The 72,089-nt window shown below is 37.7% G+C and overlaps 1 pseudogene; it reads left to right on the top strand.

Annotated features, from left to right (window-relative positions):
- Positions 1–14,965: 14,965 nt before the first annotated feature.
- Positions 14,966–50,922, top strand: LOC149177032 (serine/threonine-protein kinase GRIK1 pseudogene; annotated as a pseudogene).
- The last annotated feature ends 21,167 nt before the right edge of the window (positions 50,923–72,089 follow it).

Here is a 72,089-nt window from a genome sequence, read left to right as displayed (position 1 = left end):
AGAATACAAGGAAACAAGGAAGAAAAAGAAATAAGCTGAACAAGACCATAACCAGACCCATACTAGCCATGACTGACATTTTGTCAAACATATCATCAACATGTAACCGACAGGTGTAAACAACAAAATTAAGTGTAGGGATCTCATAGTTATCTAAGAATCGCCATGAACCATTGTTTCCTCATGTCATTTGTTGCCTTATCATTTATTATATCGTAGATACATTATCCATTCAGATACAAGTAAAAACGTGTTGATAACCATACATAGCTACTGTCAGAAAATATACATATAACAAGCATAATAGGAACATAAATACAATGGACATACCAGCCATCAAAATCCATGTATACATCAGTACTTTTACACATGAAATCAAGGGAATGAATTTTTCATTAATGAATGCAATGAACTAACTGGAGATGGGACTACCACGTTCCACCCAACCATAGATTGGTTGAGCCAAGTCTCTCTTCAGCGAATCACCCATGTACCATATTCCAAGCATGAATGTGGGACGCATATAACATATTAAAAAACACCAATCAATGTGGATTCCACTGGATTTCTTCACCTACACCATGAGGGATTAGAGTGCCTTCTAGTCTCTCAGGTTTTACCGTGCATCCACAATCTGATCCAAGGATCACTAGGCCCTACACGGAGATGTACTCTCCAGTTTTTACCATGCATTCCATCCTGTAACCACTAGGCCCAACAGAGAGAAATTCCACCTCTTGGATTTACGTACAACTCTCCATTCACTAGTAAGGATTCCTAGTCCCACCGAGGCACACAATCTAGCTTTATTGCAACCCACAGTCTGGTTCAGGGGTTACTAGGCTAGTGGATTCATGATCCTCAGTCTGGTTTAGGGACCACTACACAATGTGTTTTTCAATTAGGAGATCCACCCCACTCAACTTCGAATCCCATCCGACCATCCCACATAAAAGGAATGAGAGAACCCATCTCATCAAAGATATCAGGAAATGACAAGGCTAGGCTGAAAATACTGTCACACCAGGAAAAACCCATGCCATGTAGAAAAGAATCACATGCAATCCCATGTATGCCAAATCTAGTAAGAAAAATACACATTCAAGTTGATATTTGTAATGAATCCTATTGTAGCTGCTTAATCTTGCCTTTCCCTTCTTGGTCCTTGCCTCCTCTTGCCTTGTTTACCTTTCTTGCTCCAATGCCAAAGTGCTCCAAGAAAACTCTAAGTGTCCAAGAGTGTTTGTGAGAGAGATAATAATGAGAGTGCTCCAACATTGAATGAACAAAAGGTTACATTCACCAAACTTTCCAACTGATCCTCATAAGCCTTTTCTCCCAATTTCAATTATTTCCATAAATAATTTTGCCAAAAATGCAAATTTTCCCTCCCAAAGCCTTAGCCATTGCCTTTTCAAATTTCCTTATCCACAAACAACCAAATGAACACCCCCTAGGATGTCTTTCCCACCATTCAACTTGGAATACGAATCCCATCAACCATGGTCTTATATATTTTTACATGGAATTTTCACTAGGGTTGTTAGATAACTAGTTCCCATTTGATCTCATTTATCATCTAGGAATATTTTTTATTTTATTACTAGGGTTCATTTCATGGTTGAAATTCAAAACCCAAGTGATTTCTTCCAACATTTATGCATTGATTTATGTAGTATCTGAGATTCCTCTAATTTTGAAGATCCAATTTGTTTGGAATTTTTTATTGTCTTTAGTAAAAAAACAACGTGAAAAGATGGCTCCAAACAACATATGTGTACAACAACTGATACAAATTATCATAAGGAATAATTGTGAATTTTTGGAAAACAAAATGAGAACATTATTACGTTCTCAAAATGTTTGGGATTTTACAATTTATACATATGCAAAACTGGTTAATCGGGATGGAGAAAGCCTTTAAGATTTCTTATAAAGATCAACTCAAAGAAACTTGGAAGATGGATGCTAGAGTTGCACTCCATCTCATCCAAAATGGCTTGGAAGACAAAATATTTCTCAAAATCGAAAAATTTCTCAAAGATAACCTGTGACATCTTAGACGCCAACTATGAAGGCATTACGAAGGAAAGTTAGTCAAGTTGGAAACACTAAGAATGTATTTTGAGAATTTTAAGATGAAGGAGTTAGAGTCAATGGACCAATTCATGACTCAAATCATGAATATTGTAAACCAACTAAGAACGAAAGGTGAATAAATTTTAGATGAAAAAGTGATAGAAGAAGTTCTTAAAACCTTGTTAAAGAAGTTTGATGCAATAGTTTTAGCCATTGAAGAGTTTACAGACTTTGAGATATTGATTAATAAATGAGTTATTAGGATCTTTGTTATCCTATGAAAAAATAATAAACAAGAATGATGATTCTTTGGAAAATGCATTCAAATCTCAGTTTCCATCTTTAAAGATGAAGGAAGATGAAGGTTAAGAGGTAGGGGAAAAAGTAGTAGATGTAGTGACCAAAGAGATAGTTTATAACAAGAAACAAGACAATATCAAAACCCTCATAGCTCAAGTGACAGGAGCAACAATAGAAGCTCGCAGTTAAATTAACTTGGGTCCAAATTGGCATGTTTCCGACACCCATTTAGAACTTTTTGTGTTTCCATTATGGAAAGTTGGCATTGATGTCAACTTGAGATTGTTTCATGGTGTGACTTTCATTGAACATTGTATCATTGTTGTGATATAATGCCAGTATTATTGATGTGTTTGGAGCTATAGAAATGCTTAATATCATGGTTGCAGGTGTTTGACAAAGGTTGGAAGTTGAACTGATTGAAATAAGGAAAAAATGGTTGAATAATATAGACTATCGTTGGATTACTTCTTGATGAACATGGCACTTGCATAAATGTTGTAGTCTTGCTTCTTCCTGATTGCATATATTGCCTCTAGCTTGTTGTGATGTGGTCACAACATTGTAGGTTTAAACCCCGTACAGAAATTACCTGCATAAGAATTCTAAAACACAGAAAATAAACAATGCAAGAGCATAACACATAAAACACATATACACAGAGATTTTCCCTTGTATCCCAAAACTGGGACTACCAGATTGATTTTTCATTATGTTTCTTTCAATGTTACAATACATATTTATACATGCTGAAGCATCCAATACCACGAACTGAGAACCATCGCGTCGAAAACCATGGACCAAAAACCATCACGTCCAAAACCATGTGCGAAAATAATGCACAAAACCATAGGTAGGTCTGCCCAACCTAATATAGGGTCCAAAAACAAAAAATTCCCAGGTCGCTGCCCCGGACTCCGTAGAGGGGGCTACCTGCCCCCCTCAAACCCCCCCTCTAAGCCCCGGTTTGCTACATGGGCTAGTCGTGGAAAGAATAACACAACCCAACATTCTCCCACTTGTTGTTTTCTTTCCACAGGGGGACACAAGAGAGCTTAGTCATTTATTCACCCCTGCAACACCCATTGTTTATCTACACCAAGAGAACTTCTCAGAGCTCATAAATTTTGTCAATGCATTTGCAGTATTCTACAAAGTGTCCACCTTTACCAACAACACCTTTTCGTCTTCTATCATATCCCTCACAAAGTGATACTGAACATCAATGTGCTTTGTCTTTGAATGGTAAGCAGGGTTCTTCGCCAAGAAAATTGCACTTTGGCTGTCACAGTCTATCCTTATAGCTCCCTATACTAACCCCATACTTGAACACAATCTCTGCAACCAAACTACTTCCTTGCTTGCATGAGTGGCTACCATGTATTCTGCCTCTGTAGTTGATAGTGCCACTACAAGGTTGTTTCTTATTCATCCAACTGACTACACCTCCAAATAGGTTAAACACATACCCACTTGTAGATCTTCTCTGATCCAGATCTCCAGCTCAGTTCGCATCAACAAAGCCACGGATATCCAAAACTTTGTCCAACACCGTTCTTCCTTGGTAGCACAAACCATAATCACTAGTGCCACGCAAATACCTGAAAACCTGCTTCACTCTTGTCCAATGCTCCTTCCCTGGTTTTGACATAAACTTGCTCAATACTCCCACTGCATGTGCAATGCCTGGTCTAGTACAGGCCATCACATACATTAGGCTACTGACTACACTTGCATATGGAACACAGGACATATCCTCTTCCTCTTCTTGTGTCTTGGGACACTGTTCAGCAGATAACTTTACACCTACAAGAATAGGAATCTGCACAAGTTTACTATCCTGCATATTAAACCTTTGCAATATTGTCTCGAAATACTTCCTCTGGTTTAACCAGAGCTTCCTCTTTGCCGGATCTCTTTTAATTTCCATGCCCAAAATATAGTTTGCAGCACCAATATCTTTCATATTGAATTTGGAGGACAATTGGCTCTTCAAATCCTGGATAATTTCTTTGTCATATCCAACCAGCAACATATCATCCACATACAAGACCAGATAAATAACACGGTCACCAATAAATTTAAAATACACATAGTGATCTGCTTTGCTTCTGGTGAAGCCAAGTCCCTTTATAAATGTATCAAAATTCTGATACCACATCCTTGGTGACTGTTTAACCCATACAGAGACTTCTTTAACTTGCATACCAGTTCTTTCTTACCCTTCACCGCAAAGCCTTCAGGTTGCTTCATGCAGATCTCATCTTCCAAATCCCCGTGAAGAAATGATGTCTTCACATCCATCTGTTCTACCTCAAAATCAAAAGCAGCAGGAACATATAAAAGTAATCTAATAGAAGCTACCTTGGCAACAGGAGAAAAAATATCACCAAAATCAATTCCCGACACCTAGGAATAACCTTTTGCTACCAACCGAGCTTTGTATTTCTCCACCTTTCCTTCTGCATTTGTCTTCTTCTTGAACACCCATTTGCTGCTAATGGGTTTCCTTCCAGCCGGAAACGCCACCAGATCCGAAGACTCATTTTTGTGCAAAGATGCCATTTCATGAGCCATGGCCTCTTTCCATAGTTTTCCATCCTCTGAATCTACTACTTCCTTCACAGTTCTGGGATCATCATCAGTAATAGATAAAGCAAAATTTGAATAGAAAGAAGATGGACTATACTTTCTGGCTACCTTCTTTCTCGAATTGATCTTCTCACACCCAGAGTTTGTGGCTCTTCATCTTCTGATTCCTCTTCTACTGTAGAGTCTTATTCTTCCTCCTTTAGCTCAAACTCTATCTTCTTAGATTCCTTTGGTTGGACTTCATGTTTAATAAAATCTTTCACCTCTCTGAACACCACATCTCAGCTATGCACAACCTTCCTTGTTACTAGGTTCCAAAGCTTATAACCCTTTAAACCATCCTTATACCCAATAAAAATGCACTTTTCAGATTTACTATCCAACTTGGTTCGTTTCTCCTTTGGAACATGTACATATGCATCACATCCCAATACCCTCAGATGTGAAAGAGAGGGTTTCTTACCAGTCCATACCTCTTGTGGAGTCTTATCCTCCAACGCTAATGAAGGTGATCTATTGACTAGGTAACATGCTGTCTCCACCACCTCTGCCCAGAATTCCTATCCTAACCCGACACCACTGAGCATGCTTCTTTCCCTTTCCATCAACATCTTGTTCATTCTTTCTACAACTCCATTTTGCTGAGGTGTATATGGAGTAGTCTTCTGCCGTGCTATACCACACTTCTTATAGAATTCTTCAAATTCCTTATTGCAAAACTCTCCACCATTATCTGTCCTCAGCACCTTTATCTTCTTCTCTGTCTAGTTTTCCACCAAAGCCTTAAATTCTTTAAACCTTTCAAAGAGTTTAGATTTCTTCTTAAGGAAAGATACCCATGTATTTCTTGAGAAGTCATCTATAAATGATACATAGTACACAGAGTTACCCAGTGATGGAACCTTCACAGGTCCAAACACATCACTCTGCACAAGCTCTAATATCTGTTTCGTCCTCTTACCACCAGAGAGGAAACTCACCCGATTTTGCTTCCCATATACAAAATTTTCACAGAAATCAAAATCCAGAGATCTATTACTCATACCTTCTACCATACCTTTACCATGAAGTATTTGAAGGCCCTTCTCTCTAGTATGTCCAAGCCTTTGATGCCACAGCATGGTCTTCTCTCCAGAGACCGCTAGATTTTTTGTTCCACCTTCAGGAACCATAGAACTGTTGCACCCATCAATACCAGTGATACCTTGCAGTTTTTATAGAGTTCCAATCCGCACTCCCCACATCAATACTAGTGCTCCCCGAACCATCTTGCAGGTATCCTTCTCAAACACTGTTTTTACACCTGCATCATCTAGCTTTCTTACAGAAATCAGATTTCTGGCCAATGCAGGAATATGTAGAACCCTTCCACCTTGCAACTTCAACTTTACTTTTCCATGGCCAATGATTGTAGCCTTCCTATCATCCCCTAAGAAGACATCACCACCATCATATTTCTCATACTCACAGAACCACTCTCTATGGGGAGTGAAGTGAAAGGATGCACCTGAGTCAATCAACCATGCCTCATGATCTACATGTGTACTTGAAGAAGCTAGGTACACATCCCCACCTTCATCTAAGGTGTTTTTCGCCTCTGCAGAAGAAGCATCATCAGATCCCTTTCCTTTGTCAGGAGATTTATATTTATAGTCCCTTTTGTAGTGCCCTTCCTTTTCGCATTTCCAGCACACCACCTTTACAGGTTTTCCTGGAGATTTAGATCTCCCTCTAGATTTAGATCTCCCACTCGATGAGTTATTTTTGTTTTTTTTCTGGGACTGTCCTCGTACAAACAGGGCATCACCATTCTAGCTCTCCATATTTTTCGTCTCATATCCTCCGTCAGCAAGGATGAGACTATTTCATCAAACTGTAAGGCAGTTGCATTGCTACCTATTATAATAGCCAGAATATCCCATGAATCTAGTAGAGAACACAACAAACTAATGCACTTATCTTCATCTGAAATTTTGATATCAATAGAGGATAACTGACTTACCACAGTATTAAACGCATTCAAATGCTCTGTCACCGAGTCTCCATCTTTCATCCTCAAGTTATATATCTTTTTCTGTAGGAACAGTTTATTCACCAGAGACTTAGATTGGTACAAAGTCCCTAATTTGTCCCACAAAGCCTTCGCCATAGCTTCCCCTGATACATTCAGCAATACTGAATCTGAGACACACAATCATATTGTGCTGTTTACCTTCCGATCCAACTTCTTCCATTCTTCATCAGACACTCCCGTTGGTTTAGTACCCGGATCTACTGCGATCCACTGATCTTTATCCACCAATATATCCTCCATATTGAGTTTCCACAACTCAAAACTCTAACCATTAAATTTCTCGATCTCTATCTTTCCACTGCTCGCCATCTTCTTTCACCACCAAAATCGATCCCGCAGATCTCCCACTGAACAGGGTCTACCACAAGCCCGAGCGAAACCCCTGAGCAACAAAGCATCCCCTTGAAGCCAAAATAGCTTCGATACCAAATGTAGGTTTTAACCCCGTACAGAAATTACATGCATACGAATTCTAAAACACAAAAAATAAACAATGCGAAAGCACAACACATAGAACACATATACACAGACATTTTCCCCTGGATCCAAAAACCGGGACTACCAGATTGATTTTTCATTATGTTCCTTTCAATGTTACAATACATATTTATACATGTCGAAGCATCCAATACCATGGACTGAAAACCATTGCGTCCAAAACCATGGACCAAAAACCATCGCGTCCAAAACCATGTGCGAAAATCATGCAAAAAACCATAGGAAAGTCCACCCAACCTAATATAGGCTCCAAAAAAAAATAATTCCCAGGGCGCTTCCTCGGACCCCTTAGGGGGGCTACCTGCCCCCCTCAAAACCCCCAAACAGGGGGGGATGTCACCCCCCTGTGACCCCCCCACTGTGAAATCGACGCAACGAAGGGGGGGCTCCACCCCCCCTCTAACCCCCGACAGGGAGGGTTGTCGCCCCCATATGACCCCCCCGCTATGCAATCAACGCAACGAAGGGGGGGCTCTGTCCCCCTTCTAACCGCATGTTTCGCTACGTGGGCTAGTCGTGGAAAGAATAACACAACCCAACAAACATTGTTTGCAAGTGGTAAAAAGTAAAACTAGAGGCTTTAACAACAAATTGCACAAGGTATTTGTTAATTTTTCTTAGGGCTATTTTGTTATTTTCTTTAGATAATTGCATTTCATCATTTACACATTGAATTCACCCCACAACATCATAACATTATTTAGTCTTACAAAATTACCCAACAACATATGTAATTATATAGAAAGAACAGTATCATCATCAATGCAATGGAACATAAAGGAACAATAAAAGAAAAGCATTCACATATAGAGACACCAAGATTAATCGGAGACCAAGGAAAAAACCCATAAGGGGGAAAACCCTTTCAAATTATTCTCCTTGTTAGATTTCCATTGAATGTTTTCACAAAGAGGGAGTACAATAATCCATATCTTCATCCACAAAGTTATCTAGCAAAATCAACTAAATAACATTCAAGAGATGAACCCAACAATGCTAATAATAAAAACCCTTATTTAGAAGCCTATGGTCAAATGTCAAACTCTAAACTTATTATAATTTAGTCATTAAACTAGCAGTGAGCATAGTCATCAATAGCTTCTATTTGAGAATCCATGTTGACTCATCATTGTTATTCAAGGAAAACCACACCACTTGGAATTCACCCCATTGATGGCCCATTAGGGAGTAAGATTTCACTCCTACCAAATGCCATGGGGTCTCGATGCATTAACCTATTCACCTAAGTCTGAGGAAGACCTATACTTAGCTAAGAAAAAAAAATTTAAGACATATGCCAAGCCCATGTGCCATAATCTATAGGTACTTTGATGAATTATGTGTTAGATTTTTTTTGTAAATTAATATTTTAGTTGTAATTTATAGAAGAGTTTAGTTGTTTACATTATTTGCTTTATATATATATATATATATATATATATATATATATATATATATATATATATAGATAGTTATTTTAGGCTTCTCTATAAACCATTATGTGCATATATAATATATATTATGTAGATTAATGAATCATATTATGGGTTTGTAACAACCCTGGTCAAAAAATCAATGTAATAAAGTTAATAAAGGAAAAATAAGACCATGGTCATGGGACACATAAACCAAGATGAATGTTGGGAAAAACATCCTAGTGTGGCTGTTCATTTGGTTCATTATGGCTAAGGAATTTGACAAAGGAAATGGCAAAGGCTTTGGAAAGGCAAGATGCATTAATTGGCATTTTATTTATGAATATAATAACAATTAGGAGAAAAGGAAGGTGAAAGGTCACAGATTGCATGTGTGGAGGAAAATGAAGGAAAATAATGGAAAATTGAAGAAAATAGAGGCCTCATTAATAAAAAGGCTTCTAAGGATCAGTTGGAACCTTTTGTCAGTTCAGTTTTGGAGCTCTCTCTATTTTCTCTCTCTCTCACTCTTGGACACTCGGAGCATTCTTAGAGCACTCTAGCATTGGATAAAGGAAAGAGAAAGAAGGACACAGAAGGCAAAGGGAAGCAAAAATCAAGCCCGAAAGAGTAGGATCAAGTAGCTACAGTGGGATTAGTTGTAGGTATCAATTTACATGTGTGATTTTCTTACTTTATTTGGCATGTGTGGTACATGCATGTGTAAATTTGGTCCTCTTGATGTCATTGGCATGGGTTTTCCTAGGTATGACAGTGATTTTTAGCCTTGCCTTGTCATTTCCGGATAGCCATGGTGTGATGGGTTCTATTTGATTTAGTTAAGATGGTTTTCTAGATAGTTTCAAAACTGAGTGAGGTGGTCTTAGAAGTAGAACACAAGCACTACAACAAAACCATGTGATTAGCATCCTTTTTTTCTTCCTTTTTTGCATCTAGAGCCCATTTTTGGTGCTATTTGTGTCCATTTATAAAATATGGTGCAAAAATTGATGCAAAGTTTGCACCAAGTTTTTCACCAAGTCTTACACCAAGTTTAGCACCAGGTATTGCAATAGGTTTTGCATCAGGTTTTACACCAGGTTTTATGCCAAGTTTTGTGCCATCCTTTGCACCATGTTTTGCATCAAGTTTGGCACCTAATTTTGTTTCACCAACTTTTGTATCATTTATTGCATCCACTTTTTGCGCCTACACTTGCATCAACTTTTTCATCATCTCTTGCATCCTCTTTTGCATCATTTTTTAAATTACTTTTTGCATCCATTTTTACATCATTTTTTGCATCCCCTTTGCATCAAGATTTGCATCAAGTTTTGTGTCTCATATTGCATCTACTTTTGCATCTAATTTTGTTGCATCAACTTTTGCATCATATTTTTCATCCATTGTTGCACCCATGTTTACGTCCACTTTTGCATCCCTTTTTGCATCTTATTTTTCATCTTCATTTGCTTCTTTTTTTGCATCTATCATTACATCCACTTTTGTTGTGACACTATTTGTACCATGTTTTGTACTTATTGTTGTACCCATGTTTGCTTCCAATTTTGCATCCATCTTCGCATCCACTTTTACATGAAAATATTGCATCTATTTTTTCATCCACTTTTGTGTTGGGTCTTGCATCTCATTTTGTATTATCTTTTGCATCTACTTCCATTGCATCCACATTTTCATCCAATTTTGTTTCTGTTGTTGCACCCATGTTTGCATCCACTTTTTCATCCCTTATTGCATCTTGTCTTACATCCAAGTTTGCATATTTTTTTGTGTTCTTTATTACATCCACTTTCTCATCCACTTTTGTTGTGCCATATCTTGTGCCTATCATTGAAACCCACATTTTCTTCCAGTTTTGCATCCTCTTTTGTGTCCAAGTTTGCATCAAATAATTTTTCTATTTTTTGCATCCCATTTTGCATCTACTTTTACATCCACTTTTGATGTGTCCAATTTTGAATCTAATTTTGTGTCCACTATTGCACCCATGTTTACATCCATTTTTTAATCCAATTTTGCCTCCTTTTTGCATCCAAGTTTGTGTCTTTTTTTTTGTTCATTGTTGTATCCACATTTATTTCACAACAATTCATGCTAAGTTTTATGCCTACTATTACACCCATGTTTTCTTCCACTTTTTCATCCATGTTTGCACCCTATTTTGTGTCCAAGTTTGCATCAACTATTGCATCTACTTTTTCATCCACTTTTGTGTCAATTTTTCTGTCTTGTTTTGCATCTACTTATTTTGTGTCCACTCTTCATCCAATTTTACATCTATTGTTGCCCCCATTTTTTTTTTACTTTTGCATCCATTTTCCAACACTCATATAATTTTTGCATTGATGATATTTCTTATGACATTAACAATTATGAACAACTGATGACAATGTCAATAATTATGACGATGATGATAATAAATATGATGACGACGACATGAATTTTGATTATTATGATAATCAAAATGATGATAAAGATGATGGGGGTTATAATGAAAATGATGATGATGACAATGATGATGGCGATGCTAATGACCTTGGACAATCATCCCAATTTTTAAATGTTGTCATGGTCATAATCATAATCATTATCTTTAGAGTCATCTTCCAAGTCATCATCATTTGATCATCATTATCATTATTTTCATCTTGGTCATCATCAACAACAATAATGGCATGAATGATGATTATGATGTTCATGATGAAGTTGACAACAATGATGATAGAAATTACATTAATTATGATGATGGGGATGATGAAAATTATAATGATGATGATAATGGTAGTGGTGATGATGATCATCGATCATCTCTAAAAAATAAAGTTGTCATTTCTCTTGCATATATCATGTGTCCTAACAACCCTTTTTGAGCATTCGTAATATTTTTTGGGTTGATGATATTTCTTACGACACTTATAATTATGAACACTTGACAATAATGTCCATAATGATGATGATGATGACATGAATGGTGATTATGACGATAATGCAATGATGAGATTGATGGTGGTGATGACGATGATAGTGAAGATGATAATACTCCCTCTAAACTAGGGAGATACTCATAATGAGAGAAAAAAGTACTATCAAGTTGAAATATTCATATAAGAAGGGATTTGGATTGATAAGCATCAACAATGATTTAAATCATCATAGCCAACATTGTCAAAATAGAAAGGCCTTGACTAACAAGTTATATATCTCCATTAGATCATAGCACAATGTTGGGAGGCATAAATTTGGACACCACTGCCTCTTTAGGCACTTACCGCACTAGGATGTTCATCAGGCATGTCCTCACATGATCATTTCATAATCCATTGTCATAATAATTGACACCAGGAAAAGTCAATCCTCATGACTATTCTTATCTTGGATTAATGTACTTGACTTATGGTGGTTAGTCTTAGTCAAAGCACAAATTCTCAAAGAATATTGGTCCCATATGTTTATCTAATCCACCATCCTCCCTATTGGTGTCTTTAGTAGGCTTAGAACTGTTAGTCTCAGCCATAGTACATGACAAATGGATAATATGGTGTCAATGCTCACTCCCTCTCAACCAGGGAGGAGACATCCACAAGCATAAGCGTTTCTCAAGAATACCCAACATTTTCATAGGGAATAACATCATTAATTTTTTTCATTGCATGACGCCTTTATGATTAAGAATTCATAGATTCGGCAAAATATTTCCCCTTTTTGTCATTTGTGATGAAACAAAATAAAAAAGTGAAAGCCAAAATCATTAAATATACACTATAATGATTTATCAAAGTCTAAACTCTAAGGTTAAATTGAAAATTTATGTAAATATTATATCTATGAGTTGTTCAAAACTTATGAAAACCTTATTCCCTAAGTCCTATATATAAGAAAAATCAAAAGAAAGAAAAATAAGGCCCAATGAATGGTAACTCATGTACTCACACCCTCTTTGGAAAACATATGAGTATATACACTCCTAGTCACACTTGATCACATGTTTGTGATAGTTAAATCATGAAGTCCTCTTTTCCCATTTCATTTTCACTACATCCTTTAAGCACCTAATTGAGGATCTAGGGAATTTTTCTTGCCTAAGGGTTTCGTGTCTACTCTTGGTTTACTTATGTCACACTACAGTCAATCATGTGACGGAGTGAAATGCTTAAGTTTGTGGAGTTATTAGAACAGTGTATTAAGTTATTCACCACACACACATGTATTACATGTCATTGTTCCACATGTGTGGGTTGGAGACTCATTGCTTGAGAAATTTAATGGATACTACTTTAGGGCCTTGATGGTATATCTTACAAAATCTCTTGGTAAACATTGTGATTCATCCTTTCTATTCCTCGAGACACTTGTTAATATTGAAGTCACTCCCAATAATCCACGGAGATGGGGAGTATAAATTACTTGTGCTCGAAATAGAATTGAGAAATAGAGATTTTCCATTTGCGATATTGGAGTCATAGACATTGGATACATGGTAGTAGTCCTCGATGTCAATTAACTAAAATTATATTGTCATAATGCGAAAAGAGGTAAACATATTGGTAATCTTGATGTCCTGAACATTCCAAATAATAGCCATTCCACCCAAGTATATCTAATCATCAATCGCTACTACTTGTAAATTCCTCCCCCATTTTCTAATTATATGAGGTAGAACCTCACTTAATATTTTTATTTCTTATATCAAAATTATTTATTTTTTCTAAGTTATGCTAATTCTATTACTAAAAAAAAGGATATCGTACACTGAGGCCTTAGCCTGTACTTAACCATGCCCGAGGAATGGCAAAAACTAGCAAAGTCTAGATTTGGACTGCCCAAGAAGGGAAACCAGTCCTTAGCAAAAAGAGTTCAAAAAATTAGCTTGCTGCCCACTCAAGGGAAACTAGCGAAGCACCCAGTTTGTTATCATTGTTCATAATGAGACAAAAAACTAACTGAAGAGCCTAAAACCCGTAGTTTTTTCCCTGAAACCACAAAACTATTGAAACAAAAAACTAGGAATCAAAGTTCCAAAAACCTGAGAGAAGAGACACGTAGCATGCTGTGTGGTAGACCGTGTGGCGGACACGTGGCAATCTGAGTGGCAGACAGGTGGCACACCGTGTGGTGGACACGCAGCAAGCAAAGTGGCTGACTAGGAGCAAGGTGGAGACGGCGGGTGTTTGTCCACGATGAAACACCTGTACTCCATGTCACCACCTGCCTATTGCGAGATCTCCGTGTTTCCTGCCTACATTGCCAGGTGTTCTTCCTCGACGAAACAACAGTAAGGGTCCATTACTTCGTCCAGTACCTCCTTCCCTGCACGTCTCGTCTTCTTCTCATTATTCTGATCCATTGCCTCTTAGATGCTCGTCTGAGCCATAGCTAGTTCAAATTTGGTGAGGCTGCATCTGTCTATGGTGCGTCCACCACCCACAATGTCCTGTACCCCAATGACTTTGGTGCTACCACCACTCATAGTGCCCTGCTCCACAATTTCTTTGGTGCGTCTGACAACCTCTGTGGCCTATTCCTCTGTGATCTTCTCCACCTCGTGAAAGAGAATGGATATTGTGGTCGTGATGATGGGCCTATTCAGGGTAGAGCAGAAGGTGAATTGGGCATTCTGGGATTGCAGTTGAGGATGGGGTGGAGTGCCTCTGGGAGACGAAGCCGAAATGGAAGGAAAGCTACTGGGAGGCGAGGCAGGGGGCACCGAATGGAGGCGTCCTCTTCCACTATGAGTATTTGGGTAACGCTTGGGGGCCTGCTCTGCCAAGGAGGAAGTGGTGTCCGAAGCGGGAGAGTGTTGGGGGAAACTCAGGCTCCCTTGGCTCCCTCCCCTACAGTTGTGCATACAGTGTCGTAATCTTGGCATGTTGTCTGCAGAAGTATGAGAATTCCTTTTGGAATTAAGCACAGTGTGGTGCAGAGACACTATTGAATTTGCGGGCTGCTCAGCAGAGGGATTAACAGCAAGGGCTAAATGGAAAATAAAATGGCAATCCAGGCTCTGGGTGAAGTGAATGTCGGAGCCGAAATCAATGTAGAAAAGGAAGTGGCAGCGTCTCCTGCTGGTTGTGCGGGAGCTGGGTGCTGCCGCGGCTTGAGGGCAGAGGCATTGCAGAGGCAGAGGTTGATGGACAGATGTAGAAGTGAAATGTTCCTGAGGGTTCATGTTTGCACAGAGCTGAGGTGGGTGACGGTTAATAGGTTGGAGACGGCGCCTACGTAAAGTGCATTTATGGCTGTTGTGAATGCCAATTTTGGACCACTGTGCCAATCTACGGAAGGCCATGTGGTCTAGCCACACGCCAACCCAGTGGATTGCCACCTCACTATACTTGTCGATCACCCGCATCCAGGATTATATCAACATTATTGATGGGTGCTTTGCGTACCATTTTTGTTTTAGGAGTATTTGTTTTCCTTTGCTATTGAGGTCCCTCATGTTCCATGAGACTATTTTCATGGAGAATTTACACAGAAAGGAAGTATAATGTGACTAAAAAAAACATGTTCCAAGATTTAAGTTATTGGACAATGCCACTTCATGACTCCTATATTTCCTTAACCTGGGACTGAATGGTGAACTTGATAGCCTTAAGGGAAATTAACCAATGAAAATCTCAAAAAGAGGTGACTTTTGACTTTATCACATACAAGTTAATATACTAAAAAAAATATCCATAAAAATTTCATCAATCAATGAATCTTTAAAAAAATATCCAAAACAATTTCATCAAGCAGTGAAGCATTACATTATAAATTACAATCTATAAACCTTTTGGGAACTTTTTGCTAAACCATGTTCAAAACCAACATATTTAATATTAATATTTAACAATGATATGGAAAATAACACATTTTCATAAATTAAATAACATGTTATCAATCCTAAGAAATGTCACTAACATAAAAGTAAAAATCATGCAACTAATGGGAGTGGCCACTCAAGGCCACCATAAGACAATTAATCTATTAAGACAAGGATTAATGGGGAAAGAAATCTACAAAGGACAAAGGCAAACCTATTTTAACCTTATTGTTTTATTAGGTGCAAGTTGAACATCTCAAGATATAATGAAGAGAAGAATTAATTTTATTGCATTAAGAAAACCCAAGCACATTCTATAACTTAGCAAGGAAGAGATATAAAATACCCATCTCAGCGACACAACGCATGGCATTAAGTTACTTTTTTATATATAATTTAAACTTATATCATAAAATCACAAATTTAGCATGAATGGATGTTTAAAATCCATTTTTATAAAAAGAAAATATAATTTTTGTTATAAAAAAACCAGAAACTAAATATATTTTTTTAGAAAATAAAAAAAATACTAAACTGAATATATATTAAAAAAAACTAAACTTAAGCAAATATTTATTTATTTATTTTAATTTAAAATATTCTTTTGAATTTTTTTAAACACTTCCCTCCATTCTAAGAAGAAAAAATAATAATAGAAATAAGGACGGACCAAAAATATTCCTTTCCTTAGTAAGTGTTTCCCACCATTCATTCCACTCACTCGAGTTATTTCATAAAATAGAGATAAGTGTTATTTCACACTCTTTTGGCAAAGCCTATTGAGATTCTCTTATGATATATCTATTCCTTGATGGAGTCCTTGATATATTGATCAAGTTTTGATTCCTTGGAGATTAATTAGAGCAAATAAAACATGAGTACTCTTAATTCCTAGTTCAATGCCTCTAATGGTGGACACAAGGCAAGGGAGGGGTTGCTATCGTGGTCATAACTCCAAGTTCATTGTCTCTGATGGTGGACGAGGCAAGGGAGGGGGTTGCGGTCATGGTCGTGGTTGTGGAGTTTTCTATTTTACATTATATTTAGAGAGTTCAAAGCAATTTGAATGGAATCATTGTCGTCACTAGGTATAATGGATTAAGTGTGATAATGGATAAAATGAAATAATTATTTGTGAGCATTTGTTCTTGAAAGAACATTAGGATCCATCTTATTATAGAGAAAAGTACATGCATTAAAAACAACTCAATATTTCATGTGACATGCATATTGTATGCGACTTATTTTTCATTAAAAACAATTTACTTTTTCATGTGACATTCTTTTTTTGTTAAATTTTTTTGTTTTTATTTCTAATCTGAATTACAATTGTAATTTGAAATAAAATTTCCAGTAAATATTAATTTACCAATTCTGCATGGAAATCATAAGAAACATTCACAATATAATATGAAGAACAAATGGGTACCTACTTCATATGGATTAAAAAATGAATCTACTACTTAATGTGATTTACAAGTGTAATCTTAGTTGGATCTCCAATATATTTTAAGCCATATTTTCATTTTATTTTTAGTACTATTAAATGTTATTATGTCCTACCTCATTTTATTGTTAGCATTGTAATAAAAATATGCATTTTTCTATAAAATTAGTACTAACATGTAATATTGTTTTTTTTTCCAGAACGCTATAGGTAATGACCATGAAGATGATGATATAGACTATGTTTAGATTACATCGTATATCAGAGATGATGATGATGAGGATGGTGATGGCATTGGTGATGATTATGTGGATGATATTATCAGGATGGTTAGGATGATGATCATGGAAATGATCATGAGGATGAGCTTGGCTATGATTTTCGTGGTGCTAGCTAGCCATGCGTTATTTTTTATATTTAGTTGGATGTCTTAATATGGTAATCATACATTTGAATTTTAGTTTATTTGAATAATGATGATGATACTATCGGTACTATCTTGTTACCTTGTGAATATGTTGAAAATTGTTTACAATTTTTTTATGAAGAATTATTGTGTATGATGAGATTCCTATTTTTTTATGGATGTTGTGAATTTACCTTAGCATAATGATATCTATGAAACATTTCTATTTGGTAATCTTACATTGACTTTTAGTTGATTTGATTAAATATGATGATGATATTATCATTTTTATCTTGTTCTTTTATGTATATATTGAAAATTATCAACATTATTTTGATGGAGAATTATTATGTATGATGATATTACTATCTTTTGATGGATGTTGTGAATTTACCTTAGAATAATGGTGTTCATGAAATATTTTGATATGATAATCACACATTTGAATCTTAGTTGATTTGATTAAGGATGATGAGGATATTATTAGTATTATCTTGTTACTTTATATATGTGTTGAAACCTGTCAATGTTTTTTAATGGAGAATGATTATGTATGATGACATTACTATTTTTGGATGTAATGTTGTGAATTTACCTTGGAATAATGATGTCTATGATAAATGTTGATTTAGTAGTAATATATGTATATTGAAAATTGTCAATGATTTTTTGATGAAGAATTGTTATATATGAGGATACTACTATATTTTTTATGAATGTTGTCAATTACCCTTAAATTTGTTTACAAATACTAAGTTATGAATTTGAATTGTGATATATTCTTAAATATGTTATACATGAAAATACCTCCTCATCATCTTGGAGGAGAATACTATGTTGTTGGTTGAAATACCCCTTTCTCCTAAACTATATAAGCCTATAATACAATTTATGTACCATGAGGACCACAATATCCTAGTCTATAACAAGTTGTCCCCTTCATCTAACTTTTGTCACCAAAATAATAACCACCTAAGAAAAAATTAAGAAACTAATAAAATAATGTCATGTAGACAATTTTTCAATATATCATTTTTATTATTCTTTTACCAAAATTACCCAAATAAATGTCACATTTATCAAAATAACTGTATATGTATCTTATATTTAAATTAATATATTAGCACAAGATTTAATAAAATTTAATTAAAGAAAACAAATTTAAATTTAAAAAGCAAATTCAAAATTTAAAGGAAATTTAAATTTAAATTACCCAAATAAACGTCAATTTTATAATAAAAAATAACCGTCTACATGTATTTTATATTGAAATTAATTTATTAGCACAAAATTTAAGAAAATTTAAATTCAAAATATAAATTTAAGTTAGATTTAAATTTAAGTTACCCAAATAAATGCACTTTTATCAAAATAACCATATATTTATATTTTATATTTAAATTAATTTATCAATACAAGATTTAATCAAATTTAAATTAAGAAAGTAAATTTAAAATTTAAATTAAATTTAGGATTTAGGATTTTATATTTAAATTTATTTATTTAACACACCATGATTTATACTTCATTAAAAATATTCTAGATTTTCTAACTTTTATAGATTAAGATATTAAATTTATTTTTAATATTTAATATAGTTTTGGGTCACTTGGGTAGCTTTCACAATTAAATTAGGTAAGTTATATTATTAAGAAAAAATCTACTGCCTAGTCACACATATATGTCTTTTAAATTTTAAAGGATTTTGATTGGCTTACACATTATGACATGGAAATTCAATGTTAACATTTTAAAATGAAAATTCCTCGAAAAAAGCTCGAGTTAACTAGAGTTTGACACTCTTGTTCACTTTCAGAAACTCATATGGTGGAATGTGATCTCTTTATCCTCATATTTAGATTTTTACTAAAAAATAAAAGCATACAAAAATGGGAAAGAGCCATAAAGCATGGGGAAGCTTTTTCCTGAGCACAAAAGCATCTAAAAAGTGGAAAATGCCATTTTTATATGAGGAAACATTATTCACCCAAAAGCTTTTGCCAAAATTGAACTAATGAGGAATTTGGGAAATCTTCATAGCCTTCACTTTCCTATATATTGGAGGCTTGGCAATTGAGGAAATGATGGGAATTCATGTATTGTCACGCTGCTGAGATCTATCTTGAGAGGGAGAGTTTTGGAGCTAGGAGTTGGGGGAGGTGTTGTTGCAACTGTATCTGATGGTTGTAACTTTCCTCCAACTCCTTTATTAATATAGATTAGTCATTCTTCCTTCCATATGCTCTATTACTTATTTACTTATCCTATTTAACTAATGAATGTATGGTATTTTGGTTTATATTTATTTATTTAGTAACATTTATATGTTTATGATAGTTTCAATTATCAAGATATTATGTTGTGAAGTTTTCTTTGTTCTCTCTCTTGTGTGTAGGACCAAGATTTGGAGCTATCTAAGAGCACTTCCCTGCTACAATAAAAACTCCAACAATACCTGCATGCGAGGACTCACATGAAATCATTTTTCTTTTCTTAATCTATACTCTACATCTTGATCTACTAAGAATCCTGAGCCCTAGGACAACCTTTCTCTTAATCATTCTATCTTAGGTTTCTAGGATAAACTGAGAGGTTTTTATGTTCATCTAACTGTGCATTAAATCCTACAGCAAAATGATATTTAGAAACTATAATATATTTCACTATGTAATAAAATTAGTAAAATGAAAGTAAAAGTAAAACTCTAAACAAAAAGCCAAAAGTGGATGTAACCATTGATGCAAAATTGGGAGTAGAATTGGATGTTAAACTAGCCATCAAAACAAGAAGCAAACAATGAGACAAAAAGGGTTTTAAAGTAGAATTAAAAAATGGTGTAAAACTAGACACAAAGAAGGGAAAAAATAGGGCATACAAAAAGATACCAAATTGGGTGCAAACAAGGATGTAAAAATGGACACCAAAATGAGGATGCAAATAATGGTGTAAAATTAGGATGAAAATTTGGGTGCAAAAATGATGTAAAAAAAGATACAAAACAAGAAGCAAAATGGGACTCAAAAAGGGTGAAACTAAGGATGCCAAAAATGATGCATAGCTAGATGAAAATTCAAACTAAAATCTAGGTGCAAAATGAGATGCAAATGTGAACAAAAAATGTGGCAGAAAAAAGGATGCAAATTTGGATGCTAAAAATGATGCAAAATTAGACACCAAAAAGGATGCAAAATTGGACATAAAAATGGTGAAAATTTGGACATAAAAGTAGAAAAAATGGTGCGAAAACGACATAGAAATGGCTTAAATTTGGATGCAACATTGGATGCAAAATGAGGTGCAACAAATGATTCAAAAATTGGTGCAAAAACAAATGCAAACGTAGACGAAAAAAATGGCTCAAAATTGAACATAACATTAGACACAAAATGGGATTCAAAGGTGGACACAACCCATGGTCCAACATAGGGTGAAAATTTAGATGCTCAAAAGGATGCAAAATTGGATTCAAGAAATCTTGTTAAAAATGATGTTAAATTGGATGCAACAAATGATGCAAAATTAAGTGCAAAATAGGATGCAAAAAAGGGAGACAAATGAAACAAAAACACGGATGAAAAAAATGGTGCAAAAATGGATGAAAAATTTGGCACTAAATCAGATTCAACATGTGGTGCAAAATTAGATGCAAAAAATGGTGTAAAAAAAGGCAGAAAAATTGATGCAAAAATAGATGTAAAAATAAGTACAAAATTAGAAACAAAAAATGGCATAAGATTAGATGCAAAAACTGGCACAAACTCGATACAAAAAAAGGCACTAAATCAGATGCAAAAGATGGTGTAAAACTCTATGCAAATTACAACACAAAAATAGAAGCAAATAATGGCACAAAATAGGAAGCAAAAAATGATGCAAAAATAGATGCAAAAAATGGCACAAAACTAGAAGCAAAACCTGTTGTAAAACCAAATGCAAATCATGGTGCAAAATTTGGCGTAAAGAAAGATGCAAAATATGGCGCAAAAAAGGACACTTTAAAAATTGTACAATAGAGCCAGATTTAGCGCCAGGATGATCATCTCAATGGAGAGGAAAATACACTAAAATCTGGTGCTAAATCTGGCGTAAATTGCCTGTTTTGTTGTAGTGAAGGCCTAGGAATCGTTGAACCGAAGAAGGTAGGATTGTGGTAAAGATGGATTTTGTGTACCTCGGTGGGCTTATGAATCCTCAACCAATGAATGACGGGATATACGGTAAATCCTAGAGGCGTGTGCCCTCGATCAGGCCTAGGAGTCCTCAGTCGGTGAACAACAGGATATACGGTAAAGCCTGGAGGGTGGAGTCTCGGTTGGGCCTAGGAATCCTTGACCGGTGAATGGCAAGATATATCGTAAAGCTTAGAGACTAGGAGTTAGAAAAATTCTTCATGGTGTAGGTGGATAAATTGTGTGGCATCCATGCTTGTTTAGGGCCCAATGATCCAGTGGGGATTGCGGTAAACCATGCAAATACTTGGATTTTTTTTTGTGAGTCCCACATTCATGCTTGGAATATGGCACGAGGGTGATAGGCTAAAATAAATATTTGGTTCAGCCAATCTATAGTCCGACAGTTTATGGAAGTCTCGGACCTGGTTGGATTATGCATTCATTAATAAGAGATCTTTCTCCTTGGTATTTCATGTGTAAATATACTGGTCCATCTGTGATTCTTATGGTTTTATATCCTTGTTATTTATGTTGGTTATATGCTAGTTATGAGTATGTTTTATGATAGACTTGATGTATGGATCTCATCATGTTTTGATTTGCAAATGAATGTACAATGAATATATGACATAATATATGATAATGCAACTATTGTGATAAAGCAACAATGCTTCTTTACGAATCTCAGATAAGTATGAGACCCCTATGATCAGATTTGTTGTTATGACCTGTAGATTACATATTGGTGACATGTTTGATGAAATGCTTGTCATGGATAGTAGGGGTCATATCAAGTACTTTTACTAATAATTCCATTAGTAGCCTTATTCCATTGTTATTTATCATTTCTAGAAGTTTCATAAAGTTTTGGGTTGTGGCCTAAGTCCTAGCCTTGAAAAAGTGGCACAGAATTCGAGGTCGATGGCTCAAAACTAGCTATAGAAGTCCACAGTCACTGGAATTCCTTGCTGTTCCATCAAAAGAGAAGGTTCCATAAAGGAATAAAAATGGGGATCTCAATATCCTTGCTATATATCATATTTGTCAATGATGTTATCCTATTTGAAGCAACGAATCAAAGAGAAACAAAATTCTCAGGGAAACATTGACTTATATACCAAGAGACAAGGATCGACATAAAAATTAACAAATAATATATGTTATTCAGTGGTCTAGAGGAATAAAGTGAAAGGAAGTGCAACAAATTATTCCTTTTAAATATCTTCCCCTTTATAATTGAGAAAAATACTTTGAATTCTACATAAAAGCCAATTATACAAGTTTGCAAATTTTCTATGGTTGCACAAAAAGATGGATAAGAGCATTACAAATTGTTGCTACAGATGATTTTTTAGAGGTAGGGGGCTAACACTTGTAAAATTAGATATGTAGGGGATCCAAATGTATTGGTTATCCTTAGCTCATATTCCTAAGTGCATATTTGAAATGATAAGAAAAAAAAGTACTTCAGCTTCTTTTGGATGGGAAATAGAGAGAATGAGAGTATTCCTCAAATGAAATGGAAGATGTTGACTAGACCATAGGAAGATAGTGGATGGGGTATGAAGAACATTAACATTTTTGTATTAATTTTAGCAACCAAATTCTATAAGTTTGATGTACAATGGAGGTCTTTGGGGAAAAATAATAATGGATTAATACATCATAACATTATCAATAGAAGAATGGATTAGAAAGGAAGTCAAAACTTATGGTGCAGTCTCAATTGTTTGGAGAGAAATGGTAAGGGAATTTCCCTTTATCAGAAATGAGTAATTTTGAAAATAAGTAAAGGAACTACGATAGAAATTAGAGAGGATCCATCACTAAGGTGCTTAGAAAACTTCAAGTTATTAAGACCTTTAAAAAACTTGCTTTAAAATAAGGAGATATTTTATATGGTAGATGTAATGGAACCATAAACAAACTCAATTTGGATATTAATAAATAAATTAGGCTTACACAGAGAGATGGTAATTTAATGAAATTAGTGCACTGATGAGCTCAAATTAAGTAGCATAAAATTGAAGAGGATAAGGTGGCCTAGTCTAAAAATAAAGCTTTGGAGAATTTCACTACTAAATTAGCATATGAAGTAAGTTGTTGATGGTGCTAGACCCACCAACATTTGGGGGATCTCCCCGGTATGAAGTCCCAAATAGACCTCACATCATTTCGTATGGGAGTCCCATCTGGTATGATGGCTTGGCTTCCATTATCTTAAATATATGCCTTAGCTCTTGCTTGTCACCACATGAGATTGGTTCACTTAATCTTCAAAAAGCGAGGTTCATGTGCTTGGTGAGTGCTTAGTGTAACTTGTTTATAAGTTCTTTCACTGCAGAGGGAGAGGGTTAGAGTGAGTTTCAAGTCGATAGGGAATAGCCCCAACTCAACTAGAGACGCACAACACAAAAGGATCTAAACAGCTTCTGACGGAGTAGTCCACACGGATGTGGTAGTCACAAACACAAAGTGAATGGATAGCACGTACAACACCGAGCGGAGTAGTCCCCATGAGTGCGATGGTTGTTATAACAAGTTTACAAGAATGAGTTTGTCTGGTGTTCAACGGAGTAGTCCACATGTGTGAGATAATGATAACAACTGATACAACACATTTCCAACAATGTATGCACTAAAACAACCAAAATAGTTCAACTATCTTAGTACAAGTTAAAGCAACATGTAACGAATACAATACATGTCTGAAAACGTGTTGGCATGTTAAGAGGCTTCTGAATTAAGCAAAAGTTCCAAGACACATTCATACACCATACATCACTAATCCTAGTAGTGGAGCGTTGGAGCCACTGCTCACTCCTCAAAGAAAATATTACAAACTCTCAAGGCTATGTGGGAGGAGCCAAGATGAAAAGTCCCTTGTTGTACAAATGAGGGGGTATATATAGCCAAGGGTGAAACTGACCCTTGTGACTGTTTCACTTCCCTCATGATTGTTCGACTTACATAACTCTCTGACTTCATTCATGGTTCTCTTGGACTTCCACGTTACATTACATTGATTACAACAAGTATGGCCCATAGTAGTGATGTGGTCGAGACGACTCGTGACACAACTCGAAATGACACTTCTGGTATGCACATGCAGGTTGTGTTATTCATGTCGAGTTGTTGTACTACTAAGTGATGAGTGTGATCTCGGTGTATTATATCTTCACCTCCACATGATGAAGCGTGTAGAGTCTTTGATGGCCTTGGTGTTCGCTCAATGGTTCATGCATGTGCATGTGTCTCCTTTTCTTGCTACTTGGTATGGTTCATGTGTTCGTCCAACAGCGAGTAAGTCTTCTAGCATGCGCTCCTTGTTCATCCCATTTGTAGTCGTGCCATGTCTCATCCATGTACCTATTTCTGCAATCACTCATGATGAGATGAACATCAAATCCATAAATACTCTAGTCTACCATGATGCATTTTATTTCGTTTCTAGGTGCAGGTGACCGGGAGAGAGGACAAGGATCTGAAACAGCACAGAGCACATGTCAGGCTCAGATGCGAGGCTCCGAGACATTATCGGGAAAACCTGCATAGAGGTCACTATAAGGGTGGATTGAGAAGTCTGGGACAACAGTGAAATCTACGGGAAATGGCTTGGCTGGGAGGCAAAATTGTGAAGTTTTTCTAGGAAGGCAGCAAGGGCAGCAGGGAGCACTGGTAGTGAAAATTGCACAGTTTTCCAGAGGAGGCTGAGATTGGGCTGCGGGAGCACTGACATTGAAAACTGTGAATTTCCATGGAGAAGGACAAGATCGGGTTATGGGAGCTTGTTGGTCAGAAATGCCTAGTTTTGGGAGGAAGTCAAGCAAGACATGACTGCGCAATTTTCGGGCTGAGCAAAGTGTCGAGCAGAAGGTGGACTATCAATGAAAATTGTACAGTTTTCAAGACGAGTGGAGAACAGGCTAGTAGGGGGATTTCCTTGCAGAACTACACAATTTCCCGTGACAGTGCAGTGAAAGACATCAGGTGCATGCCCCTCATGTCTGTGTAGTTTCTGCAAGCAGTGCAGTTAAGCAGGCTGGACAACTACAACATAGTTTTGGAGATGAGTACAGCCCTAGGTCACAACTCAAGTAAGTTTTTTTGGTTGACCAGTAAGAGGCTTGATGGATAGGCTTGCAGGAAGTGCAAAGTGAAATGGCTTCTTGGGAAACTTCTGCATTGTTCTGGGTGACAGTCAGCTAGCTTGATTCCAGAACTATTCAGTGCAAATTGCCTGGATGACAACCTCAATCTCTATGCATTTTTGGGGAACAGTGCAAGGCCACTGAGGGCTGACACTACGCAGTGTATCTCAGTGGAGTTATGGTTGATGGAGGGTGGTCTAGTCAACAGATCTTCAGAAAAAAGGCTAAGTGTGTGAGCGATTGAACTTGTGTATACATGACTTTACGAACACACACTCAACATGACTTGATGACAAGACACCTCAAACCCACAAGACAACATATGTTCAACATGACCCTATGCGAGATTGTCTAATGGTGAAAGTGACAAGTGCGACACTTGGGATAGCCCTTCTGACGACCGTGACGACACTTGCGCGACAGTGATTACAACATTGTGTGTGAGTGCGACAAGTGTTTACATAGTCAAAACAACTCATGCACACAAAGACAAACCTTTGATATCACCAGAACAAGGCCACAAGCATGGCATAACAATCAACATGCCGAAGACGACTGTTGGTCAAACAAGTGAAAAGGAAGCAAGACATGTAGAGGAAACACATGAAATGAATTTTGTGTTTGCACACATGCATGTTACTGAAGGCATGATAATATGATAATGACAAGTAGTCCTGCAAACTCAACTAAGATATGTACTTCAAAAGATGTTCTTTATTTACCATACTTACCCTCAGGATGATCATGCATCTGATGGAGTTTACATGCGGTTTGGATCATTTGCCATCACTTAGTCTCTTGGTCCTTCTCCTCAAATCCTTGGGGGTGATCTTAGCATGTCCCCTTTTGTTGTAGTCACTAAGAGATAGTCACGCAGTTTCAATGGGCAGTGACTGCTACTGGGATGAGGTCGTGGGAGGTCCATTACGTAGTTTCTTAATGCAAGACCGATAGGGTAGCTTGGACAACACTGCGCAGTTTTAAGGTACATGACACTTTTGTGGGATGGGGTCCTAGGAGGACACCTCTGCATAATTTTTGAGTGTAGTGCAAGCTGAGAGGCAATACTTCATAGTTTCTAGATGTACGGCACTACTGCGGGATGGGTTTCGGGAGGACACATCTATACAGTTTCAAGTTGCAAGGCGGACTAAGCAGCTGAGGGACAATACTGCACAGTTTCTGGAGACAGTGGGTTTCAGGGGGGGAAGGACACAAGAGGAAATCACTGCGCAATTTTAGATGCCAAGGGAGGTTGGGGTCTCTGTGCACTGCACATTTCCAATAGGCAAGGGAGAAATCTTGAGGGTTGCAGAAGCAAAGTACATAGTTCCGAGAAGCTGGATGAGGCTAGGTTTCTCGGGAAATGGCTAAGTGTGATATTAGTGACACACATGTAAACAGTGATAGGACTCGACTATGATCACACATGAACACTTAGTGATACAACGTAGACCATCTAGAATGTATAAAACATACTCTTCTTGATGCAACAACCTTCATGACAAGACTGCGTGAAGTGAGTGTGAAACATTTCTATGTGATGATGTAAACAATGATAGGACTCAACTATGATCACACATGAACAATTAGTGATACAACATAGACCGTCTAGAATGTATAAAACATACTCTTCTTGATGCAACAACCTTTGTGACAAGAGTGCGTGAAGTGAGTGTGAAACATTTCTATGTGATGATAACAAATCATGCACGCATGCTTTCCTTTGAACAAAAAAAAACATCCTCTTTGCATGAAAAATAACAATCCCTATGCCCAAAGATGACACATGTTGCATAAAGATGAGAACATGGATAAATCTTAAGATCAAGGAGGGGAGCTTGAGATCATCAACTTACCAACAAGTGACCAAGGAACAATCGATCGCAGGATCCAAGGTAGGATCTGAAATTTTCATGGCAGCCAAAATTTTGGAGGGTGGTTTTAGTCGCTACAACATTGGCGACACATTGGTAGAACTCCAGCTCTCTGTATGGACCTTGTTTCATGAAACATGAGTCTAACCATTCCATAAGCATTGTTCGATTCTTTGATCGTGATGGTTTCCGCACTAGCTTGTGTGAAAGATGTAGTCCCACCATTCTCTTGATTGGTCAGCACACATTCCAAGCCAAGTCAACTTAGTTGTTTCGGTTGGATATGAGGGGTATATTGATGAAAAAGTAATATAACTGTCAGTGTTTAAGTTTCATCTCTGGTGTTGCTCCGCTGCCAGCAAGCTCAGAAAGTACCCTGGTGGGGTCACGCAGGAACAAAAGCATCGCTCCATTTCCAATGAGCCTGGTCAATACCCCAACGAAGTTACTTGTATCACCTCTCTATGTAGGAAGCCTTTCTCTTCTTTCACCTTATTCATTTTTCATTTTTTCAAACAACTGTGCATAGACACTTATTTATTTCAGAGGTGGAAGAGGGATCCCGACTTAATGAGAGAAGAAGAGGTTTTTCCTTCAGAGAAGTATGTTATATATACCTATGACATATTTTTTAAGGTTTTCCTCCTCACCTTACTCTACTTTATTGAGCTAACAAGGGTTAACCCAAAAAAACCAATTAGAGTAGGCGATACTAGTTAACAATGCAAGCATTGTGTTTTCACCAAGACTCACTCTGAACAGAACGTATTTTCTATCAAGGCATCATCAACTGAAGACAACAAGCTATTTATAAAGAGAGAGGACAATGGATAACTAGATGTTGATAGTTGTACAAGTCCTCTTATATTTGTCCGGTTTGTCTCGAGAGCCAAACACGGTTTCATGAGAGGATAACCTACGGGTACAAGCAAGCAAAGAAAGAAAAATAAAAAGGCAAAAGTAAAGCGAAAGAAAAACAAGTAAGAAAAGAAAAGAAAGAAAGCAAATAGTACTCCTACTCCTACGCTAAGCAGTGCATGGGCCTACTCATGTAAAGTGATATTTCCAATGCAACCACTGGAACATTGTCTAGATCATGTTGGCGAAGGCATGGTAAACAAGAAAGATATGAATGTAAACCAATGAACAAGAAATATAGATCAATGAAGACCAACATGCTCTGAGTTCGAAAGCGTTCGTAGAAAAGAAAAGAGCGAATGCACAAGACAAATATTTTGCAGACGTACCATGGTGTTGCGACGTATTGCGTGCAGACAGTAAACATACACACTCTTTGGACTGTGACATACGAGAAAACTTGAGAAAGAAAGACAACTTATGCTTTGCAAGTGTGCTCGCTATGTAAGATTCCTCCAAGGCATGAGCCATAGGATCATTTGATTCGAGTGGAAGAAGTGAACTCTGTGTATTGATTGATCTTCAATGTGAAGTAGAGAGTGATGAGGAGACTTGGGTGTTTCAAAAAATTTCTGATCGAAAGTGGAACTAACCTCAGGAAAGCAAGGGCCTGACATAACCATCAACTCAGGCTAAAGTGCCTGGACAGACTGCAGGGTTTCCACTTCATCAATAGATAGATCGTCGGAGGCAGGTGGCTTAGAAAGATTAACATTGAGTGAATCAACATCGTGATCAAATGAAGAAGTACAGAGATCACGAAAACCATGATCAGATCATTTTGGATGTTGGGCGGTATCCTCGTGATTTGATGAATCATGCAGAGGGGTAGATGAGAAACAAGGAAGTTGACCCTCCGTCTTTCCAAAAATGGTAGATGGAAGATGGGATAGATTTTTAGAGGAAGATATGTCCCCTCTGCAATGTAATGATAGGCTGATACCCGGTGTATCCTATGAATGATCGGAAGTAGAAACATCTGGAGATGATTTTTCAAAGGGAAAATCAAAAGTGGTAGAATCACAAGAGATGTCACGATAGAGCAGATGAGGCGCGGATGGAAGGGATTCATCCTTCACCATGGGTTCTTCTTCAAATTCCCACACAGACTCATCATGAATGATAGCACAGGTTGGTTGCACAACACCAACTTCGTCGACAACTTGATCCTCGTGAACACAAGATGTGGAGTCTGAAACGGGAGAACACAACACAGTACAATTTGAAGGATCAATGGAATGCGGGGATGGAGGTTGAGGGAAAGAGTCCATGTGACAACCAACAAGGTTGCAAGCCAAATATACACAGACATTGAGAGCAAGTGGGGTGGAAGGATGTGACAGTTCAACAGATGCACGCGCACCTTCTCCCACCTTACACTGCGGAGCTAGAGCTATTTGATGAGAAGGGGACGGATAGTCACTTGTGACAACGACCTTGTCCATCTTAGATTTGGAAGCTCTAACACCAAGGTGTGTTGGGAGGGGTTTAAATGATTCCAAGAATTTTGGATTTTCGGATACGTGAAGAAGATACTTAAATCTTCCATCGAAAAATTCCCAATCAATTTCATTTTCAGGAAATTGGTATGTAAGATTACAAAAGCGTGTGCAAAATTTCTCAACGGATTCATTAGGTGCTTTCTATAATTTCATAATTTCTTTATTGAGTGCTTTACATTCAAAATGATTGAAAGCACTGGTTATCTCTGTGATCAACTGATAGAAAGAGTGAATAGATTTCTTGGGCGGCATGGCACACCATAGCAGTGGGTGCCTTCGAACCGTGAATGTGAACAATGCGTAGGTCATGTAATATTCTTGTATTTCATGCCTTTCATAGGAGCCTGTGAAGGCTATTGTGTGTCTAAGAAAGGTTGCTTTGACTTCACCACTGTATGTGTTATGTGACAAGTCATTCTAGAGCTTCTCCGAGATTTTAAAGTCCTTTCCATAAGACATACATTTCGGAAGACTAATTGTACCGTTAGTCATGATAAACGAGCGGAGATTCAAAACAGATTGTGAGGGCTTAGCTTGTCATACGACCCTCCTTCTACTGCTAGAAATGTTGATAGTTCTGGACCCACCAACATTAGGGGGATCTCCCCGGTATGAAGTCCCAACTAGGCCTCACACCATTTGGTGTAGGAGTCCCATTTGATATGATGGCCCAGTTTCCATTATCTTAAAAATATTCCTTAGCTATTGCTTGTCAGCGCATGAGAGTGGTTCGCTTATTCTTCAAAAAGTGAGGTTCGTGTGCGTGGTAAGTGCTTAGAGTAAATTGTGTCTAATTTCTTTCACTACAGAGGGAGAGGGTGAGAGTGAGACTCAAGTCGAGAGGGAATAGTCCCAACTCAGGTAGAGACACACAACACAATAGAATCTATGTAGCGTCCGATGGATTAGTCCACATGGATGTGGCCATCACAAACACAAAGTGAACGTATAACATGTACAACACCTAGCGGATAGTCCCCACGAGTGTGGCAGTCGTTATAACAAGTTTACAAGAATGACTCTGTCTAGTGTCTGATGGAGTAGTCCACATGGGCGAGACAACGATAACAATTGATGCAATCCATTTCCAATAGTTTATGCACTAAAACAACTAAAATAGTTCAAATATCTTAGTACAAGTTAAAGCAACATGTATTACAAGTGTCCAAAGAATAGCCTTACAAACGAATACAATACATGTGTGAAACCATGTTGGCCTGTTAACAGGCTTCTAAATTAAGAGAAATTCCCAAGACACATTCATACACCATACATCACTAACCCGAGTAGTGGAGCGTTGGAGCCACTGCTCGCTCCTGAAATAAAATATTACAGACTCTCAAGGCTATGTGGGAGGAGCCAAGGTGAAAATTCCCTTGCTATACAAATGAGGGGGTATATACAGCGAAGGGTGAAACTGACCCTTGTGACTGTTCAACTTGCCTCATGAGTGTTCAACTTACATGACTCTTCGACTTACATGACTCTTTGACTTCGTTTGTGGGTCTCCTCGATTTCCACGTTACATTACATTGATTACAACAAGTATGGCCCATAGTAGTGATGTGGCCGAGACGACTCATGACACAACTTGAAATGACACTATTGGTATGCACATGCTGGTTGTGTTGTTCGTGTCAGACTGTTGTGTTGTTGTGTGATGAGTGTTCTCTTGGTGTATCATATCTTCACCTCCACATGATGAAGCGTGCAAGGTATTTGCTTAATGGTTCATGCATGTGCATGTGTTTCCTTCACTTGCTACTTTATATGTGTTGAGCCTCAACCTTGCACTCATTTACCTATCCTCCCAACAGCTTTTCCTTATTTACTTCTCTCTTCTGACATCATTTCCTCCATCAACTTGTTCAATTCATTGCATTATATGTCTTTTTAACATGATTTGTTGACTGTGCTAATGATTGACTGTTGGCTTAGAATTTTGGTACATGTACAGCAATTCCGCAGCTGTTCTGCAATTCCGCAGCTATTCAGCAATTCCGCAGCTGTTCAGAGATTCCGCAGCCTTTTTGTTGTTTGCTATACTCCACGTGTCTTCTCAAGGAACGGGCCACATGGGCACGTTGGTATGGATGTATACATGGTTCGTATGCTATTAGTTGGGCCAAATCAGTCACGTATGCCCCCGGTCAACGCAGGTGTACCCACGGTCAAACAGTTAAGTTCCAGACGGTGGCACGGCTCTGCATGAGCAAATGAAACACGGAACCACAGCTGGCACTTCCTCCACACCACGAAGACAGCAAGGGACAGGATCTAACCATAGATTTACTCCCCATGATGACCGTTTCCTCCAAACGTGCACGGAGTTGCCTGCGTGTTGCTGCGTAGTTAATTAGTCAAGACTGTAGTTGCTTAGTTTACGCAGAGGACAGTTTGTCCCTGTGCCTATAAATAAAGCGTTTGCCAACGCTTAGAGATTAGCTTTTTAGTATTATAATTGCTGTAATTACTTTGGTTATCAAACTCTGTTTTAAAGACTGTTTTTACAGCACTTTTTCACTGTATTTTGACATGCTGATTTAATATAAGAAGACTGTTCCTGTTCATCTCTACGTAGCTGATCTTTAGCTGGTTGAGTGGATGGAGGGCCCCCATCTGCCACAACCTATGTACAGTAGCATTTAACTTTATTTTCCTGCCCTTCTTTGTTTTCATTTTCACATGTACAATAATGTATAATTTGATTTCTGCAGTTTTTCATTTCTTTGAACATGTATAATAATGTACAGTTTGATTTCATGCCTTTACATTTCCAGCACTTTTCAGAACTGATCAGTTTGTTTATGCAGGTGTGTTAGGAGCCCGGGATAGTGTGTTTTTATTTCTTTTTATCACTGATGGTATTTGAAGTTGTCTTGTCTTAGCTGCTGATTTTTACCTTGCTTACTTAGTTTCATTGCTAGTTTACTTTATCAAGTTTTTGACAAGTTGCTTACTAACCTTTTGATGGTCTTCTCATCATAATTGACTAACCTTTATTGGACCAAAATATCATTGAGTGGCAGCTTGGTTTGATTAGCTTTTGGACTCATATTACTGATTCCTTCTTAACTATTTTTCACATGAACAATTTCAGCTAGAGGCAGAATGTTAAGGAAGAATGAAGTGTTATGATTTGTCATTTAAGTTTTGCAGTTAAAGTAGTGTTTTTCACTTTCCATTGAGTTAACATAGATGCTATTTTTGTTCTTATCAGCAGCATAGATAGTGGACTAGTGCCATTAGTCACTTTGTTTAATGCTTTGCTTTCATTTGAAGTTTCAATTCCATTGCAAGTCACTTTTCAAGCTTTCTCTTTAAAAAGTTCTAGAAGCATTTAGAAACCACCATATGCACACACACGCACTCATTTGTTTATAAATCCATCACTCCATCTTAAGAAGTTAAATCAACCACAAACATCATCCAAAAACGACAAAAAGAACTAGGAAAGGCTGCTTAAGTATATACTGTACACTTCACTTCATCAGCTTACGAGCCCCGGGTTGACAATTAATGATAGCAATTTAGACAACACTAAATTGACCAAACATTTTGGCGCCGTTGCCGGGGAAGTGAAATTAGGTAGCCAATTCTAAAAAAAAAAATTAAGAAAATTTCAAGAAAGGGAAATTGATAACCTCTCAAAGTATGCTCTCCTCTTGCACCTAGAGTGATCTGGAGGATCAGAAAAGAGAAAGTTATTGGTTTAATAGTTTCTTAAGTATGCTCTCTTCTTGCACCTAGAGTGACCTGGAAGATCAGAAAAAGAATTATTAGCCTGACTTGAAGAAAAAATAAAAAATGACATGCATAGAGTTAGAGATTCTAGGGGAAGGTTTTTAGCTAGAGCCAAGAGTTCGATTTTTACAAGTCCATCTACTTCAAGGGATAGACAAGAGACACCTCCCTTATCTCCAACTGACACTCCTAGCCCTAGGGTTCCCGGAATTCAAGAAGCAGGAATCGACTCTCCCATACCTTCCATCGAGTCTGAATTAGAAAGAGATCCTTTCCTTCTTTCTCCAGAGAGGCAAATTATAATTGAAGAAGTAGAAACACCTGAAGAAGAAGAAGGGAATCCTTCTCATACACCCTTAGTAGAAGAACTAGAAGACTCTGAAGTCTCTGGGGAAACTACCATGGCAGAGGAAGGAGCACCTGGATTTGGTAGAGGTAGAGGTAGAGGAGGAGGAGGAAACAATGGAGGAGGTAGAGGTAATATTGGAGGAAATAGGGATGGGGATAACTCATTCAGGTTCCCTATAGTTGATGAGGATTCCCGAGCCACCATGAAGAACATCTCACCATCTGTCCTCCCGAACTTTCATGGATCAAGGAATGAGGACCCTGAAACATTTTTATTTGAGTTTGAAGTCGTATGTAGAACTTATGACTATTTGGATGACACTCAAAAACTCAAATTATTCCCTTCCACATTGAAAGGACAAGCTTTGAAATGGTTCATGGGGTTAGTCACTCAATCCATTAGGTCTTGGAATGATATGAAACAGACATTTTTGGATAGGTACCTGGACTATTGTATGCCCACCAATCACAAGGATGAGGTATTTAAAATGGTACAAAGGGAAGATGAGAACTTGGAGGAATTGATTGAAAGATTTCAATATAATTTGAAAAGAGCAAAAATGAGTAACTTGGATGAAGAGACCTTGAAAGCCCTATTACTAAAAGCCATTAGAGATGAATGGATAGATCTTTTGAATATGATGGGGAAGGGAGATATATCTCAGCTTCCACTTTCTGATATAGCAGAATTATGTGTCCATCTCTCAAGGGGAAAATCAAAAACTCAAAAAGGGCCTAGAGATCCTTCTCTCCTCAGGGCAAATAAATCTGCAACTGGATCAGTAAGTAGGGCTGAGATCGGCAATATGCTTGATGAATTTAAAACTGACATCTTAGGGAGTCTTAGTGAACAATTAGACACCCTTAAGATCCACAATAAACAGAAAGCAGAAGCCGAGGCCTTGGCCATCTTTTGCCCGAAATGTAGGAAGAAACATGCTCTAAGGGAATGTCCCTTGGAAGCACAAGTTGTGGAAACATGTGTAATTTGCTCAGAAAACCATGAGACCAAGGATTGTCCTTCAATCCCTGGGCTCAAAGCAGTCTTTCAAGAAGATCCAAATACACTCGAATCTCTCTGTTTTGTTGCAAGGAGACCTTGGCAGGGGCAACAAAATCAAGGGTTTAACAACTCTATGAATTTTCAACCCCAACCAAATTGGAATCCTTGGCAACAACCTTGGCCTCAACCTCAAAATCCTTTTCAATCATGGATGCAAAGCATGCAAAATCCTTATGGGAGATTTGCTCAATTCTATCAATATCCTCCATCTTTTCAGAACCAGCAAGCTCCACAACTTCCAAATCAAAGTCAACAACTATCATTGCCATTCCCTCAACAACAACAACCTTCTCCACAAAATCAAAATTCTCAACTCTTGCTCCAATCTCAACAAAAGTCAAATCAACTTCCTTCTCAGCCATTGCCAAACCCCAATAATAGGAACCCTCAAAATGCTTACATGATGGAAGGTCAACCATTCCCTACCTATATGATTGTTCCTCTCAATGAAGTACAACTCAGATCAGGTAGAATCCTAGATCAACCTTCTATAAATGTTCAACAGCCAAGCATTTCTGAGGAAGAATCTCTTAAAGCTAATAAGGGTTCTGAAGCATCCCTTCAAAACCCAAACATTCAAAAAGAAAAAGAAAAAGAAATGACCCCCACAACTCCCATAGTTGAGCAACCTACATCTTCATCCACACCTCCTTTTCCTGAAAGGTTACAAATCGACAAAGGAGTGGAAAAGCAAATTTGGTTGCCTGACTATAATTTTCTAGATGAATTGAAGAATGTCTGTATCAAGATTCCCTTGTTACAAGCCATTAAAGAGATTCCCATTCTAGCAAAAACAATAAAGGAGTTGAGCCTTAAAAGACCAGGAAGGAAACCAAGAGATACCAGAAGGATCCACCTGGTAGGAAAAATTGCAGATATTATGATGGGAAAGATTACCATGCAGAAATATGTAGACCCCGGTAGTCCAATTGTCAAAACACATATCAATGGGGTAGAAATACCAAATACTTTGATTGATTTAGGGGCTGCTATCAACATTATGAGTAGACAGACCATGGACCAGTTAAAACTTCCTAACCTTCTCTTTACACCTACTTTACTGCAACTTGCAGATAGATCAATCATTAAACCTGATGGTGTATTGGAAGACATTCCAGTCTCCCTAGACTCTTGGGAATATCCAGTTGATTTTATGATTTTAACTCCCAAGAACAATCTAGGAGGACATCCTCTTATTTTAGGAAGACCCTGGCTAGCCACAGCTGATGCTTTCATAAGTTGTAGGTCTAGGGATATGTATATTTCTGATGGCAATTCAACAAAGAAGTTCAATCTGTATCCTCCAGCAGAGATAATGAGTGGGTTGATGATGAAGATACTATACAACCTGTCTTTACCATTTCTGAGATTAGTGAAGATAGTCAAATTCTGAATACATTAGAAAATTTTGAACCATCTTCAGAATATGACTCTACACAATTTCAGTTGGATTCTGACATAGAGTGTCTATCATCTAGACAAATGTCTCTTTTCTCTATGGAAGAATTTGGTAGTTCTGCCATTGAGATCTTTCCGGGAAAAACATTAAACATTAACAAAAACTTGGAAAAATCCCAACAGGAAGAGCTAACCAAAGTCTTGCAAAGACATTCTACTGCTTTTGCATGGGAGTATACCGACATGAAAGGTATTGACCCTAAGACTTGCATTCATCACATCTACATTGAGGAAAACAGTAGACCAATCAGACAACCTCAAAGAAGGATGAATCCAAATCTTAGGGAGATAGTGAAAGAAGAGCTCCAGAAGTTACTCAATGTAAACTTCATTTACCCTATTTCAGATAGCCAATGGGTTTCTCCCTTGGTTATAGTACCCAAAAAGAATGGTAAATGGAGGGTTTGCATTGATTACAGAGAATTGAACAAAGCAACCTTGAAGGATCACTTTCCTTTGCCTTTTATTGATCAAGTATTAGATACTTTAGCAGGTAAAAAGTTTTTCTCATTTTTGGATGGTTTTAGTGGTTACAATCAAATTCAGGTAGCACCTGAAGATCAGGACAAAACCACATTTACTTGTCCTTGGGGAACTTTTGCTTACCGAGTACTTCCTTTTGGATTATGCAATGCACCCGCTACCTTTCAAAGGGTTGTACTAGGAATCTTTTCAGATCTAATTCATGATTGTGTAGAGGTCTACATGGATGATTTCACAGTTTATGGTAACACATTTGAAGAAGCATTAGAAAATTTGGAAAAATTCCTAATTAGATGTAAAGAAACAAATCTTTCATTAAGTCATGAAAAGTGTTTTATGATGTTTACTGAAGGGATTGTTTTGGGACATCATATTTCAGGAGATGGAATTAAAGTTGATAGATCCAAAGTTGAAGTTATCTCCAAGTTACCTGTTCCAAATTGCCAGAAAGATGTTAGAAGTTTTCTTGGGTTTACTGGGTATTATAGAAGATTTATTGAAAACTTCACTAAGATAGCATCTCCTCTTTTCAAATTACTTACCAAAGACTGTGAATTCAAATGGAATCCTGAATGTCAGTCTGCATTTGAAACTTTAAAGACTAGAATATCTGAAGCACCCATTTTGAGAGGGCCAAATTGGAAACTCCCTTTCCACATTTCTACTGATGCTTCAGATACAGCTCTAGGAGCTGTCTTGGGACAAAAGGATTTGGTCCCTTATGCCATTTATTACACCAGTAAAAATTTGACTCCCACTGAGTTAAATTACACTGTGACTGAAAAAGAATTCTTAGCCGTTGTTCATGCAATCAACAAGTTTAGACATTACATAACCGGCTATGAAACTTTTGTCCATACTGATCACTCTGCAATTAGATATCTCATGAACAAACCTGTTACTAATGGCAGAGTTACAAGATGGCTTTTACTTTTACAAGAATTCAACATTACTGTGTTAGATAGACCAGGGAAACAAAACACAGTAGCTGATTTCTTGTCTAGAATCCAAAACACTAACGAAGATTCTCCTGTAGAGGATAAGTTTCCAGATGAATACTTGTTTGCAGTAACTACCAAGACTCCTTGGTATGCAGATATTGCTAATTATCTAGTTACAGGGAAGCTACCTCCACACTTATTTCCTAATGAGAAAAGGAAAATCATTCAGGAGAGTTCACATTATTCTTGGATTTCTAATGAATTGTTCAAAACAGGGCCAGATTGTATGATCAGAAGATGTGTTCGGGAAGATGAAATGCCTGACATCCTTAAGGCATGTCATGATGAACCGTGCGGCGGACACTTTGCTGACAAGAGGACGGCCTATAAAATCCTTTCTTTAGGATATTATTGGCCTTCTCTCTTTAAAGATGCAAAGCAATATGTTAGAAGGTGTGACAGCTGCCAAAGAGTTGGGAGACCAACTCCTTCAAATGAAATGCCACTACAGCCACAGGTATGCATCGAACCCTTTGAGAAATGGGCTCTAGATTTCGTTGGACCTATTAATCCACCATCTAAGCAAAAGAAGTATATATTGGTTTGCACTGATTATGTTACTAAGTGGGTAGAAGCCAAGGCATTGCCTTCTGCCACTGAAAATTCAGTTGTTCAATTTCTTTTTGAGGATATTTTTACTCGTTTTGGTGTCCCAAGAGAAATTGTGACAGATCAGGGAAGTCAATTTACATCTAAATTGATGGAGAAGCTGATGGAGGAATACAAAATCAAGCACAGAACATCTACTCCATACCATCCGCAAGCAAATGGTCAAGTGGAATCTACAAATAAGGTTCTTGAAAGCATCATCACCAAGACTGTTCATCTTCATAGAAGAGATTGGGCAGAAAGGCTTCCTGAAGCCTTATGGGCCTATAGAACTACATGGAGTATAGAACTACATGGAGGAACACAACAGGACATTCTCCCTATGAACTTGTTTATGGGAAAGAAGTCCTGCTCCCCATTGAGTTCCAAATCAAGACCTTCAAGATGGCAGTTCAATTGGGGATGAGCCTATCAGAAGCCCAAAAGCACAGAATGGACCAGTTAAATGAGCTAGATGAAATAAGACAAGATGCAATTCTAAGGACCGATCTAGTTCAGCACCAAAGAACTAAGTGGCATGATCGACACATCAAAGAAAGAAAGTTTCAGAAGGGAGATTGGGCACTATTGTTTGATTCCAAGTTTAAGGACTTCAAAGGAAAATTTCAAACTCATTGGCTTGGGCCATATGAGATTGATGAAGTCTTTAACAATGGAGCAGTTCGAGTGAAGACCATTGACGAGCTTCAGACTCCTCTCATTGTGAATGGCCATAGATTGAAAGTCTACCACAAGCCACTCTCAAGGGAGGAATTTGTTAAAATGTTCCAAGAAGATTCTGCAATGAGGCTAGTGGAGAAGAATTCTTCTCCTCCATCAGCCTAACCTTTGTTTCTTTCAGTTGAAAAAAAAAAAAAAGAAAAAAAAAAAAAAAACAGAAAAAAAAAATCTCTTGTATAAGCCTGAAAACCAATCTTGGATTGGCGGTCTTATGCAGAAAATATGAAGTGAAAATCAGGGTCACCTGACACTTTATATTTTCCAAAAAAAAATCTCTCTCTTTCTCTGTCCATCTCATCCATCTCATCATTTTCATTCCACTTCATTTTCTTCCAGTCCATTCATTCCATCTCATTTTCACCAAATAAAGTCCCTCTCAGGACTATTCCATTCAGTCAAGTTGTTTTAATCCTCTTTGTGCAGGCAGAAAAGTGTTGCTGCAATTTCCACAACTAGGAGCCAATTCCGCAGCTGATATCAAGATTCCGCAGCTAATACACTTTGTTCCTGCAACAAAAACAAACTCTGTTTTAAAAAGAAAAATCTGCAGTCAAAAGCACCAGCATCATTAAAGAGCAAGGACACATGGCATATACAAAGGCAGCAATCAATCAAAGGTTAGCATCATAATTAGCAAAGGGATCAAAATGCAAATACACGAAGGTATGTTCTAAATTTCTAACTAACAGTTATATCATTTATGTATGGTTTTCGGATTATGGTATGAGGCACTTAATGTAATGATTGACGAGATCCCCGTCCACTCCTCATCCATTATGCTGCGTAATCCACCTCACCACCTTCCTAACGGTTCCCTAATTGCTGTTGATTTGAACTTAATACGGCCTGCTCTCTCGCATTAATTCTTCGTACCAGAGTGACGTGTACTGTTGTACCACGGCTCTCCAATTGATCATTCCGCAGCCAGGTGTACACAACCACCCGACGTCCATGGGATTCGGCCGTTTCCTCCTTTAACACCCTTCTACGCATGCATAACCCCATTTCTATTGCTGTTCACTCCCTCATTCCACCATTTTCACTCTCGGTTTCATTCACTACTCTGTTTCACCGTAAACATACTCTGTTCTATTTTCCTCACCTCTCCACTCAAAACCCTGACCACCAGTCTTGTAATTGCATCACGGCCATTCTGTTGTAGCCGTAATACCCACTGCTGAGCACTGTTTTCCCGTATAGCTCTCTCTCTAGTATTCAAACAGTGCTGTCAGAGCAGCAAGAGAGCTGGTAACCGAAATGGGCAAGTTATTAAGAGCAGAGCCGGAAGGTTCTAAGTTTCTAGACGGTTACCCACAAACGAAGAATGCCCTGCAGAAGGCCAAGTGGTTAAAATTTATTCAGAAGTTCAAAGGATATCACAAAGAAGTTACCAAGGCCTTTGCTCGGTCGTTTGATGGAAAAACAAATACTGTGGAGATTGGAGACCTACAATTCACTGTCACAGAGAGCAGCTTGGCTCAAGCAACTGCTTTGCCTCGTACTGGGGAACGTTGGTTCAAAAATCGAACTGTTGAAGGCCAAGAGTGGAAGAACATGTTGAAAAATCCAGGTATGGATACCACTATCTTCACCAAAGGAATACCTGTAAGTGTCATTAAAAAGGAATGGACTGCCTTACTTTTGCTAGTTCAGAAATTTTTTACATGTGAAGGCAGATTTGGTGTAATGTATGTTTATCATACAAAGATTATGATGCATTTTATGGGTGAACATACCATCAATCTCCCTTATTTCTTGCTAGCTAGTTTAAGAAAAATGAGTGCCACTGTTCAGAAACACGTGGGAAACATTGAGCCCCACTTATATCACCATGGACTCATTAAAATCTTGATTGAGGAGCAGTTAAAAATTAGAAAGGATACATGGGAGAAGTTCCTTGTTAGAAACCATTTTCAAGAGGCAGCTGAAGCCTCTAGTAGCTCTCCTAGGGTACCAAAAAGAAGTAGGAGAAAAGGGAAAGAAATGGTTACCCAAGAAAATGTTGTAGAAGAAACTGCTCCAGAAATTGCTATAGAAAAGACTGCTGCCCAAGACACTGCTGTAGAAGTTGAAAAAACTGCCCAAGAAATTGTTGCAGAAACTCTTCAAGAAATTGCCCAAGAAACTGTTCAAGAAACTGTTCAAAAGGGAAAGAAAAAGGGGAGCAGAACAAAAAGACAAAAGAGGGATAAAGGGAAAGCCATTTTGCAAGAGTCATACCCTTCACCTGAGCCCTCAAGTGAAGAAGATACCCAAACATTAGCTCATAGGCTTGCTCAGCTTCATGAAACTGCCATCTTCAAAAAGAAACAAAAGCAAAAACAGCAAAAGCCAAAGAGTACTAGCCTGCAAGTAAGAAGAAGCAGTAGACTTATAGGGAAGAAGAGTGTGACTAAAGAGAAACAGTCCCATTTCATTGATTTGGGCACACCTGAGAAGACTCCAATTCAGCTAGATATTGAGCTAAGTCCTCCAAGAGAGGAAAGTCCTTTCCAGCAAGAGAGAGAAAGCAGTTTTCAAGGATTTGAATTTAAGCCAAGACAAATACCTGACATTGACCCTGTCCAGCAGGAGGCATATGATTATTTGGAAACATTAGAACGATCTATTGCTGGTCCTAGTACTGTCTTGCCCCTTGAACAGCAGGTTCAATCTCTGAAGCAAGAAATATTTGAGCTAGAAGTCCTCAATCGCCATATCAAACAGGAAAACGAAGCATTGAAACAAAAGAGCAACGTGGACAAAATGGTCCACGACAACACAATGCTTCATTTGGGTCTTTGGCAAAAAAAGAACAGGAAATTGAGGAGGAAATGCAAGAAATTAAGCAGAGCCTTGGTTAACTTGAAATTCAGGTGCTTGGTTAGGAAACCAAGAACAAATTTGACAACAGGGAGGAAAAGGAGAAGGTTGGATGTCTTGGCAGAGGCATCTGAACATGTGGACTGAAAGATTATGACAAAGTTTTGGTTGCATGAGGACATGCAACACCCTCGCAGTGGGGGTATGTTGAGCCTCAACCTTGCACTCATTTACCTATCCTCCCAACAGCTTTTCCCTATTTACTTCTCTCTTCTGACATCATTTCCTCCATCAACTTGTTCAATTCATTGCATTATATGTCTTTTTAACATGATTTGTTGACTGTGCTAATGATTGACTGTTGGCTTAGAATTTTGGTACATGTACAACAATTCCGCAGTTGTTCTGCAATTCCGCAGCTATTCAGCAATTCCGCAGCTATTCAGAGATTCCGCAGCCTTTTTGTTGTTTGCTATACTCCATGTGTCTTCTCAAGGAACGGGCCACATGGGCACGTTGGTATGGATGTATACATGGTTCGTATGCTATTAGTTGGGCCAAATCAATCACGTATGCCCCCGGTCAACGCAGGTGTACCCACGGTCAAACAGTTAAGTTCCAGACGATGGCACGGCTTTGCGTGAGCAAATGAAACACGGAACCACAGCTGGCACTTCCTCCACGCCACGAAGATAGCAAGGGACAGGATCTAACCATAGATTTACTCCCCATGATGACCGTTTCCTCCAAACGTGCACGGAGTTGCCTGCGTGTTGCTGCGTAGTTAATTAGTCAAGACTGTAGTTGCTTAGTTTACGCAGAGGACAGTTTGTCCCTGTGCCTATAAATAAAGCGTTTGCCAACGCTTAGAGATTAGCTTTTTAGTATTATAATTGCTGTAATTACTTTGGTTATCAAACTCTGTTTTAAAGACTGTTTTTACAGCACTTTTTCACTGTATTTTGACATGCTGATTTAATATAAGAAGACTGTTCCTGTTCATCTCTACGTAGCTGATCTTTAGTTGGTTGAGTGGATGGAGGGCCCCCATCTGCCACAACCTATGTACAGTAGCATTTAACTTTATTTTCCTGCCCTTCTTTGTTTTCATTTTCACATGTACAATAATGTATAGTTTGATTTCTGCAGTTTTTCATTTCTTTGAACATGTATAATAATGTACAGTTTGATTTCATGCCTTTACATTTCCAGCACTTTTCAGAACTGATCAGTTTGTTTATGCAGGTGTGTTAGGAGCCCAGGATAGTGTGTTTTTATTTCTTTTTATCACTGATGGTATTTGAAGTTGTCTTGTCTTAGCTGCTGATTTTTACCTTGCTTACTTAGTTTCATTGCTAGTTTACTTTATCAAGTTTTTGACAAGTTGCTTACTAACCTTTTGATGGTCTTCTCATCATAATTGACTAACCTTTATTGGACCAAAATATCATTGAGTGGCAGCTTGGTTTGATTAGCTTTTGGACTCATATTACTGATTCCTTCTTAACTATTTTTCACATGAACAATTTCAGCTAGAGGCAGAATGTGAAGGAAGAATGAAGTGTTATGATTTGTCATTTAAGTTTTGCAGTTAAAGTAGTGTTTTTCACTTTCCATTGAGTTAACATAGATGCTATTTTTGTTCTTATCAGCAGCATAGATAGTGGACTAGTGCCATTAGTCACTTTGTTTAATGCTTTGCTTTCATTTGAAGTTTCAATTCCATTGCAAGTCACTTTTCAAGCTTTCTCTTTAAAAAGTTCTAGAAGCATTTAGAAACCACCATATGCACACACACGCACTCATTTGTTTATAAATCCATCACTCCATCTTAAGAAGTTAAATCAACCACAAACATCATCCAAAAACGACAAAAAGAACTAGGAAAGGCTGCTTAAGTATATACTGTACACTTCACTTCATCAGCTTACGAGCCCCGGGTTGACAATTAATGATAGCAATTTAGACAACACTAAATTTACCAAACAATATGTTTCATGTGTTCGTCCAATAGCGAGAAAAACTTCTAGCATGCACTCCTTGTTCATCCCATTTGTCGTCGCACCATGTCTCATCCATGTACCTATTTTTTCAGTCACCCATGATGAGACAACATCAAATCCATAAATCCCGTAGTCTACCATGATGCATTTTCTTTCGTTTCTGGGTTCAGGTGACCGGGAGAGAGGACAAGGCTCTGAAGTAGCGCAAAGCACATGTCAGGCTGGGATGCGAGGCTCCGAGACATTGCCGGGAAAAACTGTGCATAGGTCACTAAGGAGACTGGGTTGAGTAGTCCAGGACAATAGTGACATTTGCGAGAGATGGCTTAGCTGGGAGGAAGAATTGTGCAATTTTTTCGAGAAGGCAGTGTGAACAACAGGGGTCACTGGTAGTGAAAACTGCGCAGTTTTCTAGAGGAGGTCAGGATCAGGATGCGGGAGCACTAGTAGTGAAAATTGTGCAGTTTCCTGGAGGATTCCAGGGTCGGGTTGCGGGAGCTTGTTGGTGAAAATTGCACAGTTCTGGGAGGCAGTCAAGTAAGACATGACTGCATAGTTTCCAAGTTGAGCGGAGTGTCAGGTAGCAGGTGCACTGTCAATGAAAAATGCGTATTTTTTCAGGAGGAGTGGAGAGCAGGCCAACGGGGAACTACCTAGCAGAACTATGCAATTGCCTGGGAAAATGCAGTGATAGGTAGCAGGGGCATGCCCCTCATCTCTGCACAATTTCTGCAAGCAATATAGGTAAGCAGGCTGGACAGCTACTGCGTAGTTTTGGAGATGAGTGCAGCCCTGGGTCACAGCTCAAGTCAAATTTTCCGGTTGACCAGCGGGAGGCTTAATGGTTAGGCTTGCAAGAAGCGTAGACTGAAATGGCTTCTTGGGCAACTTCTAAAATGGGTATCCTAAGGAAATTATAAAACAATAGTGGAAATAATAAAATAAGATTATATTACATCATCAAATTTTAGAGGGATAAAAGAAAAGAACTATTTTTTCAACTCGTATTTACAACTTATCTCCCTAAGGGTTTACTCAAATTTCAAGCGGAAACATGCATTGGATGCAAAATTTGATTTCTCATAGAAGGAGTACCCATGTTTCATACTCTCAATGGACCCTGCTACACGAAAAATGAGAAATACATGAAAAACATGATTATAATCAAGATTTTTCATGTATTTCTGATTTTTCATATAGCAGGGTCCATTGAAAGTGTGTAACATGGGTACTCTTTGGATATGGAATTAAATTTTTCATCCTATGCGTACTCCTGCTAGAAATTTGAGTAAAACCTTAGGGAGATAAGTTGAAAATACAAGTTGAAAAAGTAGTTTTATTATTTTATTATTTTTTAATCTTTTTACTTTTGCTCCAAAAATGGTGAATCATCCCCCATGATTTACATCATCATCTTGAATCCTATTGGTTCTCATAAAATTTATTTTGGTTGTACACCTTTTTTAGGAGGCCCATTTTAGACCTCAAAATTCCACTAATGATTCTGGAATTGTGTAGTGCAAACTACCTGGAGGAGAGCCTCAAGCTCTGCACAATTCTGGGCAACAATAAAAGGCCATTAAGGACAAATGTTTACATAGTCAAAACAACTCATGCACACAAAGACAAACTTTCGATATCACCAGAACAAGGTCACAAGCATGACATAGCAATCAACACGCCGAAGATGACAGTTGGTCAAACAGGTGAAAAGGAAGCAAGACATGTAGAGGAAACACATGAAATGACTTTTGTGTTTGTACACATGCATCTTACTGAAGACATGATGATATGACAATGACAAGAAATCGTGCAAACTCAACTTAGAGATGTACTTCGAAAGGTTTTCTTTACTTACCATACTTACCCTTGGGATGATCATGCATCTGACACAGTTTGCATGCGGTCCTGATCTTTTGCCATCACTTAGTCTCTGGGTCCTTCTCCTCAACTCCTTGGGACTGATCTTAGCATGTCACCTTTTGTTGTAGTCACTAAGAGATAGATCATGCATTTTCAATGGGCAGTGACTACTGCTGGGATGAGGCCTTAAGAGGCCCATCTACATAGTTTCTGAATGCAAGACAAATAGGGCAGTGTGGACAACACTGCGTAGTTTTAAGGCACAAGACATTGTTGTCGGATGGGGTCCTACGAGGAAACCTCTACGCAGTTTCTGAGTGCAGTCCAGGCTGAGGGGCAATACTTTGTAGTTTCTTGATGCAAGGTACTGCTGCGGGATGGGTTCTGAGAGGACTCTACATATTTTCATGTTGAAAAGCAGACTGAGAAGCTGAGGTACAATACTCCGCAGTTTCTGGAGACAATGGTTTTCTGTTGGGGCAAGCACACTGGAGGAAACCACTGCACAGTTTTGGATGCCAAGGGAGACTGCGATCTCTGCGCACTGTGCATTTCTAGTAGGCAAGGGAGAAAACTTGAGGGTTGTAGAAGAAAAGTGCACAATTCTGGGAAGCTGGATGAGGCTAGGTTGCTCGGGAAATGGCTAAGTGTGAGATCAGTGACACAAATGTAAACAATGATAAGACTCGACTATGATCACACACGAAAACTTAGTGATACAACGTAGACCATCCATAATGTATAAAACATACTCTTCTTGATGAAACAATTTTTGTGACAAGAGTGTGTGAAGTGAGTGTGAAACAGGTCTATGTGATGATAACAACTCATCCGTGCATGCTTTCCCTTGAAGCAAAAAAACATCCCCTTTGCATGACAAACAACAATCATTATTCCCAAAGATGACACATGCTGCATAAAGATGAGAACATGGACAACTCTTAAGATCAAGGAGGGGAGCTAGAGATCATCAGCTTACCAACAAGTGACCAAGGAATGATCGATCGCGGTATCCAAGGTATGCTTTGAAATTTGCATGCGAGCCAAAATTTTGGAGGGTGGTTGCAGCCGCTACAACATAAGCATAAAAGAGGAATTTGTGGGAGATAGAGCATGGTGATCTAAGATCATTTTAACAATGAAACGTTCCCTATAAATTAGAATTTTCTTCTAACTAGTTATCTTTATTATAATATGTACATGGAATAAATGATAGAAAAAAGATCTCTAGGGTCCAATTAGGTGCATTTTTGGAAAATAATGAACATGTTACTAACCATTTATTAGTTCATTGCTTAAAAGTAATAATGAATGATGAATTGTCGGTCATTTATTAGTTCACCTTTTTCAAGCAATGTGTGGAAAGAAGCTTTAAAGTTAGCAATTAAAGAAGGCAAATGGGAGGGAGAGACTTCAATAGAATGCTTAAAGAATTTTACAAGGTAAAACTTTGATACTTATTCAAGTTTTAAAGAATTGTATTTCATAGATAAATCCACAGTTGTCATTTTAGATTGACGTTTCGAGTCACAAATAAGACTCCTCATCAAGACAAGTTGTTGAGAGAAGAAAAAGGAAGACTAGTAAATAAATACAAAAGAGAAAAGAAGAGAGCGAAGAAAAAGTAGGCTGACATAACATAAATGTAATAAATAAATAATAATAAGATAAAAGAATACATAATAAGATAAGTTAAAATAAAATAATATCAAAAAATAATAAAAATAAAGGATATAATAACAATAAAGGAAATGTAAAGAACCATAGAAAAACAAAAAGAATTATACAAGGGAAAACTAAAGAGACAAGCCAAAGAAAAGAAATGAAAGAAAAATAATAAGGAAAGAAAATAAGAAAAAGGAGTAATGAAAGGAATAAAGGAAAAGAATTTTAAAACTAACCAGAGAAAAATAATAAGAAAAGAAAATAAGAAAAAGGAGTAATGAAAGGAATAAAGGAAAAAAGAAAGGAAAGGAAAAGGATTTTAAAAATAACTAGGGAATGACAAGAAAGTATAAGGGAATGGGAAAGGAGAAATAAAGAAAAATCAAGAAGAGGAAGAAGGACGGGAGGAAAAAGAAAAGGGAGGTGAGAAAAGAAAAAAATATTAAGAGGAATGAAAAGGGAAAAGAAGAAAGGAGAAGGAAGAGTTAGAAGTGAGAGATTAAAGGAATCCAACAAATACTGACCTTAGCACCTCCATCCATGTTAAGATTGTTGGGATGTTTGATGATTTCCTATGCTTATCTAAACTTGTGTTTGAAATAATGATCCTCTTTAATGATGATTTCATTGTCTTCAAGGCACGAGTGGTGCTTAGCTTTGGATGAATGTTCTGCAAGGGAAGATGAGTGGATTCTTTCTTTCTTTATGTCTACTCCATGTTCTTTGAGTCTAATTTTAAATGAATGACCTGTCTCTCTAATGTAGCATATTCCACGGGAGTAGTTAATCCTGTAAACCTCCTTGAATTGGAATTAGTGAACCTTGTCTTTAAAAAATCTCATTTTGTTTCGGATGGTCTCAAGAGGTTTGAATGTTGTAATATTACCATTTCTTTTAAGGACCTTAGCAATTTATCCAATGGTACCAAAAATGTATGGGAGTTGTCAATATGTATCTATTGTTGTATACTTGATGCCCGATGCTTCCATCTTCTTTCCTGGTGAGTAAAACATCCAAAAAAGGAATGGTATTATTACTCTCAAGTTCCATGGTCAATTTGATGTCATTAGAAATTCCATTAAGATGTCTCAGAAACTTATCAAATTCTAATCTATCATGGGGCCATTTCACATTCTTGTCATCAACATACCTCTTTCATATTTTTGGTTTCAAGGGGTAAGTATGGATGGTTTTCTTTTCAAACATTTCCATATATTATGAGTTAATAACCTTTTTGTTTGAAGAATGGGTGGTATTGTTAATATTCATGGTGGCACGAGAGGTTAGAGGAGTAGGGATGAAAATGGAATTGATGCCACATGAAGGATCATTGATATCGTTAACTTGTTCAATCATTTTATTAGAAGAAACAATACAATCAATTGTTGGTAAGTACCGTTTCTTGTTTTCAACAACCATGTCCAGGGATGAATTGTTAACATAGTAATTATTATTATTATATCGTTGTGTTAGTAGTTATATATAGTGACCATATTTTACTATTAATTTGATCCGTACCAAATCAAATCAAAAAAACATTTTTTACACAGTTTAACTTTGGGTTTTCGAGTTTTCGGGCGGTGACATCAGCCTGCCGCAACCACCTGGACCCTAAAGCCCAATGTATGGCATCAACGCTATCTTTGAAATTAATGCTAAACTAGTTTCACTTTTTGTGTTGTCGTAATGCTTGCCAAACCATCCATTTTCCCTGGTATCATTGTATCATCTACATTCTTCATCCACAACTTCGTTATGGAGTTGAACTTAAAATGCGAGGAGCTACCCACTTTCATGATATATTTTAGGTGCACAATCTTCTAGTGTTACACTTTTATTTTCTGTCGAGCATGCTTAGATGATTATCAAAATCTATGAGTGCTTCTCTGGTTGGAAGAAGCAAAGTGTTGGTGTTTTAACTATTTTGGATTCATGAGAAAGAAGAAGCAAGAGGACCCATAACCTGACCCCCTTGCATTTTATGGCAATAATCGATTTGAGGAACATTTACTTAGGTGCACATAGGAAGAATCTAAGACTACGAAGAAAGCCTAATATCAATATGGCCACAAATTCCCTGTCATTTTTTACAAAAGTAGGGAGACTTCTAAACCATCTGGTGTGGATTTCTATGGATTTTATTCCAAAATATTCTCGTTAATGAGACCCACCATATTCTTAGATTAGAGGACATGAATGGAAACACAATTATCAATCAATACATTCGAGAGCATAAGTTAGGAACTGGTAACTATGACAAAGTTCTACTTCACCGAAATATAAAAGATGGGATGTTTTATGCCCTCAAGGTTTTTCACAAGTAACGTCTTCCCAAAGTGCTTGTGGCATCATCAGAAACTACTCTCATAGATTTACTAAGAGAGGTTTCAATCATGAAAAAGTTGGACCACCCTAATATTATCAATTTAATTGAGGTGATTGATGATCTGGATACTAGTCAATTTTACATGGTCTTAAAATATGTTAAACGAAGGGGGACTTTTCAAGGTTTTGGACTAGCTAGAGGAATTAGGGAAGATACCGCTAGAAAATACTTTTGAGATGTTCTTGCAGGTCTCCTGTATCTAGATGCTCATAATATTTTTCATGGATATATCAAACCAAAAAACCTTTTGGTTGGGAGCGATGGAACGGTTCAGATTTATGACTTCAGTGTCGATAGGATGTTTGAGGGCAATAATGATGAGCTTCGAATGTCTCCTAGTACTCCTGTTTTTACTGCACGAGAATGTTTCTTAGGCTTCACATGTCATGCTAAAATTGTTGATGTGTGGGCATTAGGTGTGACACTATACTGCATGGTGTTTGGATTTTATCCCTTCATTGGTGACTCCTTGCAAGGCACATATGACAAGATTTTTCATGATCTACTCGTCCTTCCATAGGATTTGAGTCAAACACTTGAAAACTTACCTGGAGACCTTCTTTGCAAGGATCCAAAGAAAAGGGTGAGCATAGAGGTTGTTGCAAGACATCCATGGGTTATGAAGCATTACACGTTAACTGTGTAGGTTTTGAGGAAATGTGAATAGGGTAGCTTTAGATATCATTCTGATCATCATGAGAAAATTGTAGCTACCTCTAAAGTATTTTCAGAATCAGTTTAATAGGGATGGTTATGGTTTTTATTTTTACATATTTCATGGTTGCTCCATCATGGAAGATACGTTGAGGTTCTTCAAAAGAGGGGGTTCCTTTGCTCATTGTATTTATATTGATTTGTTCTATGATCCTTGTACATTATATCCTCCTGTATGAATTTAGATATTTAGTGCCATGCTTTAGTTGGACTTCCTTCTAATGCAATTGGGACCTCAAAGGAATATTATTTGACAGTTCTAATCATGCAAATAATAATCATGAATCACATGATATGGTGGCTAATGTTTAAGCACTTCATTGGCTTTAAGGGAATTCTTCAAAATCTTGGTGTCTCAGTTGCAGATTATGTATTGGTAAGGTTGTAACAAGCAAGTTCAGTGTTTATATTGACATTGTTCAAGTCATAATAAAAAAAAATGCTTCTTTATGGAGTTGGATTATAAGAAAAACAATAAACCACCAAAAATTATCCCAACCAATCAAAATATTTAGAGATATGTGTGGCCAATCTGGTGTCAAATGTAGCAGATAAGAATTGGACCAAATTTGGAGACACTTGAGTAGATTTTTGATGGGTGGTCGAAATAAAGAACCAAATATGAAAATATTTCAAAAATACAGACAAAAGCTCGTTTGAGGAGTGTTGTAGTCCAAATCTTTGTAATCCAAAATAAACAAATTTGATGACGAAGCTAAGTGTCGCTGTGAATTACACCTACTAGACTTTTATCGCACAAGCAGCCAATTCCAAAGGTGTTCCCACACATGGAGCAGTGTTTCGGAGAAATGTAGAGCAGTTGACAGAAGAGATAGGGGATCCAATAAGTGACATTTCTATCAATTGGCAGAAAGTTTCCTTGTATTCATGTCCACACTAATGACAAGTGAGGTTAAAGTAACCAGAAGTACACCAGACAAGTAAGTCAACTCACCCCATTCCCATTTTTTTATATTTTATCATCAACCAATCTATAAAATAATTTTGAGTGGGAGCGTGAGTTTGAGTTAGGTGTTCATTTCTATGTGATTGCTGTGTTACTGGTCTAGATATGATGGTGGGAACATACTTTAATTGTTGAATAAACAATGTCTATTGTGGGTCCCACAATTTTCTCTGTGGAATATCATTGTCAGATTCGGTGGAGGTGTTGAAATAAATTTGTTAACTTATGTAGATCTTCGCTTTGGGTGAGGCTAATGGGAACCACAAAGCCAAAGTCTCTATTTCATTTCATGTGTATTTGTGCTATCAGTGCTAAGTATCTTGCAAGGTCTCCACTTATACTTTATTAATGGTAGTTAAACCTTTCCGGTGGATATAATCTTGCTACTAATTGTAAATATATGATTTGTATGGATTTTCTAGTGTTAAATTTCCAAAAGTCAACACACTGCCACAAGCAAGAACAAGAGTAACGTTGGAAAAAGTAGTGGTGTTGCCAACATTGACTACTTTCATCATCGTGCATATTTTCTCATTTGAGTTAATGTTATAATTAACATTCTCCCTTGTTTCTATCATGGAATTCCTGCTTTGGATAGCCACATCTAAGTGTTGGAGAATCTAATTCCAATCACCTGCTATGTGTCAAAACAGTCCCTCCAAGTGTCTTAGTTCAGTTTTAGTTAGTCCAATTTAGTCAAGTTTCACTCAAGTCATTTATTACTAATGTTTCCAATGTAATCTTATTTAACTGATTCGTAATACCAAGAAGAGCAATCCTCTACTCCACAATTTTCATTTTTTGTCATGGTACCAAAACACCATATTACATTAGACTCCAAAGAGAACAATGCTTGAAATTTTTTTGGACTCGCAAAGAAAAAACAAAGGTCATAAGGCCAAGGAGGAAAATGAACTTGTGCACCTGTAAAAAAAGACTCAATGCATCTTATCTGTAGTTCATCCCAGAAGAAATTACGCACAAAGTTGCAAACTTATGAATTCTTAAAATTTCCGCAACCCGTGCGTTGAAGGGCTGCAATCATATGCGCAGAAAAATCCATCGGCGCTGTGCACATCACGAATTTTTAAAGGGAGCAAAATTTTTGACGGGGTGCTTTTAAAAGAAGGTCCGACGGGATCAAAATTCAAACGTACAAGGGCAAGTGTGATGCCCAGTCAACACACGAAGACGTAAATGCGTTGAAAATTTTTCTAAGAAACGAAAATGGTATTTACAGAAATCCGTAACCGCAAATTCATGTGAAAATTCAATTCTAAGAGGCATCATGGTATATAATAAACAAATGTGCATGTGTTAGAAAGACTTCATGTAATTTTTTCTGTGCGTTGGTATTGCTTTTAAAAAGGCTCAAGTAATTTTTAAAATGGTTTATTAGTCCCGGTCTTTAGTAGGACTATAGGATCGATTGATCGTTGATCCTGCATTTATTAATTTATCTTTTGTTCAATTTTTTTTGTCCGCCTATACGTATTTTAATCAAAATTTAACGCTGACAATGTCATTCACTGAAATTTTAACCAAAGTTTTTGTTTGAAAAATATTCTACCTCTTATTATGGCCTTCACATGGCCCGATATAGAAATATTGTGGTAACTTTTTTATATACAAAGTTTTCTGGCACCCTGCATTTTAATTACAAAGTTTGTTTATATTCAAAAAAAATTATGTTGCACTTCATTTTATATCCAAAGTTCGGGCAGCAGTGATTTTTTCGTGCCTTCATTTTATCCAAAGTCCACTTGGGGCAAAGTTTTGTGGTATGCAAATATTTTTTATATGCAAAGTTTTTTCTAACATGGGTGTCATATGCAGCAGATGCCATATGTATCGACAATCCTACAGGTGGTGTATCAAGCAGTAATGTGGCACTTTTGCCATATGTCTCGACAATCCTACAGGTGGTGTATCAAGTAGTAATGTGGCGCTTTTGCTGGAGCCAAATATCTGTTTGTCATTTCCGGCTGCAACTATCAAGCTTTATGAGTATTTTCCCCTCTCATTTTCATTCTTCGACAGTAGTAGCAGTTAGCCAAGAGGAACACTACCCACGGCTAGAACCAATTTCCACTGTTGGGGAGACGCAGTTATTCCCCTCTCTCCGAACTTTTATCATTTCTGCAAATCATAGGTACCTCCAACACTCTGTTTTTGCAAATCTCAGATACCTCAAGGGCTCCCTTTCTGGCTACAATGGTCCTATTACAAGGTTGCCTCTTTCATGCCTCTTTCCTTCTCCCTGTACATATAATTCATTGATTCAAAGACAGAACAATTATAAATGGATAGATGGAAATTGACACAAAGACAGGCACGGGCAGACTCAATTGAACTTACATTATCATAACTTCTTTTTAAGAAATATAAAACTGCTACTAGTGAAATAGTGAGCTTAATTTTTTTTATTCTAACTATGTATGTTAAAGTAAAAACTTAGTGAAGTACCAAAATTTGACTTTCAAGATCTGTATATTGTAAGAAAATAGTACCTTGGAGCCACGAGGGCACTGATATGGTTGTACAATTACAGTTAGGTCCAAGGGCTTTGTCATATACGGTTATCGGTAGATTTGTCTGATGGCTTTATTCCTAGCTCTGGTTATCGGTAGATGGCTTTATTCCTAGCTCTGGTTATTGGTGCCTCATGGCTTCATGCTTTCTCCCCTCATTCGTAGCTTGTTAAGACTTGCTAATGTCTTTGCAATTTGTTCTTTGAAATTCATAGGGCTTGCTAATGTCTTTGTACTTTGTTCCTTGAAGGTGAAAGGGCCAACAACCTCATGAATGTATTAGAATTTGTACTGCAAGTATTTGAATACATGAACATGATCTGAGAGGTCTTGCGGCTTGTGCTGGAATTGACTTGCAGCTTGTCCTGGAATTGACAGTTCCAGGTCTTGGATATGTGACTATTTTCTCTTGTTTTCTCTTTTTCCCTCTGGTTCTTGGATTTTGTTTTTAGCATGTTAAATGAAAAAGAGAACTATCGCAAAACTTGCCACACTTTTGTCTACATACGTTCAATTCAAGGATAATTCTCGTCGATGCATCGAAGCATGCTCCCGAACTACAGTTCATTCACCCATGCTTCCGAACTCCAGTTCAAGGCCTCCTGGTGCTTGTCTTCAAGGTCAACATTGCATTCTTTGAGCACTATTTTTTGTTAGATTTTAGGAGATAGCTATGCTTGGATAGCTATACTCAGCTGGTGCCTTGCCCCGTTAAGCCAAGGGAACGTAAGAATGGTTCACGAGGCCAACGACCTAGTGAAGCCTAAATCTATCAAACAGAGCTTAAAAACAGAGTTTAAGCCGCTAGCTAGCAAGAATGCATTCTCTTTTAACTTACATGTAAACCAACTGATTTTGAACCAGCAAGGGAGCAAGCTAGTGTAATAAGATTCTCCCTTTGATGATGGCTGCTGCTATATATGGACTCGTCATTTTCATTAGCCAGTCAATCATATGGCCAGGCCCTGCATGCAAGCCCCATAACTGCCTCAAGTCAGTTAGGGAAGTCATTCTTACCGCAAAACTCAGCTTAATAGATTGATTTCACCCAAAGTCGACATTGCATCAGATCTGGCTCGCACAGAAGCCCATCGACCATCTAACGAGAGTGCGAAGGCCACCGACCAGCTAACGAGAGTTTCAGTATGATGGCGCTTGGCATTCTCCACAGTCTATTAAAGTTTTATGCATGTAAAGTCTTACAACACGTAGCATGAAAAATTAATATTTTAATTAAATTAATTGCATTCATTTTTAATAGTTACCGCTATCACATGAATCGTGCCACATGTGGGGTCTGTTGCATGAAAGACATGTATTGAACAAACTTTGCTCCAAATTATGAGCTTGGATAGTTTCACGGAGATTATTATAATTTCAAAGGCTACTCTGAGAGATTATCACAAATCCTATGAAAAGTTAAATCGTAGAGATTGTGTTAACACTGAGAGATAGATGCTAAGGGAGAGCCCAATATTTTCGTATGGATAGTATTGACTTGTGCAGTGTTGTAATTGTCGTGCATCATACCAGAAGAAAGAGATATGAAAGGACCCTTCTCACATTACTTATGCCTTCCAACCAGTTCAATCCTCATCCTCCCCTCCCATCTAGCTAAAATGAGCAAGTAAGGCAGCAGCGAGGAAAGGACCAATAGCTCGTAATTTTGGCTTTTTCTAATTCTGGATAGCTTGCATGAATGAGCTGACTATCTTCTTTCAGGCTTTCATAAAGAAGGGTGCATTAAGAAGCAAGCATGAATGAATGGCCTGGCTTACTTTATTGAATTGCGGATCCGTACTTACTTGCTTAGAGTGGAGCTAGCTTCCAGGACTCGAGCATATTAGCCATGTATATATATATATCTCTTGCGACCAGGTTCTAGCTTTTGAAATTGGCATAACCCGGGAATTGCCCCAATAGCTGCAATCTTCATATTACCTAAATATAAAGTCATGAATTCAATTATCATAGCCTATTCTAATATTTCTCTGGGGGTTCCAATATTTGTTTAGAAATGGTCAAGGGTTTTTCTTTTTTTTTCGAGGCTCTTTCCTTTTTCGATCGACGTGTCTTTGGGCACAAAGATGTGTCTCATGCTTAAAAGAATAATGATGATTGTCAAAACGTGTCACTGTTGTTCATTAATTCTAAACCTGAAAAATTCGCTATAGTGAAACCCCTAAAGTGCTAAGGACTAACTCAATGCATTAACTATAATTAAAATTAGACCGGCTTAATTAACCATAATTATTATACATTTGTTCAACTTATATGCCTTAATCAAATAAAAAACGCACCAATCAATGCACTTGTACAATACAAAACTCATATTGTATTGCCACATCACATAACTAGATATAATAATATGTTCAACTTATATAGCGAGATTCTAATTAATTAGTAATACTACGAGACTGAAAGTTGAAATTGATCTCAACTCCTAATCTTTTCTAATCAGTAATTTAGAAAATATAATCATGAAACCTTTAAATTCATTGTTCATTAGACCTTTAGTTTCACTGTTCCTTTGTTATTCCATTTGTTTCAATCGTACTAAGCCAAGCAATGACAAATTGGATAGCCATAATCATGGGATAACAACCTTAAAAGACGTGCAATTATAAAGAAGAATCAACATTTTTGCAATGTCGAATGCTTTGAGCTATTGATGTGCAATTATAAAGAAGAATCAGAGGGCAGGAGATGATGGGCGTAAAACAGTAACAAACTCGGCCTTAGCTTTGTTTTGAAAGAAGTTATTCTCATCATTCTAAGTTATTAGTTCATCACAGCTATGTAATCACTTGCTAATGTGCTCTTTCAACGCAGATTGATCAGGATAGCTGTAATCAACATCCTATAGTGGGGCAAGCTAAAGTAAATGAAACCAAAAGAAAAACAAAGAATTTGGAATTTCAGTCAGAGAAAGAAAGAGAAAGATGTTGCAGGAATTCGTCTCCAAACAATAGGTGGGGTGGGTGGACGGCGCCGCGGGGCCTTTTGTAAATAATTTTTTCTAGTATTCAATGTTTATTGTGCCTTTACAATGCCATTTGTCAAAGAATATTATGTTCTTGTGTACTTGTTTATTGCTCATATCGAAATGATAATTAATATATATAAGTATCATTATTTTATGCATGGTACTTATGTGAAATTTGAAGTCGTGAAATTATTTTTTTCTAGTTTGAAATACAATTTTTAGGAACATTTTATAGATAAATGATTCATTTTAAATGTGTATTGCTATAATTAATATATATAGTTATCATTATTTATGCATGGAATATTTTATAGATAAATGATTCATTTTAAATTAAAAGTGTTGCAGGTCGGCAGGGACTACTACTTAAGTCTGCTATTACCAAGTAACCCAATCCGTTTAAGGCAGATGATTGAAGGAGCTATACTTCGCGTTCAAGTTCTAGTTCCAGGTCCAACTCTTTCACGAGACCCAAATCCAGTGCACAAAGAACTAATCAGGTGTGTTTCAAGACATGTTGCACAGAGCGTTTGTATTGTGTTGTTGTGGCAGACTTCGGTAGGGACTACCGCCACGGCAGTGGCTCCCTTGTTAAATTCGTTTCAAATGTTATAGAAGATGCCTTATGTCATAAAGGTTATACAAGAGACCTTTTTTATCAACAAGAATGTGAATTATAAAAAGGAAGGGAGCGCTGCATTTTTTCAAAGAGTGGATTTCTTTTAAAATGAGATTTAAAAACAATGGCATTGTTATAAGAGGGTGTAGGCATTGTGATATTTGTGAAAGTGTTGCTTTAGTAAAGAATTGTTGGAAATAATATCTTTGTAGAGAATTTTTAGACTCGTTTGTGTATGGAATTCAAGTAACAACAATTTTTTTTATTGCATTTAGTTGCAATGTCTATAGTTTGTTTTGCTTGTTGAGTTGTACTGATCCCACAAACAACAAATGGGAAAAGCCAAGAGGCTAAGAAGGTCAAAGTGACAAAAAGAGATGTTTGAGATCTTTTTAGATTTGGAAGTGAAGAACCAAAAGGATGTCTTCGCATTGACACAAATAAAAGAATCTGTTGATAACAACATTATTCCCTTGATTTGAAATTCCAAGACAACCAAGCAAGCTTGGGATACCCTTGAGATGGGTTTTAGTGTAAGGGGGAGTATTGAAGTTGAAGAAGAAGGTGGATCTATAGTAACAAATCTACAATGAGATGAAAATTTGGTGAATCCCACTATGCTCAGCCACAAGTGGATGAGGAGTGAATAATTTCTAGAAGGAGCACATAGATTCTTGTGATTCCCAGTGTGCATAGCCACAAGTGGATGAAAACTTGGTGATTCTAGTAACAAAGCTTGCTGATGATAATTTGATGAATCTAGTGACAAAGCTTGCTGATGAAAATTTGTTGAATCCAACAACCAATCTTGTTGATGACAATGAAGGTGCCATTGGAGCAGTCAATGCTATGGTAAATCTAACAATTAATATTGTTGATGAATATTTTTTACTGAAGATGAGTGGTTGCATATGATGCAACAGAAACATCATATTGACATGATGTTGTTTGGTGAGATAATCCCACTTAAATCTGAAAACCAAGTGGAAAACAACATGTTTGCAGCAACACAGGTTAGTACAAAAGTGGAGGACACAGAGATAGATGGAAAGGCAAAGAAGGAAACCCACAAAGAGAATAAAGACAAAAGCAGAAGCAGAGCTAGAAGAGCAACAAGAGAAAACTCTCATTGCAGAGCAGAAGGAACATAACCAATGCGGTTCTGCAAATATTTTTAATTCTAACATTGATTTCTAGTGTGCAGGTACACAAAATGATTATGAAGAAGAGTTAAATTTACTTAAAACATGGCTTGCAACACCATGCCTTGATGAAGTTTGTATAGAAGTTGAAAAAATGAATGTTGAAGACAACATCAATGATGAAAAAATCAATGAAATTTTCAGGTATTAGAGTCCTGAAGAAATATTATTTTACTATAATCTTATGTTGCAGCAGATTGATGATGAAAAGAACACTACAAAAGATAATATGTAGCAACAATTCACATACAAGTTGATTTTTGAAGAATTCTAGGACATGCTTATACAACTTGGAGCAATGGAAGACCTGCACCAACAAGTGAAGAAACATACAAGTCAATTTTTGAAGAATTATAGGACATTCTTATACAACCTGGAGCAATGGAAGACCTTCACCAATAAGTGAAGAAACTAAAATTTGAAGTTTACAACAAAAATAAAGGGATGAAACAATTTAGATGCTACAGGATCTGGAAGAAGAGAAGAAGAAAAGTAAATCTAGTTGAAGTCAATTTTTTAAATTGTAAGCCTAGCTGAGACATATACAAGCATACATTTTAATTGAATTTTTATGTGGTTGTAATTAAGGGGGAGTGTTGGATAATCTAATTCCAACCACCTGATAGGTGTCAAAATCGTCCATCCAAGTGTCTTAGTTTAGTTTTAGTTGGTCCCTTTCAGTCGAGTTTCACTCCAGTATTTTATTATTGATGTTTCTAATGTAATCTTATTTAACTGATTTGTAATACTAAGAAGAGCGATCCTCTACTCCACAGTTCTCATTTTTTGTCACCAGGGATACATAACTATTAATATTATCGTTATTAATTTCCTCTTGAGTGTATGTTATAATCACCATTATTGTTCGTTTTTGTCACGGGATTCCTATTTTTGGGCATCCATGTCTAGGGATATGCAATTGTTGTTATTAACATTATCATTGTCGACATTATTCATTGTGCTATAATCATCCTTTTGGTTCGTTTTTGTCACGGAATTCTTTTTTTGGGCAACCATGTCCAGGGTATGCAATTGTTATTAACATTATCATTATTCATCAGGCTTCCTTCACTATTAGTTGTATCATTATTATCCTTTGGCCAGTGTTAAAATTTTAATAGCTGAAGGCTTCTCTCACAGAATTATCCATTTCACTGATAGAGTTAGCGTTTTTTTCTAATGCGATAATTCTCAGTTGATTGTAGTTTTAGAATTTTACGAGATTGGCGATTCATGGCAATTAACCCTTCTTTGTCAGCCTTGAGGGCGGTTAAGGTATGGAGGTGCATGGACTTTAGGGAAGGTGAAAAATATATGCTCAAATGACATGAAATCCTCTTGATGGAGTAAAAGTTCTACAATGACATATTTTAATTTTTTCCAAATATCATTCAATTTCCTTTCATACAACATTTGACCAAGGAACTAACAATTAATTAACAAGGCATGCTTTGTGGATCTTACTAAAGTTGAAAGATGATACCCAGTTACAAGTGTACAACTTTTGGAGACAATAATTTGATAAATGTGGAAAATTTATATCTAATTCAGATCATTAGATCATGGATGAGATAGGAAAAAAAAACAAACAAAAACTTCTAAATTATTATAAGTAAGCATACATAGAAGGTATCTATTGAATCTACACACAAATATATCTCCATAAAGACATCACACACAAATATATCTTCATAAAGGAAGCGCTCCATCATGTTGTATCCAAGTTGAAGGTCAGCAATCTGTTGGTGCATTGTTTCATTCTCATATTCAAGTTGAGTTACCCGGGCTTTAAGAAGTTGCACTTCTTCCAGGAGGAGGCCGATTGAATTTGAATGTTGTTGAAGCTGCCTCTAGAGATCATTTTCTTCTACATGTTGTTCATTCAGATGGTGGGGACAAGAGCTATGGGCATTATTTCCTCTTGAGGCTACAGGGGTGGAACCAAAATAATCCATTTTACGCAAGTAGAAAAGAGAGAAACATGAGTTCAAAGAGCCCTGTTTAAGGGAGGAAGGGCGAGATGGACTAAAAAAACCAATGAGGAGAAGGGGAGCCTTGGAAATTTGAGAGAAATTGGAAGGGAGGGTTGGTCAAGGCCATCTGGAGGAGGAAACAAATTGCTTGGGAATTGGAAAGCGCTCCAGAGAAGGCATGGAACAATCAACAAACTAGAATTGTGACTAGGGCAGAAAGTCATGCAATGAACCAAATGAGAATAACATATTAATCCTGAGAGAGTAATCATCTTGGTACGTGGGAGATTGAGAAGAACATACTTCTTCACATTCAATAGAAATTTTAACCCCAAAGGCACTCTGCTTTTTAGAGAAAAGGTTGAACAATTAGAGGGCACCACAATTGAGATAACCATTGAACTAGAGAGCAAAGACACTCAGGGTTGGAATTTGACGAGAAAAATGGTCGTCATAGGGGTATTTTGGTCATTAAATACGTTTAAATATTTTGCATGAACATATCTTGTGACATGTCTTGAATTGTGAAAAACTTTTTTTTTGACGGTCAATTATTTTCCTAAAATATTATTAATACCATATGGAACTTACATAGATCGCATAAATAAATTGAATTCATAGACCTTGAAGTTGGCAAGAGGTTTATCAATGATAGTGGTTAGATAGTTGTTGCCATCCTTGCACAATGGTTCTTCACGATAAAAATTTTATGTAGGATATTTGTGGGAAGCTTACCCAACAAATCTAAGAACAAGGACACACTTGTCCTGCAAATATGTGTTGTAATTAAAGAATAATCACGTACATCATGGAATTGAGAGTTGGCACCACCAATAGCAGTAAGCTAGAGTAACTTGTAAAATAGAAAAAGCCTTTCGGTTTTGTTAATGAAGGATTTTGTTTTTATATTTGTTTTCTGTGTTTCCAAAAGAGGGATCTTTAGCTCAATTTGATGGTGACTTTTACTACAACAAACAAAGGTTATTTTACTGGGTCTCAGAGAAAATGAGGGGTTGAAAACTTTCACCTGTCTCTTGATAAATAAACAATTGTATAAAAACATGGTGCATGGAGAATAGGTGGGTAGATAAATTCATGGAGGAGTACATGTGGATGTTAAAAAGAAATTGAATTGGTACACCTCTCCTACTTCATTAATACCATTTGGATGATGCTCTAGATATAGGTTCAATTCCCTTACCCTCCTCTCAAATACAATGAAGGGAGAATTATGGGTGGTCTGTATCCAAAAGATTTTGGTATATAAATTTGCAGGCACGGTAACAAGTTATAGGTGAGTAATGAGAGTTTATTTTTTTTTATTATACAATTTAGAAATACTACTTCCTCGTGATTTGGATTTCATTTACCAATGGATCTATTCAGGGAAAGCTGATATGTTATGCACTTGTTCCTTGTAATATTACTATGTTGGTTTGGATGGCTGTGTGGTCTTGCATTTGGACAATTGGATGAAGCTTTTACAAGTTCTATTAATTTTCTAGATATAGCAATCACATGTATGGGAAATTTAGCTTCTTTTAGTACAATTATTTTACGAGTCCAAATTTCGATAGTGGATCATTCCCTTTTTGCACCAATGTTAAGATATGAGAAATTGAAGAAAATAAAAGGGTTAGAAGGATGAACAACTTGTTCCAAAGAAATTCCTACATGTGATGTCATAATATTTTCAAAGAAGACTCCAAGTAATTTGATGTAGAAATTATCAAAGTATCTCTCTGATCTTCATCAAGTGCATTCCATATTTCTGCAATGTTTCCCTTTACAATTTGTAGAAAAAGTTAGCGTGGAAAAGGTTATGTTACTGGGATTCGTTGTTTTGTTTGGCTTGGTTTGGATTGTAACAACCCAGGTGAAAATTCCATGTAATAAAAGTTAAAAATAATAACCATGAATGATGGGACACTTATTCCAAGCTGAATGTTGGGTAGAATCCTAGTGATGGGGATCACTTGTGATTGGTTATGGCTAAGGAAATTGGCAAAGGCAATGGCTAAGACTTTGGAAAGGAAAAATGGCATTTTTGGCACATTTATTTATGAAAATAATGGAGATTAGGAGAAAAGGGAGGTGAAAGGTCACAGGTTGCATGTGAAGAGGAAATTGAAGGAAAATAATGGAAAGTGAAGAAAATAGAGGCCTCATTTATAAAAGGATTCTAAGGATTAGTTGGTAACATTTTGTCAGTTTAGTGTTGGAGCTCTCTTCTATTTTCTCTCTCTCATACTCTTGGAGACAGAGTTTTCTTGGAGCACTCTTGATGGGTGTGGCATACTTTCATTCTTGGAGAAAGAAGGCAAAGGAAGAGCAAGAAAGTGCAAGAAAGTGCAAGAAGGCATCGAGATCAGTAGCTACATCAGATTTTATTGCAGGTATCAAGTTGCATGTTGTAAAAATTCTCACTGTAGATTAACCTGATTATGTAATATAACTAAATAAAAATACTTAATCTACTTCTACAATCAAACTTGCGGAAGCTTAATTGATTTGAGCAAGATCAAATAGAACACATATAACAGAGAAGAAGAATCAATACACATGAAACACAGAAGAATACTCTAGAGAAAGCCTGTGATGCAGGAAAGTGTTCCCTCTGCGGACAGAGGCAACCCCTCTAGCCCTAAAGTGGGTCTAGTCACAACAAAGACAAATCAACAATTGATTTCCTTAAACAGTGATCATTAGAGGCCTACCTCAAACCGGTGGTTTATGAAGTTCCGTTGCACTGCTCCAGCTTCCATTTCCTTTCTCCTTAATAAGCAATTAACCTAAAACAATACAAGGAAAACAACAAAGCACGTAACCGGGAAACAACAATGATCTATTTACTCACAAAGTCAAGAAGTCATGAGTTATCAAGTAAATTACATACAAGACATAGGAAAACATCATTGATTGTATTAATAATGAATCAAGAGCAAGCTTACAACCAAGTCTTAACATCACAAGCCTTCTCGAAGGGTCTAGCCAGTAGTTTCTCAAGCATTCACTCTTCAAGGATAAGTCTCCCAACATACAATGTCTCTCTCTCACTCATAAGATTTAACACACAAAGTTAAAGGCACTCCACAACCTTCCACAAGCTATCAAAAATCCCACACTTGTCACACCCACACCAGCTATCTATCAAACTCAAAATCACTAGCAGCACTGCCCAACCAAAAGAACTAGCAGATCATAGCAAAGGTGAGTGCTTTAATAGGAGAAGGAGTCTCCATGAAATGAGGGAGGAGGAGCTCATCCTCAAGGAAGGTAGCACAAATGACGAAACTACAATACCAGAGGGGGAAGGGTGACCCAAACTATCCCAACAACCAGGTCTGGAGATATCTAGAAGGTCAACTGTTGGAACAAATTCGCCCAATCTAGATCGTCGCGAGACGAAAACTAATTCTCTTCGACGGCATCGCTAGGAGGCAATGCACGTAGATCCATTGTCGCTATATATAACTCATAACCTCACTTCGGGTCTAGAAATCTGATCGTCGCGGGAAACAAATGTACACCTGCGATGGAGTCATGATGAGATCGTTATGGACATGGGATCGTCGCGTATAGTAAGGGTTTACTCGCGACGAGGCAGAAACTTAGGGAATGAGGGTCAATTTGTAGCATCAAAGAGCATTTGTTTAATCTCCTTGGATCAGTGGGAAGATATGAACATGTTTATTTGACACATGACACAGCAAAGGGACTGAGATGAGGACAGTGACAAATTACTATGTAACAGATGCCCCCTAAAGCGTGAAGCCCGAGAGAGTGGGAGGGGTGAAATTATTTACGAGATTGTCTGAATTGGAAACTGCCTCGAAGATCCTGCAGGTGCAAGTACAACTGATATTGGTGATAGTGAAATACATATAGTCTAGGCATGGGCGCAGCCATCCAAAAGACATGTGAAACTAGGTATGTGGTATGGATGCAACCATCTAGTTAATAAGACCATGACAATGATAAAGGTATGGTCGTAGCCATCCATGAAGACTCAGGTATGGTCGCAGCCATCCATCAAAAGTCATATATGCAATCACGAACCAATCCACGCAGCCCGAACATATGTAATCTGAGTTCAGGGTCTTGAAACCCATCCGATGTATAGTACAAATTCTAGCATGCGAATAGATGTGCTGAAGTTGAGAATGATAAAAAGTCGCTTGATTACCGGTCAATGATGAAAATTGTTAACAAGCGTGAGAGAAACCATCAATAATGCCAACGGCTCTCAAGGTATTGGCCAGTACATTCTACTAAGTGTGAAAAATGAGCTGAAGTCGAACACACCCAATCGAAGACCAATGACGAAAGTCTGTCATCAAGCGCAAAGATCAATCTCCTGGATAATGAGCTGACATCGATAGGAGACAATCTCTCGCGGGAGGGCCATAATGTTTCCCCCATCAACGACACAAGATAAGGAACAAGTGGTAGATGGTGAAGTAGAGTATAAGAGGAGGAGGTAAGGGCGTAAACTGCAGAAGGATTATACTCTTGAACATATCGGTGACACGACTTCAAAATGTGGCAGCATTTTGGTGCCAAGGGATCAGAGGCTTAATGGAGACAACATAGATTAGATGGAATGAGGCAAAATGACAACCCAAAACCCCGGAAGGCCAAATGATGATGTATGGATATCCCAACTCAACGAGAAGCAAAAGTGTCGATGTTTAAGAGTGACTAGCTGCCGCAGGGAACCAATGATGACTTCCAAATTTTCCCCCACCATTGCTGGCGAGTACCCCAATTATTTTTGAAAACAAGATTGAAGGGGATAGCATATGATTGTAATATAAGTTTGACCTTTGGTCTAATCCAACCTAGTGATAGTTTAACGAGCCCTAGGGAGAAGAAGCTGGAGTCTCGTCATGGTGACGAGTCCAATGTCGTCAGAGTTTAACGAGTCTAACATAGGTAAAAATCAAAGCCTTTTTCATGTTTAGAGAGTTTGAAAAAAACACGGAAAAGAAAACTCTAGGCGGGTCCTTTTTCGTAAATTTGTGTCCCTCGAGTGCGAAAAAGTATAAAATAATACTCGAGAGAACCACTTGACCATTACGATCAAGGAGTACTTTTCGTAATTAGTGGTCCCGATCCGAAAAAGTAAAAAAGCAATCGGAGACACATCGTTTCATAACCAAGATCGAACTTGAAACGACAAAAGTCTGGCTATCTTTTCACATTTATACGGTCGGAAAAGAGCTGAAAGTGGACCACCTTTTTAATTCCATTTAACGAGTTAAAAAGGAAAACTCGGCAATATTTCCATTTTTTACGACTCAGTAAAGAGCTTAAAGGAGACTCATCCTAGAGGAACGAGTGGTATAAAGGGTAGCAACTGGTTCCGACAATGGTAGAACTGCTCAAAACATGTAATGGTCAAGAGGCTGGCTAGAAAAACCACTCATCGCTGTGGTTCCTCAGGAAAGGAGAAAAAAAACCAAGTGAAAGCATATGATCGGCCAAAGAGATGGCAATGATGGAACAAAATAACCAAGGCTCATCTAGCAGAATTTAGGGGATAAACACAACAATCACAAGATGTAAATTGTGTATGGGTTCATTTTTACACAAGCTTGAACCATGGAGAACTTTTCTTGGATTCGGTTTCATGTTTACACAAGCTTGAAACGAAAAACTATGCTTGTTATATGTTCGCATGCCCCCAGCATAATGATGCAAACTGAGGTACATGCCCCCATGCTTCATTGCATTCAACGAGGTGGATGGAATGAAGGTTCACTTTTGAGATCTTGGAAAGACTCGACTTAGATTTTATGAGATCTTAATCAAAGACTCGATTTGGAAAAGGGAGTTGTTTCATTTTTTAATGAGGTTGACACAGTGAAAGAACTATCCTCATAACCCTATTTTATTTTTTAACGATATTGACACAAGATCAAGAACTTTCATCAACACTCCTTATTTCATTTTTTAGCGAGCTTGACACAAGACAAGGAACTATGCTTCACACCCCTTGTTTCATTTTTAACAAGGTTGACACAATATCAAACTATCCTCGAGACTCCCTGTTTCATTTGTTAACGAGCTTGACACACGACAAGGAACTATGCTCCATGACCCTTGTTTTATTTTTTAACGAGGTTGACACAAGATCAAACTATCCTTGAGACTCCCATTCATGGGCTTCTGGGGAACATGGCTCCCAAGAGATCTTCGCAAGATGGAAGAAACATGCTCCGGGAGGAACACATGTCATGAGACACGAATGATAGATCGAGTTCCAATGCCCCCAATACATGATGTACGAGACCATCTGCATGATCATCAGCAGAGGCAGAGACGGAACGGGTAGCCACATAATTGACTTGTGGTTGGGAAGGCACTGCTTGCAAGCAAGAACTGATAGGGGACGACGGCTGCACAGGAGGTACCGAGGGACTAAAGAACGATAATTGATCGATGGTCGCCATTCTTCCATTGTGTGGAAAACAAACACACGGAAAAGTGAAGAGACAAGGGCCCCCATGGCATAAACATAGTCACATCCAAGGAGAAGACTATCTAAAGCACCTTGGACAACCATCATGTCCATACAGACGGTTTTGCCTCCCAAAGTAACAGGAAACTTTGGGAGGATCCGTAAAGGTTGACTTGTCCCTCCATCAAACACCAACAGATTCTGCATGACTGGCACAAGCTGTGGGGAACCCAAAGCTTGCCAAGTAGTGAAAGGCATGAGGCTAACTAACACACCCTCATCCAAGACAGTGCCATGTACTGCCTTATCATAGGCATGTACTATAATCTGGAAAGGCACGTAGGATGGAAGGCGAAATGCAGTCAAATGACTCCAGTCGAAGGAAACGACTGAACTACTTGGTGGGGGTACCGTATGATTGCCCCCCTGCTCTACTAGAACCGAAGAAGGACCCTCTGAATCAATTGGGATAGGAGGGTCGTTCTTGGACTCAGGAGAATCTGACGAGATGAAAAGAACATGAGCAGTGTAATCATGATGCTCTTCCAAAATAGAGTGATCAACGGGTGGTGAATCCAATTCGACACTCTTTTCGACCAATGGTTGGTCAGGAATAGGCTGAGCATAGCCAGGTTTGGGAAGAGAAGGGTGGAAAAGAGAAGAATCTAAGTTAATCTCTTTGTCAACTGGGAGAGGGTCTGAAGAGAGCCTCTGATAACCAACTAGAAGAGGGGGCGACGAAGCTATGAGACTTTCCAAAATAGTGGAAGCTTTATCCATGAGCGGACAAAGGTGAAGGGGATGGTTTCCTTCACATAGCCTACAGGGGAATCGAATCTTCCCTTTCTTCTTACCGTTGCCAGTTGATAGGGTAGCATCATTATGAGCTTCAGAGGATGACGAGGGACGAGCCGGATCGTGAGACCATACTTCTAAGATCCTAGGGATGCCAGGACAATCACGAAGAATATGGTCACCCTTGTACAATTTACAAGGAAACTGAACCTTCCGTGGAGGAGCAGAGAGTGTTCCGACCTGAGATGTACTTGGGGAAATAGTTGCACAGGTGGCCTCACGTTTATCGGACTTCTTCTTCTTCTTCTTAGTCTCCTGGTTACTAGATATGGAACTTTCACCAGGCGAAGGAGGAGAGGAAGGAGGAAAAATAGGGGAAGAAGGCACAGGCTCAGCCTTGGAATCAACATGTCGTGTTTCAGACGAAGGAGATGGTGGAACAGGAGTGTTATGAAACCAGCTCACAAAAAGATAGAAAAGAGAGATCAACGCCTTAGAATTCAGCCTCTTCGAGGGGGCAACCTCCTTTACATTACATAAATGAACAATTCTTGGATGATACAAATGACAAAACCTCCTTTCTATATATAGGAGTCTATGGAGTCACAATATAATCTAGCCGACCTAACAATAATAATATAAAGCCACAAAAATAACAATAGAGGGATTCTATGGGCACATTAATAACAATATGGGGGTAATGGGGGCACATCAATATAAATAAGGGGTATAACTACAATAGTAATGGGGTAATCACTAGTATTATAGGGACCCAACATGCCCCTCTCCTTCAAAAAAGTGTTGTCCTCAACGCTTGAGTAGTTCTGGATACTTCTGCATAAAATTCTCATCCTCCCATGTGGAATCTTCAGCAGATAAGTTCTTCCACTTGATAAGGTACTTTGAAATTGATCGATTTCGTAGCTGTCGAGTTCTTTTTTCTATAACTGCTTCCGGTTCCAATATAATTTTTCCTTCCTCGTCAAGTTCTGGCAATATTGTTTGAACTGGGAGCTTGTCGCCTATAACCTTCTTTAAGCATGAAACATGGAAAACTGGGTGCAATCGAGAAGCTGCAGGAAGCTCCAATTTGTATGCCATAGTACCAATCTTTTGCAACACCTTGTACGGACCATAATACTTTGGTGATAATTTATTATCCTTCTTAGCTTGCTTGAGGGACATTTGCTTATATGGTTGTAGCCGTAGGAATACCCAATCACCTACATCAAAACTTCTTTCACTGCGATGTTGATCTGCCTGTTGTTTCATTCTATTATGTGCCAACACGAGGTTATCCTTTAAGAGTTGGAGGACTTGTTGTTGATGTTCGATTTGATGTTCCACTACCCGAACCTTAGAATTTTCTCTTAATTATGATGTGATGGATGGTGGTTGATACCCATAAAGTGCCATAAATGGGGTCATTTTTGTTGCTGTATGAAAGGAAGTGTTATACCACCATTCAGCCAGAGGCAACCATTTGACCCATTGTGTCTGTTTATCAGATACAAAGCAACGAAGATATCCTTCCAAACATTTTTTTACTATCTCAGTTTGCCCATCAGATTGAGGATGATAAGATGAGCTATGAGCTAACTGAGTACCAAGACAAGAAAAAATTGTGTCCAAAAATTTCCAGTGAAAATGGGATCTCTGTCACTTACAATAATCTTTGGGTTTCCATGTAGCTTTTGAATTGTTTCCATAAATGCAGTAGAAACTGTACTGGCTTTAAATGGATGTGATAATGCACAAAAGTGTGCATACTTGGTAAGTCTGTCAACTACCACCATGATGACACTCTTTCCCTCAGACTTGGGTAAACCTGTGATAAAATCCATTGATACCTCCTCCCAATGTTGGCTTGGAATGGATAAAGGTTGTAATAGACCCGGTGTCTTAATTGTTTCAACTTTATTTTGTTGGCAAACCAAACATTCTACCACAAACTTTTGAATATCTGATTTAAGGCCATCCCAAAAAAATTCCTTCTTAACCCTGTGGTAAGTTTTTAAAAATCCTGAGTGCCCTCCTAAGGGAGAAGTGTGCAATTCCATAAGAATCTTTTGTTTTAGCTGGGAATTCTTACAGAGGTATAAGCGATCTTTGTACCATAACGAATCATTTTTCCAGCTAAATGTATCAAACGTACTGGAATCTTGTTGTAGCTTTCGAATAAGTGCCCACACTTCTTCGTCATTCTTCCATTCCTCCCTTGCTTCATTTATCCAATCTGGTTGGATAATAGAAATAGCGCACAACAATGCTTCCACATCCTCATCCTTCCTTGAGAGTGCATCTGCCACCACATTTTGCTTCCCTTTTTTGTAGATGATTTCAAAGTCATAACCCAACATCTTTGTGACCCACTTTTGTTGCTCTTCAGAGGATAATCTTTGTTCTAAAAAGTATTTAAGGCTATCATGATCCGTTTTTACCTTGAAGTGTCTTCCCATTAGGTAGGGTCGCCATTTCTTAAGTGCATGGAGTATTGCCAACATTTCCTTCTCATAAATAGCTTTGCTTAAAAACTTTCCCTTGATTGGACGACTTTCAAAAGCAATGGGTCTTTCATCTTGCATTAGAACAGCACCAATTCCATTTCCTGAAGCATCACATTCCACAATAAAGGTTTTTGTGAAGTCCGGTGTAGCTAAGACCGGTGCTTGGCACATTGCCTCTTTAAGATGTTCAAAGGCCTTTGTTGCTTCCGGAGTCCATGAAAATGCATCTTTCTTCAATAATGTCGTTAGAGGTGCTGCTATTCTCCCATAATTCTTAACAAACTTGCGATAATACCCTGTCAACCCAAGAAATCCACGCAAATGCTTTATGGATGTGGGGATTTTCCATTCCTTAATGGCTTTAATTTTGGTAGGGTCTACCTTAACTCCTTCATGAGATACAATATGACCCAAATATTCCACCTCCTGGACTCCAAAGAAACATTTGGATCTTTTTGCATATAATTGTTTCTCTTCCAATAGTTGTAGCACCCTGTCAACATGTTCAACATGATCCTTCCAAGACTTGCTGTAGATAAGTATATCATCAAAAAATACTAACACAAATTTTCTAAGGAATGGTTTGAAAATTGAATTCATCAAACCTTGAAATGTTGAAGGTGCATTGGTAAGGCCAAAAGGCATGACCAAAAATTCATAATGACCCTCATGAGTTCTAAATGCCGTTTTCGGAATGTCTTCAATCTTCATTCTGATTTGATGATATCCTAACGAAGATCCAACTTGGTGAAGTAAATTGATCCATGCAATTCATCCAGTAATTCATCAATGACAGGAATGGGGAACTTATCTTTAATAGTGAGCTTGTTGAGCTCCCTATAATCCGGACACATGCGCCATGATCCATCCTTCTTGTGCACCAATACTACTGGAGCAGAGAAAGAACTTTGACTCGGTTGAATTATACCA

The sequence above is a fragment of the Pinus tabuliformis genome, chromosome 4_1 (assembly GCF_031772625.1).
Source record: "Pinus tabuliformis cultivar Carrire ecotype Pingquan chromosome 4_1, CPIR1, whole genome shotgun sequence".
NCBI lineage: Eukaryota > Viridiplantae > Streptophyta > Pinopsida > Pinales > Pinaceae > Pinus > Pinus tabuliformis.
The sequence above is the reverse complement of the archived record's forward strand: the minus strand, read 5'-3'. Positions and strand labels throughout refer to the sequence as shown.